This window comes from Coenobita brevimanus, chromosome 33, assembly GCF_032717465.1.
Source record: "Coenobita brevimanus isolate Jiangsu-jjx chromosome 33, ASM3271746v2, whole genome shotgun sequence".
NCBI classification, from domain to species: domain Eukaryota; kingdom Metazoa; phylum Arthropoda; class Malacostraca; order Decapoda; family Coenobitidae; genus Coenobita; species Coenobita brevimanus.
In genome coordinates, this window is record NC_136986.1 from 15400348 (window position 1) to 15472436 (window position 72089).

A 72089-nucleotide genomic window follows, 5' to 3' on the forward strand; every position below is an offset into this window, starting at 1 on the left:
CTCGCACACACCTTCCACGTCCCCCATTTGCTCCAATCCATACTTACCCAATCGTTCCTCCACTTCTCTTTTATATTCTGACTTTTTTTTCATCCTTTTGTAAGCTTTCCACCCTCCTTGTGTCCACTACTTCTTCCTGTCCTTCCCATCTTCTGTTTCTTCTTTTCATTTGGACTTTGATTCTCACCACCACCAAGAGGTGGTCAGAAACTCCCTCATCCTCTATATGCTCTTGCATCCATTGCACACGTTCTCATCCTATTATCCACACACACAAAATCAATCATTGCCTTCCGTTCATTCAGCTCATCACTCACCCTCCTCATCACTCGCCACATATACCTATAGATCAATTTGTGCCTGAATAGGGTATTGGCTATCACCAACCCCCTCCCGGCACAAATGTCCACTAAAGCACTGCCATTCTCATCCATCTCTGCAGGCACGCCCCGCTCACCAACTACACCATCCACCTTTACATTCCCTACTTTCCATTCATATCTCCAATCAGAAACACTCTCATTCCTTTCAAACTTTTCCATGCACGCTTCCACATTTGTCCAGAACTTTTCTCTCACTCTGCTTGTACGATCATGCATTGGCGTACACACACACACACACACACACACACACACACACACACACACAGTCACCCACATTTGTAGTCCAACTTTCAATCTTACCCACACAATCCTTGCACCGACTGATGCTCTCTTATTTTCTCCTTCCATCTGTTACTGACAATAATACACACTCCTTGTTTTGCCCTCTCACTCTCACCTATTCCCATGCATATACCCCATCCATACTCCCATTCTCTCACAGTCTCACCTCCCCATTTAGTTTCAGTTAATCCACATACATCCACTTTCGCACCCTCAAGCACCTGGACAGTCTCTCTTCATTTCACCTCATTATTTGCACCCCTAACATTCCATGTTGCGATCCATACCACGTCCTTTGTTCTGTCCTTAGCCGTCACCTTTTTGTCAGTCCTGGTCCGATGCTTCTTGAGTACATTAACTTAGCCATACTGTTCATATATTTGACACTGGTTGAGTCTACTATCTTCCTCTTACATAGTCCCTGCTCTTTATGTACCATTTTTTTACTTGCAGTCCTACTACTTTATAAAGAGAAATTACTTCCCTCTTATCTGATCTTGCATCATTCTTTCTTTTTGCTTCTTCCCTCTTTTCCTTTAGTAATCTTTTTTCATCTTGAGTTAGGCATCTTTTTATCCACATTTCTTTGTATTCCTTTGATTCCTTAAGTTTGTTAGCATTTTTTAATACCTCTTCTACAGTATTCACACTTTGGAAGGTTACTGTCAAGGACCTTGACCTGTTTCTCTCATATTTTCCTAGTCTCTTAAATTCCTCTACATCTTTCTCACAAATTACATATGCTACTACTTTCAATATGTTCATTATACTTACCATCTCATTGTTATCTCTGGTGATTCTATTTCTTATATCTTCATCTTTACCAGTGATGACTAAAGATCTGTTAATCCCTGCTGCTTCCTTCATTAGCCCTGGGTTCTTCCTTATGATATCTTTCACCTCTCTTGTCATGACATTTGCTTCAGCCTTGTTTTTTTAGAACTTGACTTGTTTTGGCTACTTCTGCCCATGCATTTTGTACTTCCTCTGTGTAGTTTCTTATCATTTCATTTCCCGGAGTTATCTTCCCATCAATGTCACTACTTTTCTCTATCAGATCACCTGCTTGTCTAATTATGACTTTGTCATCATTGTACTGCATCAAAACTCTTACATGGGTGACTACTGTATTTCCCATTTCATTCATATTCTTCCTCAGAATGTCTACCTCAGCTTGTAGCTCACCTACTTGTGCATCTTTTCAGTTAAATTCCTTTACCAGTTCCTTATTTTTTTCCTTTCGTTGGTACAGTTCCTTCCTTACTTCATCCAATTCCAGTTTGATAGTTTCTTCCAGTCTGTTCACTTTCTCTGCTAATTTATTAAATGTAACCAGTTCCACCTGGTCTGTTTAACCATCATTTTGTTTTTTACTGTTTCTCTTCCTCTAACCTACTTGAACTTCTTGAAAGTACACCATCGTATATACTTTCTACTTACAGTTTAACATCTCCGTTCCGTCAGTGTTGGAATTTACCCAGGGTTCGTCTGTTTACCCGACACAGCGCCTGTCATCTGCAAACGCAGCAACTCCTCAGGGCTCTGACCACTTGATATACTTCCTATGAAAGTTTATCAAGTGTGTGTGTGTGTGTGTGTGTGTGTGTTCTAGAAATATCTCTAAAGGTTGTGGAAGAATTTTCTCGAAACCATGATAAACAAAAATGTGAATGATCATAAGTGATTAACTTTTGGTTAGGATTTGATCAAAGGCACCCGATTACCATCCAAATACCAACTCTTATGGACTGTAGTACTCGAGGTAGCTGTCCTCTACTTTGCTGTACTGATGTTCCATTTATTATTATTTTTTTTTTTCTGTCTGGTCTCTCCTTCAGGCTGTGGCTGTTCAATTACACCTGGGGAGGGGTTACATGTTTTCTTTATCTCTTCCTCCCTCCACGCCCCTCTGTGCCTTGACTTCTTCATTCGTCAGCTTCCTTGGCCATTTGTTCTAGGCAACGTAAATTGGTGTCATGCTTTGTGGGATGAAACTATGTGTAACGCTTTTGGTGATCTCTTGGCATCTTTGGCTAAGGATTTGGATCTCGTTCCTCTGAGCACGGGAGACCCAACGCATTTCATGTTCAAACTGGTATTCTGTCTGTTATTGAACTTACATTGGTATCCCGTGGTTCTTCACTGAAGTTTTCATGTGAGATTTTGTTTTATTTAAATGGTATTATTATTATTATTATTTTTATGTGCCTGACTCTGGGCATAGGCTTCACAGCCTGCTTTCAAGGTCCAGTAGTCCTCCTTCATCCTATACGCCTCTACATGTCACCACTTCAGCGCTAACACCCACCGACCATACTGAATACATGCTAGGGCTATCTCATATCGGATTGGGGTATTGGTATTAGCGGGGGTATTTTTACCCCCCCTGTGGCGGAGGGGACACAATCTGGCCGCACTATGGGGTGGTACTACTACTTTGCGGCCAGGTTGTGTTAGGAAGAATACTGCCACCGTATTCCCTGCGTGTCGTAAAAGGCGACTAAAAGGTGTGGGGTGAGGGGACTAGGGACCCCCTCCTCTGTTTTTTAGTTCCTAAAAAGAGACTGGCCAGAGAAAGGGATGGGGGATGGAGTTATCCCCGTACCCTGAAGATTGGGTCTATGAATGTGCGTGGATGTAGTACGATTGAGGCTAAAAGGGAGGAGATTGGGAGAATGTTTGTGAGAAGAAAGTTGGATGTGTTAGCTTTGAGTGAAACGAAGATGAAAGGGAAGGGTGAGTCTATGTTTGGAGGTGTGAATGGAAGATTGTCAGGAGTTGATAGAGGAAGGGCAAGAGAAGGTGTGGCCTTGTTAGTGAGTCTGGAAGTACAGCAGTGAGTGATTGAATGGAAGGAGGTGTCATCGAGACTCATGTGGGTGAAAGTGAAATTTGAACGTGAGTTGTGGGTGTTTGTGAGTGCATAGGGGCCTGGTAATGAAAGGGATGAAGAAGAGAGGGAGTCTTTCTGGAATGATGTTGATGAGTGTCTGCAGAGTTTTGGAGCGAATGTGAATGTGGTAATGATGGGAGATCTGAATGCTAGAGTGGGAAATGTAGCAGTCGAAGGTGTAGTTGGTATGCATGGTGTGCCTGGAAGAAATGAAAATGGGGAACGAATGATAGGGATGTGTGTTGAGCGAGAGATGGTGATTGGAAATACGCTGTTTGAGAAAAAAGATATTTATAAGTATACATGGGTGAGACAGGAGGGTGGAAGGGTTGTTGATAGAGCTTTGATGGACTATGTGGTTGTGTCTAGGAATGTAATAGGAAGATTGTTGGATGTGAGAGTTCTGAGAGGGGAGGGTGGAGGTATGTCTGATCACTACCTGGCAGAGGGAAAGTTAAGAGTAGGTAAGAGATGGGTGAGAGCTAGGAGGGTTAGGTGTGGCGGGAGGTTTTGAAAGTGAGTGAGTTGGATAAAAGAGAGAAAAATATAAGAGTATCAGGAGAAATTGAAAGATGAGTGGAACCCAGTGAAAGATCAGGAAAATGGCAGTGTGGAGGAGAAATGGCAGTTGTTTAAGAGTGCTGTGGTGGGGCATGCAGAAGAGGTGTGTGGTGTGAGACGTGTGGGTGGTGGTGTAAGAAAAGGAAGTGAATGGTGGTGCAAGGAAGTAAGTATGGCTCTGGTTGAGAAGAGACGTGCATATGAGGTGTGGCTGCAGAGGAAGGATGAGATGTCATATGAAAGGTATAAGGAAAAGAGGAATAGGGCGAGAAGGGCTGTGCGTGATGCTAAAGTGGCAGCAGATGAGAGGTGGGGTAGGCGGCTGACAAAGAATTTTTTACAGAATAAGAAAATGTTTTGGAAGGAGGTGAAAAGGGTGCGAAAGGGAGAGTCTGGGAAGGAAGAACGAGTAAAAGCAGAGGATGGAAGGATGTTAATTGAGATGGATGCAGTAAGGAAGAGATGGGCAGAGTATTTTGAAAGATTGTTAAATGTAGAGGAGGAAAGGGTGGCTGAGATTGTGGAAGATGGAAGGGTGCAAGGAATAAATGTGTTGGGAGAGTTGAATGATTCTTTGATCACGAAGGAGGAAGTGGGGAAGGCAGTAAAGGAGATGAAAACAGGGAAAGCTGCAGGTATGGATGGGTGTGCTGTGGAATGCCTAAAGGGTGGTGGAGTGACTATTGTTGACTGGTTAGTAAGATTGTTGAATGTGTGCTTTGTGAAAGGTATGGTGCCAGTTGACTGGGCAAGTGCTTGTGTGGTCCCGTTGTATAAAGGCAGGGGTGATAAATATGAATGTACTAGCTTTAGGGGTATAAGTCTGTTGAGTGTTGTGGGTAAGGTTTGTGGTAGAGTGTTAATTATGATAGTTAGAGAGGGTACAGAGGGAGTGATTGGTGTTGAGCAGTGTGGCTTTAGGAAAGGGAGGGGATGTGTGGCTCAGGTGTTTGCTGTGAGACAAGTGTATGAAAAGTATTTAGCGAAAGGCAAGGATGTGTTTTGGGCATTCATGGATTTAGAGAAAGCGTATGATAGAATTGATAGGGAGGCTTTGTGGACTGTTTTAAGATTTTATGGACTTGATGATAGGTTACTAAAAGGGGTGAAAAGTTTTTATGTAAATAGCAGAGCGAGTGTAAGAGTGGGAAATGCTGTGAGTGATTGGTTTCCCGTGAGAGTGGGGCTGCGACAGGGATGTGTGATGTCATCTTGGTTGTTTAATATTAACATGGATGGTGTTGTAAAGGAGGTGAATGCAAGAGTTTTAGGTGGAGGTCTGAGTCTGATGAATGTTGATGGTGGAGAGTGGAATCTGAAACAGTTGCTGTTTGCAGATGATACTACACTGGTGGCTGATTCAGAGGAGAGATTGAGACAGTTGGTACAGGAGTTTGGAAGGGTGTGTGAAAGGAGGAAATTGAAAGTAAATAAGAATAGAAGTAAAGTGATGAAGTGTACGAGGTTGGTAGATGGTAGTGGGATGAATATAGTTTTGAATGGTGAGTTGCTTGAGGAGGTAGAGTTTTTTAAATATCTGGGGTCACATGTTGCTGTGGATGGAAGAATAGATGCAGAAGTGAAGTTTAGAATAAATGAAGTAGGAAAGGTGCTGGGAGGAATGAAAAAAGTGTTTAGATGTCGTTCGCTTAGAATGGATGTAAAGAGAAGGCTGTATGAGGGTGTTGTGGTACCGACTGCGTTATATGGGGCTGAAACTTGGAATATGGGTGTAGCAGAGAGGAAAAGTTTGAATGTAATTGAGATGAGGTGTCTGAGGAGTATGTGTGGAGTGACTCATATAGATCGATGCGAAATGATGAAGTGCGAAGGAGAACTGGAGTTGTTCGGGAGATGGCTGATAGAGTTGAGCAGAGGGTGTTGCGATGGTTTGGGTATATGGAGAGAATGGATAATGAGCGATTGGTGAAAAAGATAACTAGATCTGATGTTAGAGGTGTAAGGCTGAGAGGAAGACCACGAATAGGATGGATGGACAGTGTGAAGAGAGCGGTGGATGCGAGAGGGATGTCTGTTGAACAAGGAAGAGTGGCTGTGCGTGACAGAAATAAATGAAGAGAAGTTGTGAATGAATAAATGATGACGCAGCCCTGAGGGGATATTCTCCCACATTTGGTCTGATCAGCTGGTCAGGTCAGGTGCAGGTAAGGGGATGGGTCTGTTATGATGTGGCAGGGGTAAACCAGCTCTGCTGTTGGGCCCTGCTGTGGATGTCACTGATTGCATTGCGCAGTTGACCTTTGTGCGGTGTGGTGCGGTAAGGGTCTGTCCGTTCTCCCCTTCGGGGCTAAGATGCGAATGAATGTGTTTGAATGGATGAGTAAATGGAGAGTGTGTCGTCCTGTCTCGGCTACCTCCCTTTCCATGGGGGAAGCAGCGTAGGTATATAGATAGATAGATTTTTATGACATGTCGGCGGGTCTTCTGGTAGATCAGTAAAGTCAGTTTTTATTAAATTCAAATCCTTAAACTGTTCCCTGCCCCAGCGAGGATTTGAACCTGGGTCCGGCAGGACTGCAAACCACCTCTCTACCGACTGAGCTACCGCCTCCTATTGTGGTTAAAGAATGAAACTCTGTGCTGGTGAAGCGTGTCCTTCCCTGGTGTTTGGGTTCGGCTGACTAGGGAGAGTTTGCAAAACACTGTAGTCTCGACTGTAGTGTTCCCAACTTTCAAAGGGCTGATGATGCAGAACAGTATTTCACAACTACTGTATATCAGGCTGGCCTTTCCTCAATTCCACGAACGTCTGGGAAGTTTTGCTGGTGACCTGTGCCTTGGTGGGATGAGGAGTGTGCTTTAGGTATTTGTGCCCACAAAGCTGGTTGTAAGAACAATTGGACAAATAAAGATGTCTTTTAAATTCAGTTTAAGAAAGCTCTTGCTTGTTATCAGTGGGTTCTGAAGAACTCGCATCAAACCTTGTGGAGAACCAATGTCTCCTCGGCTACCTTATCCACTCATTTACCATTGATCTGGAAGAAAGTGATGAAAATAACGGGTAAGTAATCACCTGTTCCTCATTTGGTGCTTAAAATTCAGGGATCTTCTTTATCCAACTCCTCTGAAGTAGCTTCAGCCCTGGCAGAGCATCTTTACAATGTATTTTGTTCAGATCCCTCCAAGCCATTTAGCTTATTCCGGCATCAACTGGAAAGGTTATTTTATTTCTGTATACTGAATGGGGTTCTTATGTTTTCTTTGCCGTCTGTGAACTCAAGGCTGCTCTCCAGCAGTGTAATAACTTTGCCATTGGGCCTAATGACATGCCTTATGCTATGATTTACCATTTGTCGTACGATTCTCTGTGTTTTTAATAATTTTCAATAGGATAAGGGATGAAGATAAAGTATCCACTAATTGGGGGATGATTATGGTTCTTCCATTTCTTAAACCATTTAAGAACTAGAGTTTTAATGAGTCAAACTGTAGTCCCATTTGTTTGACATCTTCTTTATGTTAGCTGTTTGAGAAGATGGTGAGCGGGAGGCTTGTTCAGTAACTAAAGATGTTTCTTTTCTCTGTCACAAAGAGGGTGTCATTGGATGAGATGTACAGTTGCGGACATATCAAAAAGAAACACCCCCTCCACCAGCGAGGTGGTGTAATTCTTTCCGTATCTGGTAACACTAATAGGTATAGAACTTCATCAGGTTTCGTTCGCTAGGACGAACCGAACGTGGTGATCACTGCCGCTGTACACATCTATTGGTGGTAATATATAAACAATGTTCCGCCAGAAACTATACTGATAAAAGCATGTCAAGATTATGAAAAGTTTGTTAAAATTATGACACGGATTTCATGAGCGGTTTAGTTTCGAGTCACGAACCATGCAACAGTCAACAATTCATCATATAAGTCATGGTTATCAGCTTCCCCACAACTATCAATGAACAGAGATTTATCGTGACACCTATCATCCCTACCGTGAACCTGAAGCTAGTAGACCTCTGAAATCGAAGCAAGTTCACTGCATACAGGAGGTGGTGCCATAGGAGGGGGCAGGGTGGGGGTGGGGAACCTGGGAGACAGGAGGAGGAAGGTGATTGAGGAAGGGGGCAATCGTGGTCGAACTGAGGGCTAGAGGAGAGGGATGATGGGGTAAGGGACGGTGGACTTTGATAGTCGACAGGAGCTACAGTAGGTGGGATAGATTACATGATGATGGCTGGAGCAAATCGTTATTGCATGAAGAATATGGAGTATTACAGTCAGACAATGAAACTTTATACTGACGTTCCCATGTGTTGCAATTGAACGTCATGGTTTGTAGCAGTTTACGACACACTTTCCACTAGGTGGCTCAGAACCCCTGTATTATGAGTATGATGACTATTTTTTTTATTTTGCACTTGACATGTTCTTACAGTTTGTCAGATGTTGCAACTGTTTTCATAGTGAATGGAAATTACTCTTGTAGCCTATTACGTAGTATCACCATGGATGACGACTGATTTCGCAGACAGAATAGGGATAGACCTATGTATCACCAATAATTACAAACAGTCTGACAGTAATGATGGTCCCTATGGTTCTCATTAATATCTGTATTTCACTTATTTAAAATAAAGGTGGATTTATTTAACCCAGGTTTATGTTACCGTCTTCTGCATGCCGTGTTTGGCTGTTGATTCTACACATGCCAGTGTTTATTTGTTATGTTTGGGTTCATTTTGAGCCACTGCCGTATGCCCTAAGCATTCCTCACAAACCCTCTAGTCAGTAATGGTGGAACAAGCTTGTAATGTCTGCAGTTATCCAGTCTGAGCAAGTGCATATTACACCAACTATGCCATTAGATACAGAAATCATAAGTATTAAATCCAGACACACATTATCTGCAGTGTGTTACGTTATGCTTAACAACCGAGAAGCGTTCACACTATGAAAGTCACAGGATAAAGATGAATACGAGGACCATCGCCCTGTTCAGGTGGAGCAACTACTGAGCCACACATCTCAGCAGTGTCCAAACATGAAACTGTTGCCCTGGCTGAGTAACGGTTTATATTGCAGTCCATTAAAGAAGATGCATAAACATGTGATCTGCTGTTCATGGTGTAGCAGTCATTATGGCCATTTCTTCTCCCCGTCAGTACCAATGTCTGAGTGCACGCAGTTGTCGGGAAGAGGGCGGGGAGGATAGCAGTGAACTGGATACTGAGGTTATGAATCAGATTGCTTAACAGTCACTCGTCCTTCATACCACGATTTACTCTACCAGTATAGGGTCAGAGTAAAGGGTTAACAGTAAACCGACATGAAGATCGTGTAATTCAGCTGATAAGGCATCTCTACTCACCTATTAGTCCATCCCAGCATCGCCACCTATATTCAGGGACCCTGTCCCTTCCCCTAGTAATTCACGTTTTCGTTTATATCGGGATTAAGGCGTCTGTTGCCAGACGCCTTAATCCCATAAGGGGTGGCCACAAACAAATCGTCTCCATCTCGCCCTGTCCCCCACCATTTCACTGCCCTGTTCCCAGCTCACACACCCCTCTCTCATATACCTCTCCACTCCATCCCTCCAACTCTTCTTTGGCTTCCCGCTCCATCCCCCCCCGCCTCCACCTCACTCACATACACTTTCCTTGTCAGTCCTGTTCTCCATCTTCTGCACATGGCCAAACCACTTCAGTGCATTTCTCCAAACGCTTCCTACCACATTCACATCAAGACCACAATGATCCTTCATTTCAGACACGAATCACTACTGTTAATTATTATTTATTGTGACAAGTGAAAATCCCTCCCTCCCCCTCCTCTGCTTTCGATATCATAGTCGCCATTACTAGGTAAACGCAACAAGAATAGCTCCCAAGCTATGACAACGAGTGTGACATCAAACATTCTGGGGGCATTTCATATATTACCATGTGATAGTCGTCACCATACATTAATAATGCCGGGGTTGTGCACTGTGCCACACCGTGGGTAGTAGGTCGTCATATAGACGATGTAACAAAACATGCTGGTAGACAGCATAAGGTACCAAAGTCTGCATAACGTTTAATGGCCAGACTATCAAAGTCCATAATCAGCGTTAAACTACAGCTGATTGGCAGCATGTTACCAGCGTATCATTTATCCATCCCATCCTACCTTCCTGCCATTGTCCACTCTCCTCTACCCCATCAATCGTCTCCTGTAGAGCCCCCCTTCCCCATTATTGCCCCCTCCTCACTCATCTCCCTCCTCCTGTCTCCCAGGCGTCCCACCCTGTCTCCACCTGTAGCGCCACCTCTTATGATACTGCGTTGATTAAAGAGGTGTACCACTTTCAGGTTCGCGGTCAGGGAAGAGGGGGGTCACAGTAATTGTGATTATTATTTATGGTGCGGGAATTCAGATATGTTATAATGGCTTATATTCTGACCGTCGGTAAATTTATGGTTAGTGATGTTTGTCAAAAGTCACACTTATGAAACCTGTGTGTTTCGTGTGAATGAAATACGAATATGTGAAATTATTTTATTACCATATACACAAAGCGTTTTCATTATATTGTCAGGGGGGAAAATGTTTATATACCACCAATAACTGAGCACAGCATCAATGATCACCACGTTCGGTTCGCCCTAGCGACCAAACGAAACCTGGTGAAGTTCCAATCCTATCAGTGTTACCAGACGCGAAGAGCTTTACACCACGTTTGCTGGTGAATAGGGTGTTTCTGTTTGATATGTCCGCAACTGTACATTGGACTACCTCATCAGATCTGAGTCAGCAGCCTGTGAGGCTTTTGCATATGGACTTCTTGCAGCTTTGTTCCTTGACCTGGAAAAGGCATTTGATACGGCATGGCACCATGGCATTCTGAAATAACTTCAAAGTTTGGAGTGGCATGGCCACCTGCCATTGTTCCTTAGTGACTCTTGTCGGACCACAGGTTTCAGGTCCATGTGCTCTCCTCACTCTGTCCTACGAGTTCAAGTGGATGGTGTTCCACCGAGCAGTGTGGTAAATGTTCCTATACTTGCTGTTCCCATCAATGACATACTTGATTCCCTGAAACAGAGGGTCTTTTATGATCTAGTTAAATGGTCTGCTGGTTCCTAGATGTGTGCTGTTGAAAGGTGGATGCAGCTGGTGCTCGAAAGGACCGCCAGCTGGGGACACTGGAGTGATTTCCGTTTTTCTTCAAACATGAGTGTAGCAATCCACTTTTATAGATTAAAGGGGCTGGCGCATGCTACCGTGCATGGAGAAGACTAAGTTTCTTGGCTTAACGTTTTAGTGTCAGGTTACTTGAGTTTTACCTTTGAAACTTCTCTGAGTGTCATGAATGCAAGCAATGTATTTGTTGATGGTACTGTCTCTATACTTCATATCTCGTGGGGTGTTGATCAGAGTACACTCCTTCGCTTGTATCAAGCCATAGTGGGGTCTAAACATGCCAATGAATGCGAGGTCTACTCCCCCTCTACTGTACCGCTGCTTGATGTCCTTCATCCTTTGTAGCATGCAGCTTTATGTCTTGCCACTGGTGCTTTCAGATCCTACCCGATTCCTAGGTTGTGGAGGCTGATGTTCCTTCCTTTTATCTACAGCATAAGTCGCTAACCATTCGTTGCTGGAATCGAGGAAGATATATTCCAAATCTTTTATTGTTGTTTGCGTATCATGGCAGTCATTTTTTCAGTATCAAGTTTCTTATCCTCGTACTCCACATTGCTTTGGGTACAGGGGCAGGCAGATTATGGGGGATTTAGGTCTCTCTGCATAGCCTGTCTGCCCCACTCGACTACAAATAATTGCACCATGGTACCTTCCCAAGGTGCAGCTGTCAATGGATTCTGAGGTTACGAAGTCTTCTGCCTCTTCTCGGGCTCTCTATCAGCTGCTTAGGACCATTTGTCAGTTCACAGGGAAACCGTCCTTGTATATACAGATGGTTCAGAGTCAAACACTGGTGTCGGGTCTGGAGTGAATTTCCCAGATTTTGTAAGGGTAAAAATTCTTCTAAATTCCACTATTTTATCATCAGAATATAATTTAGCTCATCATCTGTCCTTGCCTTTCTCGAGGAAGGCAAGGTTTCATTAGCATGTCGGTGTGGATGGCAATGAGATGGAAGATACATTTGCAAAATCCGCTTCTTCTCGATGACCTCTGCCAACTACCCCTTTTCTGATTCCAATATGACACCATACTTGAAGTATGATTCTTATTAGTTGGCAAAGCCTGTGGGATGCTGTTGTTAATAATAAATTAAGGGATGTTTTTCAGAGAGTGTTAGTACCAATGGTTCTCCCCTCCATGTCTTAGCGATTGGGGGTGGCTGTTGCCCACCAACGTATTGGACACTCATGGCTTAGTCATGAGTTCCTAATGTGTGGTGGGACTCAACCGTATTGTGATAATTGCTTTTTTCCACTTACTGTCCGTCACTTGCTAGTCCTGTGTCCGAGTCTGGGGACCTGCGCTGCATGATTCTCCATAGGCATAGCAGGACGGATGGTGCCTACTCTCTGTCTTTCATACTTGGAGGAGGCCCTGGCCATCTGATTGATAATTTTTCTTAAGGAAGTGAACTTCTTACACCTTTTATAGTTGACTGATAATTTACTTACTTTGTTGCCAATTTTTAATTCTTGTTAGAGATAATGATATTGTTTTAGTACACAGCTTTTAACGTTTACTCGGCATCATATATGAAGGTGTTGAAGCGCCATGATTTTCATTTCCAATAATTCAGTTCAATTCTCTTGTCATCTTCAGAAAATTTCATTCATCTCAGGATATAACTCATCGAAGACTTGGAATTAGTGATGACTCGCTCACTACTAGGGATTTATCCGCAACTGGGTATTAGTGCTTGGAGGTTGGAAAAATAAAGTATGTAAGACATCATCCTTGTGAACTAAATAACTTCTTTACAAGAGTAATATCTCTAAATATATTCTTATCTGCAGTCATTGTTACTCAGATAATGAGAGATTTCGTGTAAAAACACATATTATGCCAAAAGATTAAATTCCCTTACCCACCTGCGATATAATCCTCAAACATTTATCAATCTGAGGCGTGTAGGGGGCATCGTGAGGCACTGGCCAGGCTAACGAAACCTGTAGCAGCTTTTCCTTGCCTATATACAAGGGGGAAGTGCCATCTAGTTTAGCAAAGTTCCGGGATATTATCAGCTGCAGGTTTAGAAGGACACTAAGATGGGCACTCCTGAAATAAACACAAAAAATAGTAATATATAATAATTAACCCAGACGCTTTCCATACCTAGAAACAGCATGAGGTAGTATATATAAGGACGGAATATTCGACACTCGGAGAATAATGCATAGCATGCCCAGTAGAATGGGCCACATAATCTTTCGTACATCATTCAGTCCTCTGGAATTCTGGCGCTACGTCACATGCCAAACCATCTACACGGTTTTTTCTCCTTCAATTTCAGCTGACAATCAACTGGCTGTTCATATTAAAAGGTAAAAAAAGCTTCATACCCTTCAAGAGAATGAACCACTCCTGCAAGAAAGGACATAAATATTGGTTCATTTAAGCTCAAACAAGGAAATATCTATTCAGGTGACAGACTTGTGGACAATGAAAGGATTAAAGAACGGCTGTACAACATCTCTCATTTTTTTTTTTTCCCCTTTGACAGCCTGATGAATGGGACTAGAGAGAGTGACTGTAAACATGATTGGTTTTGGATGTGTGGAGAAAAGGAATGCAGTGCCAGAAGACGTGACATTCGCACAGATGAAGTGCTGTGAAGCGGCTGAAAAATGGGAAAGAAGCTGGGGATGATGAGGTGTATGCAGAGATGAAAAACGGGAAAGCTGCTAGGGTTGATGAGGTGTATGCAGAGATGCTTAAGAGTAGTGGAGAGAGTGGAATGAAGTGCTTGTTGGAGATATGTAAGAAGGCGTGGATGAGTGAAACTGTGCCAGCAGAGTGGATAAAGGCTGTGATTGTACCCCTGTACAAAAATAAAGGTGAGTGAAGTGAGTGCAGCAATTATCGTGGCATAAGTTTAATGAGTGTGGTAGGGAAGGTAGATGGAAGAATTATTACAGAGACAGTAAGAGAGATATCAGAAGTCCTAGTGAGTGATGAACAGGGTGGCTTTAGGAGTGGCAGGGGATGTGTGGATCAAGTATTTGCAGTGAGACAGATAGCAGAGAAGGCTTGTGAGAAGGACCATAAGGTGTTTATGGCATTCATGAATCTGGAAAAAGCATACAACAAAGTAAAAAGAGAGGGATTGTGAAAAATTTTGCGCATGTATGGTGTAGATGGTAAACTGCTAGGTGCTGTCAAGAGTTTTTATGATGGTAGCGAAGCATGTGTAAGGGTTAATGGGCATTTTCCAGGAGTAGACTGTAGCACCAGTCGAGCAGGGCTGTACTCCCGAGGTGGATGGAAAGCTGACGACAGGGAGTGCTGGAGCTCCCGTTTCATCAGCCCTCAGGACTAGTTCCTGACCATCCCCCTTTGCTGAACTTTTTAAGTGTCTCAGTTACACAGAGAGTTGGCCAGCATGCTCTCAAATACAAATTTCTCTAACTATCTAAACAAAACTACATGCACAGTACACACTACACTTCCTTTTCCAAAATAAAAAAATTATGGCATCTCATCACCCAGCTTCGGAGCCCCCAGGGAGAGGGGACAATCAATGCCCTCACCTTCCACCCCTCTCCCGGTGACGACTCGAGGTGCCTGGAACGACTGTCTGACTCTCTTCTTCATTTCTGCAACATTCGCGGCCTTTCCTCTAACTTTCGCTCTGTTGAGCACCACCTCTCCTTCTCTAAACCTCACCTTCTTTTTCTAACTGAGACTCAGCTGTCTGAGGCAACTGACAGCAAACCCTTTTCTGTATCCTCCTACTTTCTCTATACTCATTTCAAAGACAAAGGTGGCTGTTGTGTGTATATAGGCAACGACTTATCTTGCTCTTGTGTTCCTGAACTCGATTCTTCTGAATTCGCTACACTCTGGCTTCGGCTTTCCTTTCATTCTCTGACTAAATATATCTGTGTTGTTTACTTATCCCCTAATTCTACTGACTATCAAAAATTCTTCGACTATCTTACTGCTACACTGGAACACATTCTATCCATTTCTCCTTTCTCTGAAATCTCCATTCTTGGAGATTTCAATGTTCACCACCACCTTTGGCTCTCCTCTCCTTTCACTGATCCACCTGGTGAGGAAGCCTACATCTTTTCTATCCTTAATGACCTAGAAAAGCTTGTACAGCACCCTACCCGTATCCCAGACCACCATGGAGAGAGCTCCAACATACTTGACCTCTTCCTTACAACTAATCCTTCAGCTTACACTGTTAATCTTTTCTCTCCGTTGGGCTCCTCCAATCACAACCTTATCACCTTAACCTGTCCTATCACTCCGGTACGGCCTGTGGACCCTCCAAGGAAACGTCAGCTGTGGCATTTTGGAGCCGCGGATTGGGATGCCCTCAGGCAGTACTTCTTTGATTTTCCCTGGAATGATTATTGCTTCCATGGCCGTGAGCCATCTGAGTGTGCCTTGCGCATTACGGAGGTTATTCTGTCGGGCATGGAAGCATACATTCCTTTCTCATATCCTTTGACTAACACAAGAAAGCCTTGGTTTAATCACGCTTGTTCTAATGCTGTCCGCAACAAGGAGAGGGCCTACAAAAGGTACCGGAGCCAACCCACCCCTGAATCACATCATCTTTACTTTTCTGCCAGGAATCGTGCTAAGTCTGTTCTTCGCTCTGCTAAAAATAATTTCATCCTTACTAAATGCTCTCAACTCTCCAACTCGAAATCTTCCCGCTCCTTCTGGCACCTTGCCAAAACCTTTCTAACAACTTTACTTCATCATCTTTTCCCCCTCTTTTCTACTCTGATGGTTCTGTTGCTATTTCTTCTACTGATAAAGCAGATCTCTTCGCACAGACTTTCTCCTCCAATTCCACCTTAGATGATTCTGGTGCTGTTCCTCCATCACTTCCCCCCTCTGACTTCCTCATGGCTGACATTAAAATTTCTTCAGCTGATGTGTTTTCTGCCATCAGTGGCCTCAATACTAACAAGGCATATGGGCCTAATGGGTTCCCTCCTGTTATTCTCAAGAACTGTGCTTCTGTGCTTACACCCTGCCTAGACAAACTCTTTCGCCTTTGTCAACATGTACCTTTCCTTCTTGCTGGAAGTTTGCTCTCATTCACCCAGTCCCAAAGAAGGGTGACCACTCCCAACCCTCCAACTATCGTCCAATTGCTTTAACGTCCTGTATTTCAAAAGTTTTCGAGTCAATTCTCAATAGAAAAATTTTAAGGCATCTTTCCTATCACAACCTTCTTTCTGACTGTCAGTACGGGTTCCATCAGGGACGCTCCACTGGCGGTCTTCTCACCTACCTTTCAGACTCCTGGTCATCTTCCTTTCGGGACTTTGGCGAAAGCTTTGCCATTGCACTTGACATCTCAAAGGCTTTCGATCGAGTCTGGCATAAATCTTTAATTTCCAAACTACCCTCTTACAGTTTCTATTCTTCTTATCTGTGCCTTCATCGCTTGCTTCCTTTCTGATCGTTCTATAGCTGCTGTTGTAGATGGCCATCGTTCTTCTCCTAGATCTATCAACAGTGGTGTTCCTCAGGGCTCTGTCCTATCACCAACTCTCTTCCTTTTATTCATCAATGACCTTCTATGCTGTACATCTAACCCTATCCACTCATACGCTGATGACTCCACCCTGTACCTTTCCATTCGATTCCTGCAACGCCCATCTCAGCAGTTACTTCAACAAACAAGGGATGAGGCTATGGCACACCTAATGTCTGACTTGGCTCGTATCTCTGACTGGGGTAAGAATAATCTGGTTGTTTTTAATGCATCTAAGACTCAGTTCTTACACCTATCAACCCAACAAAATCTTCCACAGGTATACCCACTAATATTTAATAATATTCAGCTTAATCCTGCATCATCCTTGAACATGCCTGGGGTTTCATTTACTCGGGACTTATCTTGGAAAGATCATATAACATACCTTGTAAAATCTGCTTCCAAGAGATTGGGTGTGCAAAGCCGACTCCGTTCTTTCTTTACCCCTGCACAATTGTTGACTCTCTACAGAGGTTTTATCCACTCCCGTGTGGAGTACAACTCTCATGTGTGGGGAAGCTCCCCACATACAGCTCTTCTCAATAGGATAGAGTCAAAGGCTTTTCGTCTCATTAACGGTCCTCCTCTTACTGACTCCCTTCAACCTCTGTCTCTTCACCGCACTGTTCCATCTTTATCTCTTTTCTGTCGCTACTTAAATGGTCACTGCTCCTCTGAACTGTCTGCATGCATTTCTCCACCTCTACGACAGGTGTGTAGCACCCGTCTAGCAGCAAACTCTCATCCCTTTTCTGTCCAACTCTCTAATGCAAGAGTTAACCAATACTCCCAGTCTTTCATTTATGCAACAGGTCATCTCTGGAACTGTCTCCCTCTGTCTGTATTTCCTGCTGCCTATGATCTCCAGTCTTCAAACGCAGTGTGTCCAGGCATCTCGAAATGATCGGATCTTGAATTTGGCTCTCAATTGTATTTTGTTTTTCTCCTGGAGGGAACTGTTATTGCAGGCTCATGGCCTTTGGTTCCTTCTTCCTTGTATAAAAAAAAATCTAAGTGAATGGTTCACAATCAGTGTGGGCATGCGACAGGGTTGTGTGATGTCCCCATGGTTGTTCAATATATATATGGATGAGGTGATGAGAGAAGTAAAAACACGAGTAATGGAGAGAGGAATAGTGTTGGTAATAAATGGCAATGGATGGAATACCTCAAATTTGTTGTATGCTGATGATTCAGTACTGCTTGTAAGTACCGGAAGAGAACTTGGTAGGCTAGTGCAGAGATTTGCTGATGTCTGTGAGCGTCGAGCCTTGAGAGTAAATGTAGAAAAAAGTAAAGTAATGGTTATTGAGAGAGAAGGTGATTCCCAGTGCAATGTTACAGTGAATGGAGAGAGACTGAAATTGGTGAGAGTTCAAATACTTGGGAACAATGATAGAAAAGAAAGGAAAATGTGCAAATGAAGTTGAACGTAGTGTGACACAAGGAAGAAAAGTAGCTGGTGCAATAAAGGCCTTAATAAGAAACAGAGGTTTGAGTGTTGCAGCTGCACGAGGCTTACATGCGGGAGTGTTGGTGCCAGCTTTAACATATAGATGTGAGACTATGGTGTCGCATAAAAATGAAAAGTCAAGAGTAAGAGCAGTAGAGATAGGACTGCTGAGTAATGTATGTGGAGTACAGACAGTGGACAGGATACGAAATAATGTGATCCATGAAGGTGTGGAGTGAAGAAGTCGGTGGACATCAGAAGCGAAGGGAGAGAATGGATTAAAAAAAAAAAAAAAAAAGAGTGGTGAAAAAGGTATATCTAAGCGAATTTGCAGAAGACAGGAGGCGAGGTAGGCCAAGGAGAAGGTGGAAAGATATGATGGATGAGTGTGTGAGGAAGAGAGGTTTGGAAGTCGGTGAGGCTAGGGAACTAACAAGGGATCGAGTTGGCTGGATGAATGTTGTGAGGGGAAGTGCATGATCAGGGATTTTAACACCTCATTTTAAAGTGGCAGCGTCTGAATCGACTCAATCGGATACGTTTATGTGAAGCTACAGAATGTGGTGAATGTTTTTGGCATATCCGATGGAGCCAGGATTCCGGGGGCTTCATTGATGAGTGAATGGAAGCATGGCCCATTGGATAGGGGTAAATTGAGCTGTCTGGACATTGCCACTTCTCACCCTGCCCATGGGTGGGAAAGGAGGTCCGGATGATGATGATAATGATGATGAAGTCTTTCATTTTAAAAATTTCTCTTAATTCGTTTACTTGGAGGACGCGTTTCCTATTTTGTTCTAGTTAAAGTCAGACCACTGTATTCAGCCTGATATGAAGGGATTATTGAAAGCTGTAACCGGCTTTTCATCCTCTAAAGGTCTTCAATATAATCGTGTGGGGATCGTAAGATGTTAATATAAGGTATTTAGTGAACATATGTACCATGACAACTAACATGAACTGTGGCGATTTAGTCCACGATTTCTTAGTTTAGAAGTTTCTGTCACTATTCCACCAAATATTTTATTGCAAAAGGAAAAAATCAGTTATATATGCGTTGCATTTTCTCTCTGTAATAACTGACAGTAATGCCAGACAGTACTCTAAGTTCACTCTGAATGACATGTAACAGACTAAGTTCATAGAACATGGGCCATTTTCCAATAGCCATTGTGTCCCATATTATCGTTGGGTAAGGGAGCTCTATAACATCAAATCCTAAGCGATTTATTTTCCTTACTGCACTTTACTGTTATACTCCGTGTTATATAAATCCTTCGAACATTGCCGTATTCTGCATAAATAACATACAAAAGGATATCAATCAGCCACATCCAAAAATAAATCGCTACGAATGGGGCGCTAGGGAGCCTTCTTACCCAGCAAGAATACGGGCCTGTGTCTAAGAGAGATGCATTGTTTTAGGAACAGACTAAACCTAAAATAAGTACTTTTTCACTATCATGGAAAATTGTATCAGTGTGTTTACTTGCATTTTTCTTAACTCTCTGATCAGTATGATAAAGTTTTGGAGATCCAGAACCATAGGCAAAAATGTTTTTATGATTTAGTGAAAAATTACAAAAGAATAGAAAAAACTTTTCATAAATTTTGCTCAGTTATAGTTATAATTTGTGTTCCTCCAACTTTATTTGTTCATAAACTATTGCCATGACTCTTTGTGAGGTCAAAAATACCAAACAATTTATCACCATACAGAATTATGGTTTGTCTTCTCCGGATAATAAGTAATTGTTTTAAGTAATTACATCACAGGGAAGTCATTGCTATAAATGGTCGAGAATACAGTCGACAAAAGCACTAGCGAGACCCCTACGTTCTACTGTTACCTTCAGTCCAGTGACTTGACTATTCATCCATGCTATCTCCAAGCAATGTCATTCAGGTCTGGAGAGATTATTTAAACGGGTGAGGATGGATCGGACATCCATTTACTCCTTCATGACAAGATATCTGCCTAAAGCTGAACAATGTTGTCTGGGGAAACATGAATAAATGAAGCAAATGCATTCGAGGGCTGAATGCTAATCGCCCGCCAAAACATGTCGTTGGGTAAGGAACAAATTACCCACAAAATAAATTTGAAGAATCACTAAACTCTACGAATTTCAGTCACTCCGCTTCGCAATAAAGCCTGTCCATATTACAAAACATATGGCAGCTGACATTTGGCTGTCACTGATCAAGTCCACACCAAAAGTAATGGGGTTCTGCACATCCACAGATCCACAGATCTGTGGATGGACACTTAAACATCCATTCACAAAGTTAAAAAAAAAAACATTATCACTCCACCTTCTAAAGGCGGACAGTAATGAGGTTTAACTTGCCCCGTCCCAACCGATTTTCCACCGCTGACTCTCCCCAATCCCAACCAATTTTGGATTTTTTTTTTTTTTTGACTCAAACCTCCGCTTTTGGTGAGAATCATCAAAAATTCATAGAAATATCGCTCACCTGAGGTTTAAAATACTCGATAGAGGTAGGAGTACCCCTTACCTTCATGGGTTTTCTGTCAGGCTGGCTCCAAAGAAAACGAGCTCTATGGGGGGTTAACTATTCCACACCACTCATAAACGGTATTTATTTAGTACGAATTTATATGTAGTACGGGAGTATATTGGTTTTCACACAGTAATATAGGCAATATAAGCACTGTTTCACTCACCAAACACATCAACATACCTGACCTTTTTTTGGCGACATTACCTTATCATCATTTCTGGCTGTTTCTTCCTCTAGTGCTACGTAAACTTTGTTCTCCACATTGTCATCGATTGGGGAATCACTCTGGCCCTGAATTTCGTAATGTGGCACGACATGTCTTTACTGGAAAGGTCACTGGTAAGAGGTGAATTGCTGAGACAATGGCATGCAGGGGGGGGGAGGTTATGCGGTGTAAGGCATTGTCCCTGCCTGGCATCTTGTAGGGGAAGGTGTCCCATGTATACGTACCAAAAAAAATTGAAAATTGTGCAATTGATGCGCGTTTATATACGTCAACGGGACTGACAGTGACAAAACGTGTGGACATATATATACGTCAACGGGATGCGGCGGGTTAAGCATTCCTGTATGAGAGCCCTAACATGTACTCAATATGGACGGTGGGTGTTAGCGCCAAAAGTGGGGACATGTAGTGGTGTATTGTATGAATGAGGACTACGGGCCTTGAGAGCAGGCTATGAAGCCTATGACCAGAGTCAGAAACACACACACACACACACACACACACACACACACACACACACAAAAGGACCCTGGGTGATAATTATCTTTATCTATCAGTGGCCGAGTCGGTAGAAATGTGTTCTTATATCCCAATGGATGCGGATTCAAATCCCTGCTGGGGCAGGGAACAGTTTATGGATTTGAATTTCGTTAAAAAGCAGACTTTACTGACCTCCTATCATATCCACTAACATGTCAAAATGACAACCTCGCTGATACCAGTACACCAGTCCTGTGTGAGACAGCCTTTGCTTGTTTTAAATATGGATGGCGGATGTTAGCACTGAAGTGGTGACATGTGAAGGTGTACGGAGCAGTACGTAGAGGGACTTCTGGACTTCAAGGATTGGGATCTGGTGCTTACACCCCGATTCGGACACATGTTTAAAAATCATGATATTAAATTATCTTACTTGAAACAGTAACGTATGACAATGTATAATATACGGTATGTAAAGAACAAAAAATACTCATAAATAACTGATAATGCCGATACATTTTTTCTTTTCTTTTTTCATTTGTTCATATACAATACAATAGTTTTTTTTTTTTTTTCTACTGCAAATGTATATGACAAAAGATTTACATACATAAAAGAATCGAATTTATTCAGACAAGCATCCCAGTAACTTTAATTATGTCAGTCAACGTATCTCCGAAATACCAAAAAAAATATGTAACAAGTCATCACCCATTCCCCCACTAAAATCTTCAGACAGTAACATTACAAATGACTCACATGGTAAAGAGAATATCTTTATTAGTACATTTGCAAGAATTGCTGCATTACAAGAGGTCAGCTAGAATGTCCCAGTACTAGAACATGACTCTCCCGAAATTGCTCCACTTAATGTAAAATACAGACTAGATACATACAATCCATCCTAGACAATTTACCAACCAACAAATCTCCAGGCCCAGGTCGAATTCCTCCTATTTTTTTGGAAAAAGTGCTCCCCAGTATTTGCTTATGTTGTAGCTAAATTATTCAGGCTATGCTTACGTACCTTTTCATGCCCTAATTCTTGGAAAGAAGCAAATACCAACCCAGTTCTAAAAAAAGGAAGTTCCTCTGACCCCTCTGATTACAGACCAATATCTATCACGTCTTCTCATGGTAAAGTATTTGAAATTGCAGCGAATAAGCACATAATTAAACATATTTAATTAAACAACTTTATTAGTGATACGCAGTATGGTTTTCGCCACGAAAGGTCAACTATTGATATACTCAGTCTCCTGACTTACACCATCTATCAATCAGTTGACCACCATGGAGAAACTGATGCAGTAGCCTTTGATATTCTAAAGCTTTCGACGAATGTGGCACAATTCCCTGCTATCTAAACTCCCTTGCGATGGACTAAAATCTTTTGTTCCTCTGATTTCCTCATATCTGAGCAACAGAAATATAGAAGTAAAAGTAGATGATTTATATTCAAATATCCCTCAATGACCAATGGCGTGCGACAAGGATCAGTTCTGGCTTGAACCCTATTTGTAATTCATATTAATGATCTCTTATCTGTCACTCATAATCAGTTCATTCACATGCAGTCGACTCAACACTTCACAGTTCATTGACACTTAAACATCCATTCACAAAGTTTAATATGTCTAACTCACAACTCATTACAGCCATCTCCATAAATAAAGACTTAGCCAGGATGACTGAATGGGGACAAAATAACCTTGTCTTATTTAATGCTGGTAAAACCAAATATATACAGTTTTCTAAGAGACAGATAGTGCCAGATTCCTATATTATCTTCAATGCTAATAATATTCCTATCTCCAAAAGTATTGAAATTCTCAGTGTTTCACTTAACAATGCCCTCACCTGGACTTCTCATGTCAGATCATTTGCTAAAGCTGCCTCAGAGAAATTTGGATTATTGTACAGTGTTTGTAGCTTCTTCACTGATGAGCAGTTAGCTATAGTTTATAAGAGCTATGTGCACTCTCAGCTGGAATATTGCTCACCCTTGTGGAGTGGATGGGGACAAGTTGCACTAAAATAACTAGAAAAATTCAGAACATAGCTGTTAGAATTATCAGTAACTTTCATATTTCAAACAGATTTTCTCCCCTACAGGTAAGAAGGAGTATTACCTACCTTCCATTATTTTATAGATACTTTTATGCCAAATGCTGAGACGAAGTTTCATCAATTGTGCCACCTCTCCATACCTTCCACTGTGCTACATGGGCATCTGGTAGCGCTCATGACTGGAATGTCACACTGCCATATTGCAAAACTTCCGCCTATAAAAAATCTTTTATTCCCTGAACTGCATCTCTTTGCAACTCGCTTCTCCAGGGTTATTTCCCCCAAAACTTCAACCTACACCTTTTCAAGCACAACTGTTACAGATTTTTTAAAATCGAGGACGCCAGTAATTTGGTGTATGGATTTTTTTAGTCATGTGTTTTTCCTTTCTCTGTTTTGTTATTTAAAAAAAAAAAAGTATCACTGTAAGTAAAACCAACTCACTTCATCTTCAGTGCTGCGTTGAGCCCGTCCATATCATCTCCCTCGACCATCATCATCCCAAGTTCTCTAAAGGCACTTGATTTAGAGTTTAAAAAGAACTTCGTGTATGAACCATTAGAAGATCTTACTGTCACCCTGTAACATGTACAAATAAAAATTGTTTAATTACTATTACTACTGACCACTAGAATAACGCAACACCAAAACTTAACTTGAAGATAACATTTAGTATTTTCTTTTTAACTTTAAAATTTACCTAAAATTGCTATATATGCATCTCCAATGCTAACTTGTGACAATTAATTAAAACCAAGATATGATGCTAGTCACGAAGAAGTGTTATCGAAAGAAGGCAAGGTGTAGTATTGTCTTTTCCTGCCACTGAGTTTCAAATAAGCTACAAATGAAAAAAAAAAAAAAATGGGGCAAGTTAAATTGAAAGACCTATTGAGCTATAGTGTTTTTATTTGGTCTTTCTCTCTACCGTTTATTACAAAACATTCCTTGAATTTATCCTATTGTTGTATAGGAATAATAATAATAAAGTTACACAACTGTCTGAATATAAGATAAGCAAGGAAATGAATAATTTCCAAAGTGCTACAGGATGTGCGGATCTAGTCCACGTATTAAGGCAGACAGTGGAGGAAGCATAAGTGAAAGACTGTGCGTCTCTGGAGGACAATGCATGTGGAAGAGAATAAGGTTACGAGAGCGGTGAGCATAAAAGTAGAGAAAAAAAAAAGTAAAGCCGGAGATAAATATTGAGGGATGGAATATTTCAAGTATGGTTATGTGGATGGTGTATTACGTGGTACTTGAGAACACCATTTACTGATTCTCTCAGTGTTGCCCGCTTTCGAACAATCAGGTCTGAAAGTAACGTATCAAAGGATTTGAATAAAACACCAGCTGCTGGGTGATAATTAACTCACTGTGTGATGTGTTAGTGAGGGGAAAAATAAAACTGAGGGATTAAGAACTTTGATGCAGTGATAGGGCATAACCAAAAGGGCCCAGCATTAACTTGCATTTCAATTTCACCCAGCACCTTTGCATCCAAACGTTGTTCTTCGATGTATCACCTGTCAACTACTTTGACCAGCTCCTCAATTGTCTCTGGTCTGGGTGGCAGCCTTGGGAGGGTGAGGGAAGCGATGAGGCTGGCGCGATATGCAGTGCCCACCACGACACCGAAGAACAACCAAGTGCCAACCAGGATGTGGTTGGACTGGCTGGTTGAGAGGCGTCCATACAGTCCCTGGCCCAACAGGGTGCCCACAGACTCCAGCACTACTGATCCAGTACTCAGCACTCCATGACGCGTTTGCCACCTCGTAATCTGTAAAACATACATATACAGTGATATACATATACAATGATATGAGTGCGTAGCTGTTTATTGTGTCATAGGGGCGAGCAGTGATGTTTCGGACAGTGGAATGGTTTTGATAATAAGAGCCATGAAAGGAAATGCACCTCCTCGTATCTGCTACCGTTAGGGAGACACAGAAATCTGATGAGGTCACGCGCAACATTTTTTTTTTTTTTTCCGGAGCTGCTTCGTATATCCAGTTTCGTAAATTAATTTTGATCTTTTTCTATTTTTCGTAATGTAAATTTTCGGCTACTTATAGCACGCTCAAAAATAGTGAAAATGTCATGGAATAGTCAGCTATTGGTTATAATGAAGGTATGATGTATTGTTCTTTTTTTTTTTTTTTTAGTTCATTTGATTAGGAATGGTTAAGGTCTTTCTTCGTTGAAAAAGGCGGACCAAATTATAACTGTTTGGAAGCAGAGTTAATTAACAATTCCATGCTGTGGTTTCAAGGAATCAACAGTGTGAAGTAGCCTACCACTTACATGACAGTGGTGGCTGTAGTAGAGGCTCGGGGTGGAAGTAACAATCTAAACCCATTCTTTACTCGTCTATACCATAAATATATATTACAACAAAGTGTTTAAGGATATGTTGTATAAAAACAGCGATATATATTCTTTAATTTCTTATTGCATGAATCTAACATCATCCAAGAAGAGTCGTTGTACTTATATCTGTAAAATGTAACTGATATTTTTCCATTATATTTCTTTATTGCTCACTATGATTTTCACCTGTGAGTCTCATGTTAAACACTCACTTCAACCTATCGTCTGGAGTTTACTGGAAAAGATAATAGAATTAACCTGTTCATGGTACCAGAATAAGCAATTGTCTCTACTGACACATTCACCTAAATAAAAATCATATGCTATTGGCTCATGTTATATAAAAGAAAAGAACAAGAAAACCCTACCATGTGAGGGTTAAGTGCATCGTTGTCCTCGGTGAGTATAAAACAATAAAAAACAATGGCAATAGACATATTTGGCACCAGGCGGGACTTCGCTAAAATGAACAACCATAGTGTGCTTCGCTAAAGCAAATTTGTGTAAAAATCCTGAAGGAGCTTAACAGAAGTACCTGCCTTGTGAAAATATATTTACGTATGTGACTAACATCGGAAGACGGCCCCGGGCTGCTAATTGAGAATGTCCCACGTCTGTATTAATTATGATGATAAACAACAACAACAATAATAATAATAATAATAATAATAATAATAAGGAACCGTTTTCTCCTGCCTGTTATTACTAATATTGGATGCGCCCATGCCTTACCTCTTGCATGTTTACCTTGAGTGTGAAGCAGACAGTCAATGTACAAGCCAAGACACAGATCCACACTTGGCCACTCAGTGGGTAGTAGAAGCTCAGCCAACTGGGTGTCGTGACCGGCGTCGCCATGGCGAATTTACCAGCAGTTTGTTCATAAGCAAATGTGAAATCCCATCTGGAAACATTGTTAGAAATAAAGAGCTATGTTTGTAGATGTTACAGCCATTTGCTACATCCAACCATAGGAAAGAATTTGTTCTCGAACAATAATAATAATAATAATAATAATAATAAATTAATAATAACTATAATAATAATATTATCAATAATAACGATAATAATAATAATTAAAAATGAAAGTAAAGCATTCAGAATCTGGCTGCTACTCGAACGCAAGAATATGTTGTTGACCAAGTCCAAGACTTTGGCCATATCTTGATATGCTGAAGGTTTCGTGTTGTTAGCTCAAGCCATTTATGAGATATAATTATGCCACAGGCGAGCTATAAATAATACTTGATTTTTGGCAGCCATGTTTTTGACTTAAACCAAGACCCCAAGTGCCCATTTTCGAACTCGGCCAAGATTTTGGCCATATCTTGATACCCTGAAGGATTCATCTTGATAGCTCAAGCCGTTCATGAGATATAATGGTGCTAATGGCGGGCGATAAAAAGTAGTTGACCTTTGGGAGCCATTTTGGTGACCTTGACCTTTACCCAGAGTGCCCATTGTCGATCTCGGCCAAGATTTTGGCCACATATTGAGACCCTGAATGTTTCATGTTGATAGCTCAAGTCGTTCATGAGGTATAATGGGAACACACACACACACACACACACACACACACACACACGTTTATAGCCAGCTGATGCTCATAACAAAAGTGTCTTGCAATGACAGGAAAATCTGGATAAAATTGCTCGCCAGCCTTTCTCTTCGCTGGCAAATCTCAAGGTACTCAGACCGCAATACAACCCCGCCACCCGGGGGGGATCGACTGTTCATGGCCGCGCATTAGGGGTTAATATTATCAACCTTCACTGCTGACGCTACCAACTACCACCCCTAATACAAAGCTATCATCACTGCTTAAGCAGCATACACCATCACCTGATCACTCACACACGGCATCGTCGGAGAAAGACGTCCGTTACCGGCGCTCCATACCAGCTCAACAAGGCCAGAGGCATTACCTAAATAAGTATCTTTGAATGAGTCAAGCTCTGTACCAGGTTAGACTAAATGATTTATCATTATTAAAAGGAAAAGAAATAATAAGTTTAAATAAGACTGGTTCAAACAACAAAGAACCACGATGCGTTGAGTCAGCTGGGTTTGTTTATACTACAGCAACACAGGGAAAGCGTGCATACTTTGTAAGTACACACTCTGTTCATTTAGTATTACAAAATGGATCCATACTTCAGCAAAACAAATTTGGAAAAGAAAAGGGATAAAAGTAAAAAGCAAAATGATGATTTCTACCAAGAACTGGTTGAAGTGGAGACTCACAATAGACTGGTTGAACGTGTACACAAACTAGAAATGGCTTTCAAAAATGAAATTGATGACATAAAGAAGCAAATGCACTTGCAAAAGGAAGAGATAGAAAAACTGGGAAGGGAGGCCAATAAGAAAGACACAACCATCAGTGAACTAACAGTGGAATTGAATACGCTTAGGAAGAAAGTGAGTGAAATGGGAAGTACAGTAGTTAATCACGAGAGTGTTATGGAAGAGTTAAAAAATGACACAGAGACAATTAGACAGGCAAGCAGTCTTATGGACCAGAGCAGTGATATTGAGGAGAAGATAACACAGGTGAATGAAGCTGTGCAAAGCTACAAAAATGATGTAGAAACCACGTATGCTCAAATGGTGAAAGTAAAGAAAGACTTAGAAACAAGGGTGGAGGAAAAAAACATTAAAAAGGAAGTGAAAAGAATAATCCAAAACAATCCAAAGTTAGTCAGAGATTCAGTAGAAATAAATAAATCAATAGTAATCACTGGTATAGAAGAGGAAGAAATTAAAAACAAGATCACTAGAGACAAAAAGGAGATGGCAAATGTAATGAGCTTACTGAAAGAAGTATCAGAGGAAATCTGTAGTAAAGACATAGAGGAACACAAAAGGTTAGGGAAATACGAGAAAAGCAAGACAAGACCTCTAAAGGTGACTTTCCAGAGTGTAAACACTGTGGAAGAGATACTAAAAAATGCAAAGAATCTTATGGAAAAAGAGGAGTTCAAAAATGTATGGATAAAAAGATGCCTAACACAAGATGAACTGGAATTACTGAAAGAGAAAAGGGAGGAAGCAAAAACAAAAAATGAGGGAAGATCATAAGAGGACAAGAAGAAATTTCTTTACAAAGTAATAGGATTGCAGGTACGAAAGTGGTACACAAACAGGATGGAAGAAAAAGGAGGATGTTAGTAGAACCATGTCATGACAAGTATATAAACAAGATGATAAAGTTGATGTACTCAAATGTGGATGGAATGGTACTCGTATCTAAATTACTAGAGATGAATGATTATGTCAGAGAAAATGAACCACAAATAATATGCCTAACTGAGACAAAATTAACACCAAGGATATCCAGTGACATACTAAACTTAGAGGAATATAATATATGGAGAAGAGACAGAAATTTTAAAAAAGGAGGAGGAATTATAATATTAACTAAGAAAAATCTAAAAGTCAAGGAAATAAACCTAGATATACCATCACAAGTAGAACTGATTGCAGTAGATATCGACACATCTGAAGGTAAAGTAATTGTAGCCAATTTGTATATGCCACCCAGATCAAACACATGGGAAAGAGACGAATATGAGGACCTGGCAGAGAGTACAATTCATAGTATAAGATCCTTGCTACATAAAATGGAAGAGAAATCGGAAAGAATTATACTAACTGGGGATTTCAATACAAATATAAATTGGAATACTCTAGATATACATAGCCAAGAAAGCTGTTGGGACCAAAAGCTCCTGGATCTCGTACAAGAGTTTTTCTTAACGCAACATGTGAGGGAAACCACTAGAAAAAGAGGACTTGATGTACCTTCAGTGCTAGATCTAATATTTACTAGGCAAGAAAATGACATTGACAGTTTAATATATCACCCTCCACTCGGCAAAAGCGATCATGCAGTACTAAATTATAACTTCAGGATAGCATATGACATAGTAAACAGCAATGACAGTTACAAAAAGAGACTAAACTATAAAAAGGGAAATTATCAAGACCTAAAGAAGTATTTCTCAGAAGTTGATTGGGAAAATGAGCTTAGAGGACAAGATTTAAATGCTGTATATAAAATTCTGTGAATTTTATGAAATAGGAGTCCAGAAGTACATCCCACAGCACAAAGAAGCAGATAAGAAAATACAGAAATGGTTCAATACAGAATGTAAAAAATCAAAAGAAAGAAGAGATTTGTTGTGGAATAGATACAGAAGACACAATAGTGAAAGGGCGTATAATAATTACAAACAGGCAAGAAACGACTATACAAGAATAAGGAGGGAAGCCCAAAAACAGTTTGAGGAGGATATAATAAATAAAAGTAGTGATCAACCAAAGCTATTTTACAGCTAAATCAGAAACAACCAAAGTAAAAGATATAATACAATCCATCACGGACAAGGAAATCACTTATACACAAGAGAAAGATATTTGTGAAGCACTAAATAAGAATTTCCAATTAGTTTTTACAGAAGAAAAAAATTTTGAGAGGGAATATGTGGAACACGCATGTCCACACATACTACCAGATATACAAATAGCAGAAAAAGTAATACACAAGGAGTTAAGTAGATTAGACTGAGGAAAAGCAAGTGGTCCTGATGAAATTTCATGTTGGGTGTTACGAGAATGTGCAAAGGAGTTAAGTAAACCATTATTTTTAATTTTCAAGAAATCCTTGAGTCAACGGAAACTACCTGATATTTGGAAAAAAGCAAATATAGTCCCCTTACTCAAGAAAGGAAATAGACAAAATCCTCTCAACTACCGACCAGTATCACTGACCAGTGTTGTCAGCAAGGTATTAGAAAAACTTATAAGAAAAGCTTGGGTAAATCATCTAGAAGAACACAGTATGATAACAGAAAGACAGTTTGGTTTCAGAAAAGGAAAATCATGTGTTACTAATCTGTTGAGCTACTATGACAGAGTAACAAACACAATACAGGAAAGGGAAGGATGGGTGGACAGTATCTATTTAGATTTCAAGAAAGCTTTTGACACAGTACCACACCAAAGACTTTTATGGAAGCTGTACCATCAAGGAGGAATTCGAGGCAAACTGTTTTGTTGGATGCAAGACTTTCTCATAAAAAGAGAAATGAGGACAGTACTAAGAGGAAACTACTCATCATGGAAAGAAGTGACTAGTGGAGTACCACAGGGTTCAGTGCTGGCACCAATCATGTTTCTAGTGTACATAAATGATATAAACAGTAACACTGGAAATGAGAGCTATCTGAATATGTTTGCAGATGATGCAAAAATACAAAGGAGAATTACTAGCACAGACTCTTGTAGGGAGCTACAAGAAGAATTAAATAAACTTCATGAATGGAGTAGTACATGGCAAATGGAATTCAATGTGGACAAGTGTCATGTAATCAAGTTTGGTAAAAGTGGAAAAGGACCTGATTGGTATTATAAGTTAGGAAATAAAACCCTATACACATCAGAAAGAGAGAAAGACCTAGGTGTGATTATCAATAACAGACTATCTCCGGCTGACCACATCAGCGAGAAGGTACGGAACATGTATACACTGCTTGCAAATATGAGAATAGCATTCACATACATAAATGAAGACATGCTAAGAAGGATAATAACATCATTCATTAGACCAACCCTGGAATATGCATCAATAGTCTGGAGTCCTCATCTCAAAAAGCATATAGACAAGATTGAAAAAGTTCAAAGGGCCGCTACAAGATGGATACCAAGCTTAAGGGACCTAAGCTACGAAGAAAGACTAAATAAACTGAATCTACCAACACTACAGGAGAGAAGGAAAAGAGGTGACATGATAATGCTATATAAGTGCATATCAGGAAAGGAGAAAATAGACATAAATGATTACTTAATATATGGAGAAGCATCAGCAAGAGGACACTGCAAAAAACTGCATAAGAAGAGAGGTGATAAAGACGTAAGGAAATTCAGTTTCCCAAACAGAACAATTGATCAATGGAATGCACTACCGAATGAAATAGTGTGTGCCAAAACAATTCACAAATTTTAGGATATGTACGATAAATATGGTCTAAGACACGGGACAATACGAGCTTGACTCATTCCTGTAAAGATACAATTAGGTAAGAACAATTAGGTAAGGTAAGAACACACACACACACATACACACACACACACACACACACACACAGACGCACACACAGACACATACATACACACACACACACACACACACACACACACACACACACACACACTGAGGCAGGAAAAAATCATTATTGCTCCGCCTTGTAAGGTGGGCGATAACTGGAGGCCCTCCCAACGGGGGAATCACACCAGCTGCAAGCCGAAACATATCTAGAGTGGCTTGGAATATGACCTTGACCTTGACCTACTTTCACCAATTTCTAACTCGTAGATTTTCACCCCTACTACACACCTGTAATATTTTGTGATGATATCTTCAACTGTTGCAAAGTTCTTATGGTAACAAACACACAAACCTCCTACTTTCAGTAATTTCAAACTCGTAAGAGATTTTCATCCCTTCTACACACCCGTAAAATGTTGTGATGATATCTCAAGCGGTTGCGAATTTATCATGGAAACAGACACACAGTCCTTGACCTAGTTTCACCAATTTCTAATTCGTGATCGATTTTTTATCTACTACAGATCTGTAAAATTTTGTTATGATATCTTGAGCGGATATTGTAATGATATCTTGAGCGGTTGCGAAGTTATCGTGCCAACAGAAACACTGACAGACGGACAGAGAGATGGACAGATTGAAAACAATACCAGCTTTGCTATTGCAGCTAATAATAATAATAATAATAATAATAATAATAATATTAATGATATTATTATTATTATTATTACTACAGCTGAAACTGAAGTCCCATCTGGAAACTACCGGAATATTACAGATTGTTTGCATTTCCAGATTCATCATCTTCCCACAGCCCCACGCATACCCTCCAGATCATTTCCTTTACCATCGAACATTGTCAGACTACAAGAAGCTACGGTATATTATTTACAACTCCATCATCATCTTCCCATTCATCTATCCTTCCCAGTTCTGTTTATTATGTTGGGAAAACGAAAATAACCAAGAATTAAGCGCAAGTAATATATTTTTACCGTAGATGAATGTATAGTCCTTCTTGGACGCACTGTCAGACCTATAACATGTTGGTACTGACATTTTTTTCGTCGGCTGAAATGAGATTCTTTTTAAAAGATGAGATAACCGAGCCAGTTTCTAACCCCTTCATTATCAGATGGACTTTCTTAGGTTTACTAATGTTGCATAGTAACATAATTGAACCAAAAGGATTGTCATTATTGTGAACAAGCAAATGAAGGTAACATGTGCAGAATTCAATTCCACATTTGTAGGCAGCCAAGTGGAAGAATGCTCTTGACTTCTGTGCACTGACAGATTCATTTTCTAGTTACTCCACTTTAGCAAGTAAAACAAAATTCAAAAATTATTTTCCTCATCACTTACGTTATCTATAATTGATAAGGCATTAGGCAGTTTCAAATTAGATAGGCTATCTCTATCTTTTGACAATGTATAGCTTTTCTTTGCTGCATAGAAGTATCTGCAGTTAAATCGGATTATCAGTAAAAATAGTGAACACTGCAGTGCAAAGGTTAACCTTTGCTCACAATCTCACCTCTCTAGTTCTTGTGGAATAACACCATATACCACTGTTGCGATGAATGATTTCCGACTCTGCACCTGATCTGTTACCTGCAAGGAAATATAACATTACAATAAAGAAATGAAAGCCCCAGTTGATATTTTTCTTTCTCGTGTTATTTTTACCATAAGCTCTTTCAAGAAAATGTTTCGAACTAAAAGTTATGATGTAGCATTCCGTAAATCTTATCAAGAAGCCCTTCCTAATTTGAAAGAAACAGATCATTTTAGTACATAATAAAGTACGAGCCAAAGGCTCCAAGTATATTAATGTATTGTTCTTCCTAGGAAGAACTAAAAAAAATCGTCATGTTTATTTCGAGATGTCTGGATTGGACATAAAGTTTAGAAGTTTAGAGACCATAGACAGTGTGAAATACAGAATGATGATAGTTCCTGATTTGATCATTTGTATACATGAGGACTGAGAACACCTGCTAACCCTTGCAAGAAAGAGCTGGACAGGAAAGGGGACTAGGCTTCACTGCTTGGCGGATGCTATATGGCTTCCCTTACTGGGAAGGGACAGAGGCATTCACTTCAGGAGAATAATGATCTTTGAAATGTCAGTAAATTATGGCAGGATATGAAATGCTTCAGTGAAGTGTGAGAAACATGATGCCACAAAGAAGCAAGGGGATGTCGGGAAGTTATTTCTTTACCTCCACTGTGTTTTGAATACGAGAGAGAGAGAGAGAGAGAGAGAGAGAGAGAGAGAGAGAGAGAGAGAGAGAGAGAGAGAGACAGACAGACAGACAGAGACAGAGAGACAGACAGACAGACAGACAGACAGACAGACAGACAGACAGACAGACAGACAGCGAGAGAACTCCTTACAGAGTCAAAATTATCCCTTGGACAAAGCCAGCAAACTGTCCAGGGATAATGGACGATCTAAAGCAATTTTCTTTTCATTTTCTAGTTTTACCAGTCACGGAATAAACAGTCAGAATGAAACATAAATTATTGCTTTCGGTACCAAACTTTTTGATAAGAAATATAATAACATCCTGTAAATAATAAATTTAATAACATCCTGTAAATAATGAGATATATATCAAAACAGAGATAGAGTCGAAAGAAACCCATCGGTGCATATCAAATCAAGAAAATACGACGTCACTCACAAACAGCGGTGAACTATGGTTGAAATTATCTATGGGTACATACGGAGGGTTCATAAAAGACACCTAATAGGATATCCCTGGGGTTTATCATGCAGTTTTAGGTGGCACTGACGAGACCGATGCCAGCGACAGTTTGAACTGTACGTTTCACTGATCGACATCGATCATCACTGAGGGCAGTGGAAAGGTTAAAGTGCTGTTTCAGTATGATTACACATTTCATCTAGGATGATACTGTAGAACACTGATATGCTGGAGCTGAGTCGAGTTTGTTTGAATAACACCTTAAACAAGATGACATGTTATTTGAAATTAGGTTTCTGGCAGTAGCAACCAAAATGAGATCAAATCCAAACCCTTGCAGTGAATACTTTCTGAACATTGATTTTGTGGAAAACAGTAGCCTACAGTTTCTGTAGAGATCGCATTTTAATCGCTAACATGTCACATAAGAAAGTGAGTGGGCTACTATATATTGCAAAACGATGCTGATACAATGCAGTTTCTGTAGAGATCGCATTTTAAATAATAGATAACATATCACATAAGAAAGTGAGTGGGCTACTAAATATTGCAAAACGATGCTGATAATACACTCAGATGTAATACTGAAATTAATAACAACAGCAACAGATAGTAACGGCAAAAGTTTTAATGCAGACAAGTATGTAGTTCTCACCTCATTCCAACTGCGTGATGGAAGGACACGGAAAGTAAAATTCAGGGCCTGGCCAACCACAACCAGCTGGTTGTAGTCAGTGCCTGAGTACCTGGTGGTGTTGCCCTCCATGGACTCTTGCCAGTAGGGTTCATATGGTAACGCTGTCACGTTTATCGTCGCGCCATAGAAACTGCCAAAAATAATGTAGTATTCTGAACGAACGGAAGTTCCAGTACAATATTAGGTGGAAGTGACTTTTATTCAGCCTATGATAATCATGTAGGAAAAAAGGCTATTGTGTATTATTCAAAGCAAGTCTACAGAAGGTACTCCATGAAAAATTTTGATCATTATTACTGGATTACTAAATTATTTTCATTTAATTAATTGTTTCTTGGCTCGATGTTCTCTTTGATTACATTGTCTATAACATGTATACTGTCAGCTACAAATTATACCTGCTTTACACTAATCTGCACTAGATTTTCAACCTTTCACAACATATTTCACATACCTCAGATGCAGAAAAATTCAAAGCTATGGCTCTACTTCATTCCCATAACACTTTCTCATGACTAGCACCATATTCTAGTGTTAATCTCTTGTTAAACCCATTCAAGATGAAGAGATGACAGTTTTAATCCAGATTAGAATGAAATGGGTATAGCCCAGTCTATACCCGTGAGTAATCTGGATACATTACTTATATTTTTCCAGTTTTGTAATACCCAGTAATTTCAACAGAGTACATTAGATACTTCAGTTATGAAATGGCCAGTAATCTGTACACATTACTTGGTGTATTTCTCCGGGAAAAGGGTGGGAAGTGTGAGATAGCGTAGACCTGATGTGGGGGTCCAGGAAGCCACTTGCAGCACCCGGGCACCGTCAGGACTGTACGGCAAGTGAACCAACATGCTGTACCTGCACAATACGTTTATAGTTTTCAGGCAGAATAAATTATCTTTATTCCCTAGACATTACAAGGGTGTAATTTATCATTTCCTTTAGCTAATGAAGAGACAGTTTCGTGTAGTCTTTGGAAATTATATCTAATCAAGGCTATAATATAAACCCTTCGTTAAGAAGTACAACTAACCTCTCAATCTGAAAATTGTCTCCCGAGTGAAATTTTATGGCGGTAGCAAGAATGAACGAAATATATATATATATATATATATATTTATATATATATATATATATATATATATATATATATATATATGAAGTTAATTCCACTTATTGTGTGTTCATCACATAGGGCCATCTTGTCGATGCCTTGAATGTTTTCTAGAAATAAATCATGTCTAGTTAATTGCTTCCTATGTGAGCCATTGGTTCTATATACTCGTCACTGTTTTTCTCTCGCCGAAACAAAGTCGTAAGCAGGGTTTCTCACGGGATAAAGACCACTTACTCTACTCTTTTCACTTTAACTTGACCTAATATTATCACCTCTCCATCTGGAATGCTAAGCTGTAACTAGATATCAGCACAATGATATGGTGCTAGTCATGAAAATTTTCAATGAAAGGATGTATAACCACAAAATTTTTATTCTGCAACTTAGCTGTGTGAAATAAAAAGCAAAAGTAAAAAAAAAATATGGGACAAGTTATAATGAAGGAGAAAATGAGATAACAGACGGACAAGTAATAATATCATTGTTCATTGTTCTCGCTTCAGTCCAACAAAGCTTTGAACTATCAACTCAGCACTGGACACAAGGCTTTTATTCAGTGTGGAACTCTGGCTACGATTTCCTTTTACTTATTGGGAAATTAGAGGGTTGGCAGATACTGCTGCTGAAAAGTATGTGTATATTAGCCACCTACTGTGGATATTACAGCGTCTTATATTTATTTATTTATTTATTTATTTTTTTTTGGGGGGGAGGGATTCCTACAACAGCTTGATGATTTTATTCAACTTTGGAGAGTAAACATGACGGAATGGTATCCTGTTGAAGTCGGTGAATTATACGTGTGGCAAGCTGTGACCGTACTGATGGCACACATAACAAAGGTATGCCATACAGGACTATTGGATCATGGACGACCTCACAGCCACGCCAGTCTTTGGGATGTACATGGCACATTACACAGTACTTTGCCATATTATGGTTCCTGGACTTTTCCCCCAACGTGGGACCCTTACCCAATGACAGGGTGTGGAAAATTCACCCAATTCTGAGCATGCTAAAAGGTTCTTCCATTTTTTTTCGCCTTTCCATAGAGCTGTGGCGGTTGAGTTGCATGAATTGTTCTGGGGTTGACTGGCATTTATCAAATACACATCGTCCAACGTCACCGCTTATGCATCACAGTCTTTGTTGCTTGTGACTGCAAGACCGGATATATGCTGGGCTTTGTCGTTATCGCCCATGTAGCGAGACGATAATGTAACCGCCTGCGTTTCCTCTTCTATAATGTAACTGCCAAGTTTCTTCTTGAAGATGGGACAGGAACCAGCGGTACTGTCAAGCCAAGTAGGAAGCACTACCCAGTTTTCCCTGCCAGGACCGAGAATGGTGCTTTACTCATCGAGAAATGTGATAACATGTCGGTCATCCACTGGCATGACAAGTGGGATGTGCTGCAGGTGGTACAAGAAGGTGTTCCTACACCTTTCTGCTATCACTGTTGTGAATGCATTCACACTGTTCAGACATGTTGTTGGCATAACTAGTGCACCAAGGACACAGTGCTGCAGTAATGCCTGACAGGGTTACTCAGGCAGACCTACGTGTCACCGCATGGTGAACATGGGCACCTGGAGGTTAAAAATTGTACAGGCAGTGCCATGTCTTCCTGAACTGTCAGTGACGACAGCAGGTTAACAAGGAAATGCTCTGCCAGTGCAGCGAGTTTGGGGTGGCCACAAACAAAACACCTCCACGTCGCCCTGTCCCTCGCCATTTCACTGCCCTGCTCCCAGCTCAACCCCCCCCCCCTCTCATATACCTCTCCACTCCATCCCTCCATCTCATCCTCGGCCTCCCCCTCCCTCTTCCCCCCTCCACCTCACTCACATACACTCTCTTCGTCAGTATTTCACCCTCCATCCTCTCCACATGGCCAAACTACCTCAGTGTATTCCTCCTAACGCTTCTCATCATATCCACATCCACACCACAACGCTCCTTTATATCCTCATTCGTCAGCCTGTCTCTCCATGTGACTCCACAGGCTCCTCTTAAATAACTCATTTCCACTACTCTCACTCTTGGTAATACAGTGCAATATACATGCAAATTGGATTTGCTGTGACAGTAAACTAGTAATTACCTTGTGCTATTCCTCTAGTGCACTAAGAAATTACCCTAGCAAGTGATTTTACCACAGAAGAATTAGAATATAAGGAAATGTATTGGTGTGAGGAAATGATCTCAGGGTATGGTGGATGAACTCGTAATACAAGTGCCAGAAATACAGAAATTATTTTCAGGTTAAAGTGCAAGTGGACTTGCATTACAAGTGCAAATAATATGTGCTACGGTATTATAGTGTAATATTAGTGCAAACTGGTTTTGTTGTGATACTTTTTATTTATTTCTGCACATTCGCAACCTTTCTTTTAATTTTATCTCTGCTGAACGCCACCTCGCTTCCTCTAAACCTCACTCTTTGCTCAGTACTGAGACTCAGCTGTCTAAGGCGACTTAAAGCAAACCCTTCTCTGTATCCTCTTACTTTCTCTATACTCACTTCAAAACAAAAAGTGGCTGTTGTGTATATGTACATAATAACATATCGTGCACCCATGTTCCTGTCCTTCAGTCTTCTGAATTCTCTAGTCTCTAGCTTCGGCTATCCTACCATTCTCTTGACTATGTATATATGTGCCGTTTCTTATCTGCTGCTTATGCTGCTGATGAAAAATTCTTTGACAGTTTTATTTCTAAGATGGAACATCCTGTCAGTTTCTTCTTTCCCTGAAGTCTCCTTTCTAGGTGATTTCCGTGTTCACCCCCACATTTGGCTCTCCTCTCCTATCACTGATCCACCTACAAGGCTACATCTTTTCCATCCTTAATGACCAAGAGAAGCTTGGACAGCACCTGACCTATATTGCTAACAGTCTTGTGGAGAGTCCCAATACACCTGACCAATCCCTTGCACCTAATCCTTCTGCTTATGCTGTTAATGTTATCTTTCCATTGGGCTCCTCTGACTGCAATCTTATTACCTTAACTGTCCTGGTATCTCAGTAAGGCCTGTGAACCATCCTAATAAGCGGCAACTTTGGCATTTTGAAGCTGCTGATTGGGAGGACCTCAGACAGTACATATTATTTTCCCTGAAATAATTATTGTTTCAGTGGCCGAGAATCATCTGAGTGTGCTTCACGCATTACAGAGGTTATTGTCTCAGGTATGGAAACATACATTTTTCTCTTTTATCCTGTGACTAATGAAAAAAAGAAATTAATTACGCTTGTTCAAAATACTGTCCACATTAAGGAGAGGGCCTTCAAAAGGTACTGGAGCCAACCATCCCTGAATCTTATCTGTTTTACATTTCTGGCTGGAATCGTGTTAAGTCCGTCCATCACTCTGCTAAATATATCAGTCGTACTAACTCAAATTCCTCCTGCTCCTTCCGATGCTTGCCAAAAACCTTTCAAACAACTTTATTTCGTTATCCTTTCCTCCTGTTTTCCACTCCGACTATTCTGCAACTGTTTCTTCTACTGATAAAGAAGAACTCTCTGCTCAGAATTTCTCCTTTATTTCCACCTTAGACGATTCTGGTGCTGCTCCTATATCACTTCCTCCCTCTTACATCCTCATGGCTGACATTAAAATTTCTTCAGTTGATGTGTTTTCAGCCATCACTGGCGTTAATGCTGAGAAGGCATATGGGCCTGATGGGGTGCTGATGAGGTCCCTTCAGTTGTCCTCAAGTGCTGTTCTTTGGTGCTTACATCCTGCCTAGGTAAACTCTGTAGCCAATGTCTGTCAACTTGAACATTTCCTTCTTGCTGGAATTATGCTGTTATCGAAGGTTGATCATTTTCAGCCTTCGAACTGTCTTCCTATCTTTTTAATGCAAGGAAGAAGCAACCCTCCAAGAAAAAATAAACACAAGATAAGAGAGCTAAATTCAAGACTGTTCCTTTTGAGGTCCCTGGACACACTGCGTTTGAAAGACTGGAGATCATAGGCAACAGGAAATACAGACACAGGGAGAGAGTTCCAGAGGTGACCTGTTGCATAAATGAAAGACTGGGAGTAATGGTTAAATCTTGCATTAGAGGGTTGGACAGAAATGAGATGAGAGTTTGTTGGTGTAACTAACGACTCACCCCCGTACGAAAACATCCTTCCGTGACTCACCAAATTATGGGGATGTTTACAATTGAAAGATGAAGGAGAGATGATTTATCTGGTCCTTAATTGAAAGTTCAGTATACTGTAATTATGCAGCCATGACTTTGAAAAAGCCTACTTTCAAGGAAAAAATGCATACACGAAGGGCTTGGCTTCTAAGACCCCCAAGATTCAGGGGTTAAGATTGAAGTGAACATAATACTTGGAAAACTACATTGTGAAGCTGTTGTTGATATGATAATGAACAGGAGTGATACCGGTGATAAGTGAAGCCCTGTTCGTTGGGGGGGGGGGGCTTGCGTAGATCTACACTTTCTGTAGATTAGAATGTTTAAGTGTTGAAGAAGGGTGGGTGTAATCCTAGATAGGTAATCTTTTTTTTTGTTACATACTAGGTAACGTGGGGTCTGACGGACCCCACGGAAAAATAATAAAAAAAAATACTTCCGTTTGAGATATTTCAAAATGCTTCAATATACAAATAATTCAACCCCTTATCTTTAAATAGGGCCAGAAAAAAAAAAGTTTAATTGAAAATATATATATTTTTTTTAAGTTTATACAAAAATGATTAAATTTTAGGTATGCAAATTTTAAAATTAAATCTTGCAAAATTGAAAACTAATATCATGATTCCTTGGGTGGCCTGCAGTAGACCGATGTTGGAACCTTCTGTATACAAAAGGAGAAAGACAGCAAATTAAAATAAAAAAGTCACAAGAGGGCTCAACTGAGGTTACATTATAGGTAATCTGGGGTCTAACATACCCCAATGGCTCTATAGAGCAAAATCAGAGCCAGATACAGCTCTGACCCCATCATCCCCATGAAGAGCATCACTAGGCAGGAAGGTAATGAGACGGACAGATCTGTAGACCTTATGCTCATATTTTTAAAAATCAAATTTCGGGGACTGGGGTTTCTGAGACCCCACATTAGTATAAGATTAGCAAAGGATTTAATTAATTTTATTTTTATGGCAAATAAAAAAAAAAGTAATCATACGCCACTTTCAAAAACATGGCATCCTAAAAAAAAAACACACACACACACACAAATTAGAATTTTGGCATTAGAGGTACGTTCTTCATTGCTGAATAACTTACCGTTTGTCAGATGCTGAGGTTTCATCATTTACAACCAAGGTGTTCATCATGGAAAATGTCCAGTGGGAAATGAGTAGAGCCTCGAGGTTGTACCTGGGCAGGCGAGTGACCACCAGGAGCCTCGTCGACCACACCAGGAGGCGGCCATTGAGGGACCAATTGGCGAAGTCAATGAGGAAGGCTGGATCGTCACTCACCACCACCACCATCATGCACCACGACACCTTCCGCAGCTGTTGACGTCACCATGGTACAAGTTAACTGTACGAACTACCCGCCTGAACAGTAATGTGAGATTGACCAACCCACCTCAGCTTTAATGTGAGAATAACCTACCCACCTCATCAGTGCAGTGAGAGTGACCCACCCACCTATACACTAATGTGAAAGTGACCTATATGCCTCACCAGTAATATGAGAATAAGCTACCCACCTCATCAGTAATGCGAGAGTGAACTACCCACCTAAGCAGTAATGTGAGAGTGGCTAACCCACCTCAGTAGTAATGAGAGAATACCTGACTGCCTCAAGAGTTATGTGAGAGTGACCTCCCCACCTGAGCAATTGAATGTAAGAGTGACCTACCCGACAAGCCTGCCTGACCACCGGGGAGAGCTGTGCCCGCGTCACGTTAGTGTCCTGGCCATCCACACCCACCTCGAACACACCCACACCTCGTGCCGCCGCAACATCACCAATGCTCTAATAAAAAACAGTATACGAGTATAATTGTGCAGAGTAAATTAGGTTTCATAGGGTTAAGATGCCGGCAAGGAAGGTGTATTATTACTTTAAGATTTCTTCTTAGTTATCTATCTGTCTATAGCCAGCTGTCTCAATCCCGCAAGGGAAGGCAACAAACAAATCAGTTCCATTTCGCTCTGTTCCCGGCCATTTTGCTGACTTCCCTCAGCTCTAACCTCCTCTCTCATATACCTCTCCACTCCATCTATCCATCTCATTCTTGGTCTCCCCCTCCCTCTTCCCGTCCTCCACCTCACTCACATACACTCTCCTTGTGAGGCTCTTGTTCCCCATCCTCTCCACATGGCCAAACCACCTCCATGCATTTCTCCTAACGCTTTTTATCACATCCATATCCACACCACAATGTTCCTCCACTTCCTTATTTGTCAGTCTGTCATTCCATGTAACTCCACATGCTCCTCTCAAGTAACTCATTTCCGCTGCTCTCACTCTTGACTTATGCCCTTCCAACATGGTTCAAGCTTCACTTCCATGCGTTAGAGTTGGTATAAAAATCCTACAGTGCAAAGGCTTTTTTATCTCCATGTTCACTTCCCTATTCCATATCACTGCTTTCTAAGAATCAGGGACATTCATTACCTGTGGTACTTTTTCATGTGCTTCATCCTCCAAATTTCCATCCTTACTCATCACGCTACCCAAGTACTTAAATAAACTCACATTTTCCATTTCCTCATCATCCAGCTTCACTGTGCATTCAGTGACTTCTTTTCTCTCGAAGACCACAGCTTTACTCTGCCCTGGATTCACCTTTAGATTCCGTTTCTTACACATTCTCCCAAACTCAGTCTCCAAGCTTTGTAATACCCCTTCGTCGGAATTTAACAGTACAGTATTATCTCCAGACAATAGAACAGGAAGTTTCCAAACGTTGCCCTCTCTCATTAGGACCTCTCTAACATCCGCTGCCCAACATTGTATTTCTTTTATACTCCATCCATATACAAATTGAACTACCATTGAGGCATGATGAGTCTTTGTTCAATCCAACATTCAATCAGAAAAATATACTCAGTTCACCATTCACACGTACTGCAACCTTAGCGCCCTCATACATACTCCTCAAGGCATTCAGCAGCTTCCCACTTACAGTACTCCATATATTCTTAGTATTTTCCACATTCCTAGTCCATCCACTCGCCATATGTTTTCTCCATTTCGATGGACGGCATGTACAAATTCTTTCCCTTTTTAGAAACTTTTCCACTGAAGATTTGACGAATGTCTGATTTACACAACCACATCTCTTCCTAAAACCTCCCTTTCTTCTCCATCTCATTCCTCTGTTGTTTCCCTAATTCTTTCAATGAGAATCCCACCACATTTGTGACTTATTACTAGTTGGTGTCGATTTCTTTATCCAAGTCAACAGTTCACTAAAATATCAAACTCTCCAAAATGGTTTGATAGCGGCTGTGCCGGAGCAACGGCCCAAGAGTCATTAGCATGTAATTCTTACTTAAAATAAAAAACATTTGAATCATTTTCTCAGTTTAAAATTGCTAGAAACTATGCAAAGGCTGTGGTAAACCTTGCCAAATCAAACTTTCTTGAAAATCAAGCATCAAAACTACTTAACAACCCCAATGACAGTGGAATAATTTGGTCAACTCTCAATTCTTTCAATAATAACTTTAAGACATCATCCATTCCCTCGCTAAAATCTTCAGATGGTAACATTACAAATGACCCGCGTGGGAAAGCAGATATGTTTGCCAGTGCAGTACATTTGCAAGAAATTCTACCATAGAGGAAGTCAGCTAGAATGTCCCAGTACTAAAACTCGACTCTCCTGAAATTGTTCCACTTAAAATTAAGACAAGACACTTGAAATCCATCCTAGACAATTTACCTACCAACAAAGCTCCAGGACCAGACGGAATTCCTCCAATTGTTCAGAAAAAGTGTTCCCCAGTACTTGCCTCTTCTAGCTAAATTATTCAGACTATGCATACGTACTTCTTCATTCCCTAATTCATGGAAAGAAGCCAACATCCACCCAATTCCAGAGAATGGAAGTTCCTCTGACCCCTCTGATTGCAGATCAATAGCTGTCCCATCTTCTCTTAGTAAAGCATGTGAAATTTTAATTAATAAGCACATAGTTAAACATCTTGAATCCAACAACTTAATTCGTGATAGACAATATGGTTTTTGCCACGAAAGATCCACCATTGACACACTCAATCTTCTGACTCATACCATTCATCAGTCAATCGACCAACACGGAGAAACTCATGCAGTGGCCTTTAATATTTCTAAAGCTTTCGCCAGAGTATGGCACCGTTCCCTGTTGTCCGAACTCCCTTACCATGGACTAACATCTTTTGTTCCTCTGCTTTCCTCATATCTCAGCGACAGAGAAATAAGAGTAAAAGTAGATGATGTATATTCCAATTTCCACTCAATGCTGGCGTGCCACAGGGATCAGTTCTGGCACCAACCCTGTTGCTGGTTCATATTAACGATCTATTGTCTGTCACCCACAATCCCATCCATTCATAAGCAGATGACTCAACACTTCATAGTTCATTCACACTCAGACACCTATTTGTGAAGTCTACTATCTCTAACTCTCAACGCAGTACAACCATCTTTATAAATAAAGACTTATCTACGATCAATGAATGAGGACAGAACAACCTTGTCTCATTTAATGCTAGTAAAGCTAAGTATATACAATTCACTAATAGACAGATATTGCTAGATTCGTCTATTACCTTCAATGCTACTAATATTCCCATCTCCAAAAGTATTGAAGTTCTTGGTGTCTCGCTTAACAGTGTCCTCAGCTGGACCTCTCATGTCGGATCACTTGCCAAAACCGCCTCAAAGAAACTTTGATTATTGTACAGAGTCTGTAGCTTCTTCACTGATGAGCAGTTAGCTATAATTTATAAGAGTCATGTGCACTCTCAGCTTGAATATTGCACACCCTTGTGGAGTGGATGTGGAGAGGTTGCATTAAAGCACCTAGACAAAATTCACAACAGAGCTGCTGGAATTGTTAATGACCCGGCTATTATGAATAGGCTGTTATCCCTACAAGTAACAAGTGTTGCCTCTCTTGCATTATTTTACAGGTATTTTTGTGGCAGGTGCTCAGGCAAAGTTACGTCCATTGTGCCACCTCTCCATGGCTTCCCTCGTGCTACATGGGCATCTGGCAGCGCTCATGACTGGAACGTCACTCAGCCATATTGTAGAACTTCTGCTTATCAGAATTCTTTTATCCTCCAAACTGCATCTCTCTGGAACTCGCTTCTCCAGAGTTGTTTCCCTCCAAACATCAACCAACAGTAGTTCAAGTCTAACTGTTACAGATATTTTATGAATGGAGGACACCAGTAATCTGGTTTATGGATTATTTTTTTTAACTTATTTGTTTTTCCTTCCTCTGTTTTGTTATTTAGAAATATATATATAATTTTCCTGTTACACCTAGAAGAAAAATGTCACTATGATTACCACACACTTGTTTTTTCCCATTTTCCTTTATACAGGGGAATAATTATTCCTGACTTCCAATCCTCTGGGACTCTGCTTTCCTACCACGCCAATCTGCACATCTTCCATATGCACTTCACTAATATCTCTTCCCCATGCTTTAGCATTTCACCACACACTTCATCAATTCCTGGGGTTTCCCCATTTTGACTTTCTTCATTGCTTCCACCACTTCCATCCTACTGATCACTTCGTCCTTTACCTCCCTCCTCGTCCCAGCTACTCCCCAGCCACTTATAGTCACACCAGTTTCAATCCCTGTGTTTAACAATGCCATAAAGTGTTCTCTCAATCTGTTCTTTCTTTCTCCCTTCACTAATTGCAAGCAGTCATTTTTATCTTCCACTGCCCTACTTTCTTCTTTAGCACATTGTCTCTCTTTACCTCCTGCCTAATTATCAAGGTATTTATTACAATACAGTAATCTCTTTGATAAAAGAAAAAAAACTGTTTTCTATGTATTATTGACTACTAAAGGAAACTTTCAGTGTTAAAGCTTGGTTCTAGCTGTGAGACCATCGGATTGGTAAAGAACTAAGATATCAAAGTATGGATCTCATCCAGTACTGGAGCCTAATTTAACATCCATTAACTTATTCTTTCGTATTACCTTTATTATGGTGCTATTTGCAACTAGGTTGTCCGTGAGCAGCATTGGAAAACAACTGCCTTGTAGCCAAGTTTCCAACACTGATCCAATCATCGGTACCGATTCCCACAGACGATCTCTAGAATCTGTAATGAAATAATGACTCTCTCTCTCTCTCTCTCTCTCTCTCTCTCTCTCTCTCTCTTTCTATATATATATATATATATATATATATATATACACACACAAACACACACACACACACATATATATATATATATATATATATATATATATATATATATATATATATATATATATATATATATATATGTTGTTACGGAGCAGAGAAAGATAATGTACACTTTAAGTGAGAATACTAAAAATCACTACTGTCCCGTAAAGTTCCAGGCTCAAAACAAAAGAATTAGGTAAAATTACAAGTTAAAGTTTAATATTCAAACTAACAACAAAACATTCAGGACTCATAAGGATAATGTAATGGCAAAAAACAGGTTAAATATATGGTTAACTGCAATAGCCTCTATTAACACGAAATTAGCATGAGTAAATTTATCTAAGTCAGCCCTGATAAAATGAGAAACACACTGCATAATGCTCAGTTAACGCAAGATATATTATTACAGATACAAAATATTAATACCACTGGCTGACAATATGAATCACAAAATCTTATACTAGGCCTACGAATCAACACCTTATGCTATACAGTACAAGAACAAAATGTAATAACACTTATACTCAAATTACACAGCTGCTAGATGGTTGGAGACTTTCTGAGCACTCACAAAAATAATAACAACTGTACAGGGGAGGACAGAGATGTGAACAAAATGAGGAGTAGATCTAAGTGGCAATTAATGTAGAGACCGAGCTCATTCCATAGGGGTCGGCAGAGCTTGATACAACTTATAAGAATGATGCGTAAATGAAGCCAGAGGGGACAAAGAGTTGACACTCCTGCTCTGAACAACAGAAAGAACGACCTATTCTACTACAAGGGAGGAGGGGGGGAGTGAGGTAGAACACGCTCGTGATCAAACATGCAGCATACTGTACGTTAGAATTACACAAAGGATTATGAAATCATAGGCTATGTAACACCTCCCCACAAAGAAAAAGAAATTTACAAAGGAAATTTCTTATTACTCTAAAACAATCTGTCTAAAGTCTAGATAAGCAATCTGCAATAACATTTTCTTTCCCCTTGACATGTTGTATGTCTAATGAATACTCCTGAAGAAGTAGACTCCATCTTGTCAATCTCTGATTTTTATCTTTAAACTTACTAAGGAATTTCAGTGGGTTATGATCGGTATAAATGACTATGGGGTCAAAACCAGAACACAAATAAAATGAAAAATGCTGTAAACCCAAAATCAAGGCCAAAAGCTCTTTCTCAATAGTTGAGTAGTTCTTTTGAGGTGGAGTGAACTTCTTACTTTAATAAGATACAGGATATTCAATACCCTGATCATCCTCTTGCAGCAAAACAGCCCCAGCTCCTGTTTCACTTGCGTCAACAGCCATCTTAAAAGGCTTAGCAAAATTTGGAGTAGCGAGCACTGGCTTTAAGTTTGCTGAAAGAGGATTCACAGTCATCGGTCCAGACAAATTTAACTCCCTTTTTCAGTAGGTCTGTAAGTGGTGATACAAGAATTGAAAAGTTAAGAACAAATCTCCTGTAATAACCTACCATTCCCAAAAATCTTTGTAGCTCTTTCCTACTTTTAGGTCTGGGAAGATCACTTATAACCTGAACCTTAGCTCCTGATGGTGCAACATGTCCATCACCAATTACGTACCCAAGGTACTGAACTTTAGCTTGACCAAACTCACACTTTGATAAATTAGCTACAAGATTAGCCTGAACCAAACGCTCAAGAAATTTACTGACATGGCATAGGTGATCTTTCCAGTTGTCACTGAAGATTAATACATCATCAATATAAACAACACACCCTGCCAAACCCTCTGTTACAACATTCATGAGCTTCTGAAATGTGGCTGGTGCATTCTTCATACCATATGGCATTACAGAACATGCAAAAGTCTTTCCTAGTGTTACAAAACATGAGATCTCCCTAGCACGTTCAGTCATAGGTACTTGCCAGTATCCCTTTAACAAATCAAACTTACTTATGTACCTAGCCTTTCCGATCTTGTCTGTGCAATCTTCCACGCGAGGGAGAGGGTAAGTGTCTGTTTTGGTTATCTGATTAACACGTCTGTAGTCGATGCAAAGCCGCTGTGACCCACCTGGCTTAGGGATTAGAGTGACAGGAGAACTCCACTCGCTCTGACAGGGCTCAATGATCTTGTGGTCCAACAGGTAGCCAAGCTCCTTCTGGATGAGAGGAACTTTCACTGGGTTCACACGGTAAGGAGGCAGTTTAATTGGCTTTGCGTCTCCAACATCGACATCATGCATCAACACAGTGGTTCTTCCTGGAGTGGCACGGAACACTTGCGGGTACTCCTGCAGTAATGCCGAAAACTCCTGCCTTTCCTCGGGAGCTAGATGAGAAAGCTTAGTCTGGAGATCATTCATGATATCAGGATTCTTCCCCAAACTATCACTCAGGCTCATGCTGCATGGGAGAACTTCGCTTGCAGACTCGGGTGGAACACCTACAGTGCAGACTGGGTTATTTTCGTCCTGCCTGTGATACAACTTTAGCATGTTGATGTGACAAAGTTGCTTGTTCTTTCTACGATCTGGTGTGGCGATGACATGGTTGACATGACTGAGTTTCTTCTCCACGAAATAAGGGCCACTAAACTTGGCTTGAAGAGGTTGCCCATGCACCGGTAGCAGAATCAAAACCTGATCTCCTGGCTGAAAGTGGCATAACCTGGACTTCTTATCATACCAAGTCTTCATCTTCTCCTGAGCAGCTCCTAAATTCTCTCTCGCCAGCTGTAAACCAGTGGACACCCGTTCTTTGAACTTCATCACATACTCCAGCAGGCTGATGTCATCTTCCTCCGACAGCCAGCATTCCTTGAGTAACTTAAGGGGTCCTCTTACTTCATGGCCAAATAGTAGTTCAAAAGGTGAGAAGCCCAGTGATTCATTTGGAGATTCTCTTGCAGCAAATACAACGAATAGAAGACCTTTATCCCAGTCTTTCTGATGTTCCAAACAGTATTTCTTGAGCATCGATTTGAGTGTCTGATGATATCTCTCCAACGCTCCTTGGGTCTGGGGATGGTAAGCTGAAGACGTGATCTGGGTGATGCCCAACTCTTTCAGAGACTGCTTGAAAACATTTGACATGAAATTACTTCCCCGGTATGACTGTACCTCCTTGGGTAGACCAAACTTTGTGAAGAACCCTAGCATTTCCTTAACCACGTTCTTTGCTGAGATATTCCTAAGTGGAATGGCTTCAGGATAACGAATAGCCATATCAATCAGGGTCAACACATAAGAAAATCCTGAAGAAGTCTTAGGAAGAGGGCCCACAATATCCACCAACACACGGGTGAATGGCGCCTCAAAAGGAGGAATGGGAACTAGAGGTGCAACCTTTTCGGTCTGATAGCACTTCCCCACAACTTGACAGGTGTGACAAGACTTACAATACCAGGAAACATCCCTGAAGATACCTGGCCAGTAGAAGTGTTTCAAAATGCGTGCCACAGTCTTCCTCACTCCAAGGTGTCCTGCCAAACTGGAATCATGAGCCACTCTAATGATATCCTGCCTACAAACACGAGGGATGACAACTTGATGTACAACCTCCCATTCACAGTCGGCTGATGCTGTTGGGGGTCTCCACTTCCTCATAAGTACTCCTGACTTTATATAATAACAAGTAGAAGCACCAGCTGACTCTTCCTCACTGCAAGCAGAGTTAGCTAGACCTTTCAACTCAGGATCAGCAACCTGCGACTCAACCAACTCTTGACGAGACAAATTATCAACACTACGGGGTACTGCCTCATCTGGTGAGTGGTCCAAATTAGCAAGAAAAGTGTCAGCTAGGATAAGATCATCATAATCATTATCCTCTAAGTCACCAGTAACTTCAAACTTAGCCCTAGTGACAGCACATGCAGAGAACACATCAGGGACATCACAATCCTAGGCCGCAGCCACTGGCTCACTAGACAACTGAGGAGCTGGACACACTTGACTTCCACCAATATCATTTCCAAGTAAGAAACTTACACCTGACATTGGGAGTGTCTCAACCAACCCAACCATAACGGAACCATTAACAAAACCAGACTCGAAATTCACTCTGCACAGAGGGACAGAGAAGTAATTATTCCCTACACCTTGTAAGATTACAGTTTCATCAGAGGAATTAACATTAGAGCCTAGAACACCGGTCAGCATAAGGGATTGGCAAGCACCTGTATCAAGATATATTTTAACTGATTTCCTGTCATTACTGTCCAGAGGACTGACAAAACCATCGGACAGGAAATTAGCACATGAACTCTTGAGAGTGTCACCCACGTTCCTGCTCAAAAGAGGAGCTCCATCATGAGAATTTAATTTACCCCTCAAAGCAGGTTCAGTTAACTCAGTTAAAGAATTCTGGGAACTCTCAAGGGTGGACACTAGACCAATTGACTGAATATTTAAAGACTCCTTTTTGTTCACAACACGCTGTCTCCTGAAACATTTCTCCGTAGTATGACCAAGCTTACTACAATAAGTACATTTACTTTTCTGAAATCTAGAGGTGAAGCTGGTATTTACTTCCTGAGAAACATCATCTTTATTCTCTTTCCTGTTACCTGTACTCTGAGTAGAGGCAACGTACTTACTCTCAGCTTTCCTTTTTTCTCTAGAATATCTCTTGTGAGTGAGAACATATTCATCAGCTAAAACTGCAGCATCAGACAAATTATCTATTCTTCTCTCATCAAGATATAGGCTTACATCATTATTAATACACCTTTTGAAGTCCTCCAGCAAAATCATCTGCTTAAATTTACCAAAATCAGAATCCACATTCTTAGAATTTAACCACTGCTCTAACAGATCTTCTTTGATTTTTGGATACTCAACATGGGATTGCTTATCTTGCTTATAAGTTGTCCTAAATTTTACTCTATAGGCTTCAGGAACAAGCTCATAGGCCTTAAGAATCAAGCTCTTAACTAAATCATAATTATCATATTGATCCTGAGGCAAAGATGCATAAGTTACTTGAGCTTTACCGGTGAGAACAGTTTGAAGGAGTACTGGCCAATACTTTTTGGGCCAATTAAAACCTGTAGCTACCCTCTCAAACAACTGAAAATACTTTGTTAAATCAGATTAATTAAAAGGAGGGACAAGTTTAACATTTTTAGCCACATCAAAATCATCAGAGCTAGATGATCCAGTTCCACCTTGTTTCATGCGATACTCATGGTCTGCCTGAATCCTAGCTAGTTCAATTTGTGCCCGAGCCTGTGCTCCCTGAATACGAGCATTTGCCTGAAATTCAGCCTCCTTGGTACGAGCCTCCTGCAGGGCTAGCTGTAATTTAGCTAATTCAATCTGCGTTTGCTCATTTGCAGGAGTTACATTAAACAAGCTTTCATTAATCATGTCAACAATTTGATCTTTATAATGATGAGAGCGAACAGCAATTCCCAATTGTTGAACAACAAGCTTAAGTTCATTCTGTTCTGTTTTCTACATCACACACTGTTTGCACATTTGACAAAAAATCTTTGGCTTCATCAAGCGTAGTAATAGTAGACATCATGAATAAATCACAATCACAAAACATCAAGCAATATCCTTATGATAATATCCTGAATATCCTGATAAGAGGTCGCCAAATTTATGTTACGGAACAGAGAAAGATAATGTACACTTTAAGTGAGAATACTAAAAATCACTACTGTCCCGTAAAGTTCCAGGTTCAAAACAAAAGAGTTAGGTAAAATTACAAGTTAAAGTTTAATGTTCAAACTAACAACAAAACATTCAGGACTCATAAGGATAATGTAATCAAAAAACAGGTTAAATATATGGTTAACTGCAATAGCCTCTATTAACACGAAATTAGCATGAGTAAATTTATCTAAGTCAGCCCTGATAAAATGAGAAAACACTGGATAATGCTCAGTTAACGCAAGATATATTATTACAGATACAACCTATTATTACCACTGGCTGACAATATGAATCACAAAATCTTTACTAGGCCTACGAATCAACACCTTATGCTATACAGTACAAGAACAAAATGTAATAACACTTATACTCAAATTACACAGCTGCTAGATGGTTGGAGACTTCCTGAGCACTCACAAAAATAATAACAACTGTACAGGGGAGGACAGAGATGTGAACAAAATGAGGAGTAGATCTAAGTGGCAATTAATGTAGAGACTGAGCTCATTATATAGGGGCCGGCAGAGCTTGATACAACTTATAAGAAGGACGCGCAAATGAAGCCAGAGGGGACAAAGAGTTGACCCTCCTGCTCTGAACAACAGAAAGAACGACCTACTCTACTACAAGGGAGGAGGGGGGGAGTGAGGTAGAACACGCTCGTGATCAAATATGCAGCATACTGTACGTTAGATTTACACAAAGGATGATGAAATCATAGGCTATGTAACAATATATATATATATATATATATATATATATATATATATATACAAACATATCTACATCTTGGCCAAACCAGCCTTCATTAGGATCTGGGTGGGTATTGTCCAGGCACAGTTCCAGGTGGCACTATGATAACAGCCACTGAGTGTATCAGGGAACATATGGCACCTGTATGACCTTCTGCTGTTTCCCCCTACAGCACCGCAGTTACGACCACTGTACATACCGGGAAAGTGACAGCCACTGTACGCCCTTCTGCTGCAGCCACACCTGGAGTTAGCCGTGGCGTGACAGCCACTGTATGCACGCCAGCTGGTGAGTTAAGGAGAGGTGGAAGGGTGGCGATGGCCACTGTATGCACCAGGGAGGGAACAGCCACTGTATGTCCCTCATCCACTTCCTCCTCCTACGGGAGTAGCGTCACGGTAATGGCCACTGTACATACCGGGGAGGGAACGGCCTCTGTACGTCCCTCAGCTACTTCCCGTTGGGCAGGCAGACCCACAGAGATGGCCATTGTATGCACCGGGGAGGGAACGGCCACTGTACATCCTCAACTGCCTCTGCCTCCTTCGGGAGCAGCACCATGGTAACGGCCACTGTACGTACAGGGGAAAGAACGGCCACTGTACGTCCTTCTGCTGCTACCCTTAGGGTCTGTGGAACCGCGGTGACGGCCACTTTACGCGCTGGGGAGGAGACTGCCACTGTATGCCCTTCATCCACAGCCCTTAAGGTCCTCCCATCGAAGGAGGTCCCTTGTGTGGCCCACTCTCCATCCGGAGTCCATCCTGGACGCCCTTCTGTCTCTCCCTCCATGTGTGATTTCCCAGAGGAGCTGCCGTTTGAGGAGTGGTGGCAGGGTCTGGTAGCTGAGAAGGGGATCCACGCCCTTCAGCCTGCCCCTGGACGATGCCCGGCCCTGACGGACCTCCCAGGGACGAGATGCTGCAGCCAACCCCTAATGGTGCCCAGGTCTAAAGGTGATCACAGTCCCTGTCTACCCAGGGACATTCCCCAGACCCCAGGGTGGAATCGCCCTGACCCCTCTCACCACCGGCCCTCCGCCCCGAGTAAGAAGTGGCAGGTCCGGCTCCTGATGCTGTTTGGCCCTAGCCCTGAGGGCCACTTACCAGGTCGAGGCCCCACCAGGTCAGGGCCTCCCTGCACCCCCGACCAGAAATGCGCCCAGGCAGTGATGCCCCCAGTAGCAGTCCTGTGCCTGCTACAGGCGGCACACCTGCTCGCCTACCTCCGACACCCGGCCGCCACCTTGATTGAGCCCAGACTTCAGCAACCCAAAAAGACGCTAGAGTGTAATCTCAGTGTCAAGAACTACAATTGACAGTGCCCATTCAGACTCAAAGTTGTGATACAATGACAACTGGTAGTGAATGTAGCCAAGAACTGTGAGACTCTATCATACAGTACGAGTACCATAACTGTATGAGGAGAGGACTGTATGGACTGTAACTGTAACCTCTGTGTGTTAGTAATTTAAGGTGATTGCCCTTGTATGTGTAGTGGCTTATTCATACAATCACTCAAAGTCTGTCATTGTACCTATGTCTTGTCCTGTATACTATCATGTGTATATTGTAAGGAAGTGGAATTAAGGCAATACATGTGTAAAGGTAGCCTGCCGAGTTTTTATGCCCTATTCCTCTATTAAGGTGTTCTAGTTCCAGTCTCGAAAGAGGATCCCATTCAGTAGCTGGTGTCTTTAGAACGAAAAGTCAATCTAAAAACACGCAGCATAACACTGGTGGCCAGTGGTGGTTCTCAACCCGATCAGAACACACTGGAACTAAAACAGGGAAGTCTAGCACAATGGCAGCCAAACCCCACATCCGATTGGCAAAATTCAACCCTGAGCATTATGACATTGATGTATACCTGGCTATGGTAAAAGCCATACTAGTCATAGGCTTTGAAAGCGACCGAGAGAAGACTGCCGTTACGCTGTTCCACCTGGGCAAAGCAGTATCAAGTATAGCTGCTAAAATTGCTCCAGAATTGAAATGGGAACAATTTGCACAAATAGTGAAGCAAGCAATCACGCCATCCCTGGACAAAGTTGTAGCCCTGTCACAACCAGACACCCTCACATACGATGGAAGCTTGGGCGACACACTCGTCCAGGCCAGGTGGCTCGTCACTGCCACCTACCCAGAAGCTGACACAGCCACCCAGGAACAGCATATATTCAACACCCTGTTAAGGATACTCCTGAGCACAATCAGGGAACATTTTACGATATATGACCCTTAGGAAGACCTCGACCAGGACATGCAGCTCGTACGGCACCTTCTTGCTGGTCGCCTTACACCCCCACTGATAAATGCAATCAGCAAGTTCCTGAACTGCAGGACGATGCAACAGAAATCACGGACACCTCCACCCCAACCCAACCCGGAGCTGACACCTATCATACCCAGGGCGCACCCTTCCAAGAAATGCCCCAACACCAGGGAAAACTCAAATTTATATTAATAAATCCTTGGGAGTTCAACGCCTGCAGTTGCAGCTGCCCCCTACATGACATCCATGAACAGCTGAAGGCTGCGCGATGCAGGGTGACTACACAGGGGCGCCAGAAGGTCTCATCTCTGGAAGATGACGGCCCCAGAGAGGATACTCTATCAATCACCTACACAGATCCTGGGGAAATGGAGCCTGACGAGGAAAACACCATAAAAAAATGGATTTCTAGGTCTGGCCCCACACCTCCCCACATTGGCGGGGGCCACCTCACAGAAATACCAACCCCCAGTCTACGATAAGATGAGGCTGAATGGGGTCAAGGCGCAGCTTCTGGTCAACATGGGAGCAGCCAGATCCTGCTTATACGCCCATTTCTACTCCCGTCACACCTCTGCCTTTGGCCCACTTCTCCCCACCTCAGCCCACCTCATAGATGCAGGGGATGGCCCCCTGCCCATCCATGGGGAAACCCAGGCCCTACGGACCAATGCTCACCAAAAAAGTCCACCAAGCACCGGTTCATCATTTTTGACTCCACCTGCTGTGCCTATGATGGCTGCTTGGGGCTGGATCTCCTACAGAAACTTCACGCCGACATCGATTGCCACAAGTGGCGCCTCCAATTTCATCTAGCCCCCCCTACCCAGCCACTCTGCATGTGCACATCACCGCCCCCACCCTCCCCTACCCCGCCCATTACCACACCCCCCTTCTCCCCCCCCACCAGATCCTACTTTCCCTGCTACCATCGCTTCCACCCCAACACAAGGCTTGGCTGCAATTGAACAGGCCCAGTGGTACCTCTGTCCTGTTGTTAGGACTCCATATTATAATTACAAATCATAATAGAAAATGGATAAATAGATAGATAGACAGCTCCATGCAAGCCTGGGAAAGGGAAATGATCGTGCAAGTTAACTGAGGAAATGTTGACGATACATAGGAAGTAGCAAAGTCAGGGGATGATGTAGGTAGTGTGTCAGTGAGATAGCAGGCGAACAAAGCCTAGTGACATACACACATACTCACACACAGGTTTCTGGAACTTTCCAACCACAGTGTAACACACGTGTCACGACCCATGTTTCACCAGAATTTAGGAAGAAGAGCTCAGAAGGAGACAGGCCATAGAACCGGCAGGTAGTAGAGAGAAGGGCTTAGCAACATGGAAGGGAGAGAGAGTGAGAGAGCGAGACAGGGAGGTAGCTCGCGGGACTCTACTTAACTTCACTCGTGTGTGAGAGACTTTGTTAATATTTCCAAGACAAATAAAAATAGTCCCATACTATTCTTTACCTCTCCTGTCATTGCATGACAAATGGGAACGAAGATTTTCTACTTTCAAAGCTACTCAAGTATAACAACCGATCGTCCACAAGTTCAATATATATATAACTAATCTAAAAAACATCACTACAAGAAGCTACAAAGTCTTTTATGACACTGTTCTCCCCCAACCTACCACCAGGGGCCTTCTCCTCCTGCCTTTTGTCACCCAGTTTCCTTCCCCCCCACCTCCAAGCAGTATGAATCGCCAATTTCGCTGCCACCCCACTCACTCTTCCCCGAGGCCTAATAGTAGGGGACATGGAGGAAGCTGAGCCTTGCAACGTCCCCCTCTCCTCTCTCCCCCCACCCTACCTGCCCTACCTGAACATCTTTTGCTGCACCAAGCTACCAGCCTTCGACAACTCCTTCTGGACTTTCAGGACCTATTCTCGTCTAATTCGGCAGACATCGGGCACACTACATACCTCAATCACGAAATTCACACCACAGGACCACCCATCCAGCAACCGTCACGACAGAAAAACCCCAAGCAATGGGTGGAAGAAGACTGGCAGGTCCAGGACATGCTAGATGACAGTGTCATCTCCCCCTCCACCAGCCCCTTGTCCTCCCTCATCGTGCTTTTCAAGAAAAAGGATGGCAACATGCTGTTCTGTGTAAACTATCAAAAACTCAATGACGTAACCGCAAAGGACGCCACACCTTTACCCAGGATAGACGATTCTCTTGACTCTCTCCTCGTTCTTCACCCTTGACCTCCGGTTGGGGTATTGGCAAGTACCCGTTCACCCCGAGGACAGGGAGAAAACAGCCTTCTCCACCAGCAATGGCAAATATTATGAATTTAACGTTCTCCCCTTCAGACTCTGCAACGCCCCAGCCACATTCTCCTGCTTGATGGAGTCATTCCTCAGTGGTCTGACCTGGAAGATCTGCCTGGCATATCTAGATGATGTTATCGTCTTTAACCGAACATGGGTCGACCACCTCCAGCTCCTCAAACAGGTATTCACGTGCATAAGCCAGGCAGGACTCAAGGTCAAACCCTCCAAGTGCTTCCCAGCCAAAAGATCCGTTTCCTTCCTGGCCACATGATATCTGCTGAAGGCATCTCCCCCGACCCCAACAAACTCATGCTGTCGCCGACGTTCCCCTACCTAAATATGTCCACGATATGCATGCTTTCCTCAGACTGACCTCGTATTACCAGCGTTTTGTCAAGGGCTTCGCCGATATCGCCAAACCTCTCCACGACCAAACTAAGAAGGGCAAGCCTTTCATCTGGACCGAGGCCCAGATTTCTGCTTATAACACCCTGAAGACCAAACTCATCACCGCCCCCATCGTCGCCTTTCAATATTACACCTTATTTTTCTGACTGTACACCGACGTATCCCTGGTCGCCATCAGTGCCGTACTGGCTCAAGTGCAGGACGGGTGGGAACACATCATCGCCTGCGCTAGCCACACCCTCAACCAGGCCAAGAAAAACTACGCAACCATCAAACGCAAGTGCTTAGGCATCATATGGGCCTTGGATCATTTCTGGGCATACATCTCAGGCACCCATGTCACCATCATCACTGACCACCAATCCCTCCAATGGTTACGGCAATCCAACATCAATAACGCCAAATAAATCAGATGGAGGGAAACATTAGAAGAATTCAACATTGAAATCTACTGACCCGGAAAGCTGCACACCAATGCTAACGCTCTATCCTGCCTCCCCATTAACTCCATCTGCACCAGCCTCGACCACATATAACTGTTGCAAAGAAAACAATGCTCCACCCCCTGGATACCACCACAGACCTTTTCCAAACTATACCAGCATGGCAAACACCTGTTTACCCAGGACAGCCACATAGTACTGGACCCCAATGCCTCCCACGATGCCATGGTCCATCTCCACACCCATAATCGCATTCATCTTGGCACCAAAAAACTCCTTCAAATTTTTAATGACATTTATTGGACGCCCAGCCCCTCCTACCCGGCCAAGAAAGTTATTCAAACATGCCACGCCTGCTCCTTGGGGAAAGACATCACACGCACGCCTGGGCCTGCAGGGAAAATCACTGCACCCAAACCATGGCAGCTATTGTCAGTCAATGTAGTCGGTCCCTTACCACCTGAAGCAGGCTACAAATACATCATAACTTTCACCGATGTGTATTCCAAATTCCTCATCACCTGCCCCGCCAAAGCACAAAGCCGTGGCAGTAACCGATGCACTAGTCCACCATGTCTTCCCCTACTTTGGGATTCCCCAAGCCTTGCATTCAGATAATATCCCAGAATTCACCGGCAAAGTCTGGAGTGAGCTAGCCACCCTGTTCAGTTATCAAATCTCTCACTCCTTTCCATACTGGCCCAGATGAAAGGAGTATGTGAAGTGAGCCATCACACCCTCCTCAACCAGGTGCGGGTATGAATAATAGAAACTGGGAACGAAGAATGGGCCGCACATGTGAAAGTCATACAATGGGACATGAACACCTGCCCAAGAGACGACAGAGTCACCCCACATGAGCAAGTATTCGAGGAAGCTCCCCTCCTCCTGCCCCTCTGACACCACCTCCAGCTCCACTCCCCACCACCAGCAGCCGACCCCCTCCACCACCTCAAGAGGCGGCTACATCACCTGCAGCAAGAGCAAGACTTGCAACCAGACACCATCACCCACAACCCCTACAAACTGGGATATTTTGTGGTAGTGGCACGCCTCCAAATCCCTGACAAAGTCTTGCCCCGGTTCGAGGGGCCCTTTATCATAGTCAATGTACCCAACCACTACCAGGTCATCATCCAGCACCACGGCAACACCTGTATGTATCGCAGTCGACACATGCACCCCTTTGAGCCCACACCCAGCAACACTCCTCTACACCACGCACCCTCCACCTCTCATCACACCGCACCTCCTTCTCCTCCTTCTCAGAAAATGACCTCTGACTCAGACCACTACTACTTCACACCCTCCTCCCCCTCACCCTCCTCAACTCCCTTCCCCACCACCCTAGCACCTTATCCTCCACCCCCTCACCAGATCAGGATGCATCACAGACACCTTCACCAAACACATCCCCTACTGCCGCCTCGCAACCACCATCCCCCACACCTAAAAATACCCCAAGACCAACCCACACCAACAACAAAATGCCATAACAACCCTTCACTACACCTACACCGAAACAGAGACCTACCACTCCGGTGGAAACATCCAGCTGCACCGCACCGCACCTATGCATGCCACCCTGCACACCCAACACCCCCACCCACTCCCCACGCCCCACACCTCCGACTGGCCACCCACATGAAATAACACCCGCACCTCCCAACACCACCCATGCACCCTCATGCGCACACCACATCCCCCCCAATCACACCAACTATATAAACCGCCATCCCCCACACGTGCCTCCACCTCAGCCTACCAACAACCAAAACCAAGGCCCAACACCACCACGTGGCCCTGCCACCTCACCCCCCACACAAGTCCTCACTACCACCTCTCATGCCCACCGGCCAGATACGCGACTACGCCCTCACCCACACCCGCAACATCACCCCATGCACCAACAACTACACCCAACACCCCCAACACCACTCCCATCATACTAGGCCTACATCAAGCAAGATGGAAAGTTCCACTACCAAATTCCCCAAGGAGAGCAGCCACACCTGCCTCATGCTCCCTCATAAAACCCCAGGCACCTCATCCCTCGCCAGCATACAGCCGGAGAACATGCACCAGTCACCACCACCAGAGATGAGAGTACAATGCACTGTCTGGCACCCTGCACAGGGACCTGGCCAGAGAACCAGAGGGACACGACAATTGCTCTGCTACCTCCACCACACTCCACATACCTCCACTCTCCACCTCACATACAACCCACACCAGGAACCCAACAAAGTTATACGACATTGGAACACTCTCCGTCACCTCACTCTGACACGCCAGACTGCCACCACAGACACGTACCACCTCCAGCCAAGGGGATGTGACTTCTACCACGTAAACAGTGGTGAGATACGTGCCCCTGCGAGATCCCCCTCCCCAGGACGGAGCCACAGCCTCATCCCCACCCCAGGAAGACACCACAGTGGGGCAGGTAAGAGCAACACCGAGTCCTGGCAAGACAGGCTCAGGTATGCCCTGTCCCTATGTCCCCCTTCCCCTCAACATGCCCAACCACGACATCTTGACTGGACCAGCTTTCATCAGGATCGGGGTGGGACTTGTCCAGGCATAATCCCAGGCAGCACCGCGATAACAGCCACTGTCTGTATCGGGGAAGGTACGGCCACTGTACGACCTTCTGCTGTTTCCCCCTGCAGCACTGCGGTAACAGCCACTGTACATACTAGGGAAGGGACGGCCACTGTACGCCCTTCTGCTGCAGCCACACCCGGAGTTAGCCCCCGCATGACTGCCACTGTACGCACACTGGCTGGCAAGTTAAGGAGAGGTGGAACCGCAGCGATGGCCAGTGTACATACCCGGGAGGGAACGGCCACTGTACGTCCCTCATCCACCTCCTCCTCCTACGGGAGTAGCACCGCGGTAAAGGCCACTGTACATGCCGGGGAGGGAATGGTCATTGTACATCCCTCATCTGCCTCTTCCTCCTTCGGGAGCAGCGCTGCTGTAACAGCCACTGTACATACCGGGGAAGGAACAGCCACCGTACGTCCTTCTGCTGCTACACTTAGGGTCTGTGAAACTGTGGTGACGGCTACTGTATCTGCTGGGGAAGGGATGGCTACTGTACACCCTTCATCCACAGCCCCTAGGGTCCTCCCATCAGAGGAGGTTCCTGGCATGGCCCAATTTCAATCCAGAGGCCGTGCAGGATGCCCTTCTTTCTCTCCCTCCAGGTGTAGTTTCCCAGAGGAGCTGCCATTCGAGGAGTGGTGGCAGGGTTCGATAGCCAAGGAGGGGATCCACGCCCTTCAGCCTGCCCCTGGATTACACCTGGCCCTGATGGACGCCCCACGGACAAGATGCCGCAGCCAATCACTGACGGCGCCCCGGTCTAGAGGCAGCCGCAGTCCCCGTCTATCCAGAGACACTCACCAGACCCGAGGGCGGAACCGCCTTGACCCCTTTCACTGCCGGCCCTCCATCTGCAGTATGAGTATATATATATATATATATATATATAGAGAGAGAGAGAGAGAGAGAGAGAGAGAGAGATATGAAATAATGTGATTCGTGAAAGATGCGGAGTGAGGAAGTCGGTGGACACCAGAATTGAAGAGAGTGAACTGAGATGGTATGGTCATGTGGAGAGAATGGATAAGAACAGAGTGGTGAAGAAGGTATATCTGAGCGAATTCGATGGAGGGAGGAGGCGAGGTAGGCCAAGGAGAAGGTGGAGATATATGGTGGATGAATGTGTGAGGAAGAGAGGTTTGGAAGTCGATGAGGCTAGGGAACTGACAGGAGATCGAGCTGGCTGGATGAATTTTGTAAGATATGCATGATTAGGGATTTTTGGCACCCCTCTTTAACGTGGCAGCGTCTGGATTGACTCTGTCGGATATGATATGTGAAGCTACAGAACGTGGTGAATGGTTTTTGGCGTATCTGATACAGCCAGGATTCCGGGGGCTTCAATGATGAGTGAATGGAAGCGTGCCCCATTGGACTGGGCAATTGTGGGCTGTCTGGACATTGCTACCCCTCACCCTACTATTGGGTGGGAAAGGAGGTCCGGATGATGATGATATATATATATATATATATATATATATATATATATATATATATATATATATATATATATATATATATATATATATATATATATATATCTGACAATAAGTCAGTAATAGCAACAGGGTACAGTTTTCAATTAATGGAAAAGTGTCAACTGATAATTTAATTGGTACTGTAGAGGGGAGAGAAAGTGAGCAGATGGAGAGAACACTGTAAGGAATTGTTGAATATAGAGGATGGAAGTAATCGAGTATAAGTGGCTGGGGAATGGCTGGGGGGAGGAGGGAGGTGAGAAGACAGGAAGAAATCAGTAGGATAGATTTTGAGGAAGCAATGAAGAAAGTTAAATTGGGGAAAGCCCAAGGAATTGATGGAGTGTGTGGTGAGATGCTGAAGTATGGGGGAGAGATAGTAGTAGAATGGATGTGGAAAATGTGCAGATTGGCCTGGGATGAAGGTAGAGTCCCGGAGGATTGAAAGTCAGGTATAATTATTCCCTTGTACATAGGAAAAGGTGAAAAAGAAGTGTGTGGTAATCATAGGGGCATCTGCCTTCGTAGTATGATAGGAAAAGTGTATGGTATGATAGTTATTGACAGAGTTAGAGAAAGAACAGAGGAATTAGTTGGAGAAGAACAGGGAGGCTTTAGGAAGGGAAGAGGTTGTGTAGATGAGATATTCATTCTTAGATCTTTAGTGGAAAAGTTTCTAGAGAAGGGAAAGAAGTTGTATGCGGCTTTCATGGATTTGGAGAGAGCATATGACAGGGTGGATAGACAAGGATTGTGGAAAGTATTAAGAATATACCGTATGGAATAGATGGAAAGTTGTTGAATGCTGTGAAGAGTATGTATGATGGTGCTAAGGCTGCAGTCCGTGCGGATGGTGAACTGAGTGAATTTTTCTCTTTGAAGGTTGGGATGAAACAGGGATGTGTCATGTATCCATAGTTGTTCAATCTGTACGTGGATAGGGTAATAAAAGAGGTACAAGGCAGGGTAGTGGATGTTGGAGTGGCCCTTGTGAGAGAGGGTTGTGTTTGGAAGCTCCCTGTACTGTTGTTTGCAGATGATACTGTGTTGTTGAGTGAAGACGAAGGGGACCTGCAAGGCTTGGTGGATGAGTTTGGGAGAGTGTATAAGAAACGAAATCTAAAGGTGAATGTAGGGAAGAGTAAAGTGATGGTCTTTGAGAGAGGTGAAGTCAGTGAATGTACAGCGAGGTTGGATGGTGAGGAATTGGAAAATGTGAGTATGTTTAAGTACTTGAGTAGTGTGATGAGTAAGGATGGAGGTTTGGAGGGTGAAGTGCTTGAAAGGGTACAGCAGGGAAGAAAGGTTGCTGGTTCTTTGGAAGCAGTGATAAGAAGCAGGGAAGTGAGCATGGAAGTGAAAAAGTTACTACATGACAGTATTGTGATACCAACTCTAACGTATGGAAGTGAAGCTTGGACGTTGTTGGAAGGACACAAGTCAAGAGTGAGAGCAGTGGAAATGAGTTATTTAAGAGGAGCCTGTGGAGTCACATGGAGAGACAGGCTGACAAATGAGGATATAAGGAAGCGTTGTGGTGTGGATGTGGATGTGATAGGAAGCATTAGGAGGAATACACTGAGGTGGTTTGGCCATGTGAAGAGGATGGAGGGTAAAAGACTGACGAAGAGAGTGTATGTGAGTGAGGTGGAGGGGGGAAGAGGGAGGGGGAGGCCGAGGATGAAATGGAGGGATGGGGTGGAGAGGTATATGAGGGAGGATGGTGTAAGTTGGGAGCGGGGCAGTGAAATGGGGGGGGTTCAGGGCGAAGGCGATTTGTTTGTGGCCAAGCCGAACGGGATTGAGGCGTCTGGCAATAGATAGATAGACAGATAGATAGACATCTAACCCTATCCACTCGTACACTGATGGTTCCACCCTTCACCTTTCCATTTGGTTCCCGCAACGTCCATCCCAGCAGTTACTTCAACAAACAAGGGCTGAGGCTATGGCACACCAAATGTCTGACTTGGCTCGTATCTCTGACTGGGGTAAAAATAATCTTGTTGTTTGTAATGAATTAAAGACTCAGTTTTTACACCTATCAACCCATCAAAATCTTCCACAGGAGTACCCATTAATGTTTAATAATATTCAGCTCAATCCTACATTATCCTTGAACATGCTCAGGGTTTCATTCACTTGGGATTTATCTTGGGAAGATCATGTTATATCTCTTGTAAAATCTGTTTCCAAGTGATTAGGCGTACTGAGCCGACACTTTACCTTCTTTACCCCTGCACAGTTGTTGACTTTATACACTGGTTTTATTCGACCAGGTGTAGAGTACAACTCTCATGTGTGGGAAGGCTCCCCACATACAGCTCTTCTCAATAGGGTGGAGTCAAAGCTTTTAGTCTCATTAACTCTCCTCTTCTTACTGGCTCCCTTAAACCTCTGTCTCTTCACCTCACTGTTGCCTCTTTATTTCTTTTCTATCGCTACTTCCATAATCACTGCCCATATGAACTGTCTGCTTGCATTCCTCCACCTGAATGACAGGTGGGTAGCACTCATCTTGCAACAAACTCTCATCTCTTTTCTTTCCAACTCTCTAATGCAAGAGTTAACCGTCACTCCCAGGGTTCCATTTATGCAACAGGTCAGCTCTGGAACTGTCTCCCTGTTTGTATTTCGTACTTCCTATGATCTCCAGTCTTTCAAGCGCAGCGTGTCCAGGCATTTCGAAATGAACTGATCTTGAATTTGGCTCACTTTTGTATTTATGTTCTTTTGGAAGGAAATGTTTTCCGGACTCCTAGCATTTGGTTCCTTCTTCCACGAATATATCTCTCTATCTATCTGTCTATCTATGTGTCTATCTATCTATCTATCTATCTATATCTATCTATCTATATATATATATATATATATATATATATATATAGGGTTGCCATACATCCGGATTTTCCCGGACATGTCCTGCATTTAGGTGTCAAATCTTCGTCCAGGAGGAATTTAAAAAATTCTCCAAAAGTCCGGAATTTCACCTTCCATCATTGTTTCTCGAAAAATTTAATATACTATTAGACTCTGTAATGACGAGAGAGAGAGAGAGAGAGAGAGAGAGAGACTGTCGTTGTTTTCGTCAGCTGGTAAGTGTTGGCAACTTGGCTGGATTAGTGCTAGCAGCTACCTAAAATGTCCTGCCTTTTCCTCTTGTTCAGCCATTTTTTTTTCATACTTAATACTGTTATAGCTATAGGCTGAAACAAATGGTAACTGCACACAGTTATTGGCTTAGTTTTCATTTTTACACTGTAGCATTTGTTATTCTTATGATCTTATCCTTCATCTAATTCTAAGGAGTTGTTGCATTTTACAGTCATAATCCTGCCAATTTTGTCCTTTGCCAGTTTATCATTATAATGTAAAAATGTTAAAGAACGGGCTCTAATCGGATTAAGTCTGTGCAGGTTTATATCCAAGGAATGGTTGGGGTTTATTGCTCACGTAATGCCACTCAGGGATGAGTGACCCTGGTCACTCTCATCTCAAAAGTCAGGAAGATGGATCATGGATGGATGAATGTAGTACAATAGCAATGATGTACGTACAGTATGTGTGTGTGTGTGCATATATATATATATATATATATATATATATATATATATATATATATATATATATATATATATATATATATATATATATATATATATATATAATTGTGTGTGTGTGTGTGTGTGTGTGTGTGTGTGTGTTGCCAGACTCCTTCATCCCGAAAGGCGTGGTCAAAAACAAATCGCCTTCTTGTCGCCCTGTTCCCCATCATTTTATTGCCCTGCTCTCAGCTCACACATCCCTCTCTCATATACTTCTCCACTCCAACCCTCCACCATATTCTCGGCCTCCCCCTCCCTCTCCACCCCAGTCACATACACTCTCCTCGTAACTCTCTCACTCTCCATCCTATCGACATGGCCAAACCACCTCATTGTGTTTCTCCTAGTGCTTCCTATCACATCCACATCTAAACCACAACGCTCCTTCACTTCCTTATTTGTCAGTCTTTCTCTCCATGTGTCTCCACATGCTCCTCTCAGATAACTCATTTCCACCGCTCTCGCTCTTGACTTGTGTCCTTTCAAGAAAGTCCAAGGTTCACTTCCATACATTAGAATTGGGATTACAATACTCTCATGCAGTAACTTTTTTACTTCCCTGTTTCTTATCACTACTTTCATGGAACCAGGAACCTTTCTTCCTTGTTGTACCATTTCAAGCACTTCACCCTCCAAATTTACATCCATACTCCTCACACTACCCAAGTACATAAACGCACTCACATTTTCCATTTCCTCCTCATCCAACCTCACTGTACATTCACTGACTTCATTTTTCTCGAGGGCCATAACTTTACTCTTCCCCACAGTCACCTTCAGATTCCGTTTCTTACACACTCTCCCAAACTCATCCACCAAGCCTAGCAGCTATCCTCCGTCTTTACTTAACAACCCAGTATCATCTGCAAACAACAGGACAAGGAGTTCCAAACAACACCCTTTCTCATTAGGGCCGCTCCAACATCCACTGCCCTACCCTGTATCAATTTTATAACCACACCTATATACAGATTGAACAACCATGGAGACAAGAACATAAAAAGAGAGGATAACTGCAGTCGGCCAGTTGGCCCATGCTAGGCAGCTCCTAGAAGAGTAACTGAACTACTAGAATGAGATATTGATAGGAAAGAAGAAGGGTCTCCCCCGTCCTCCAAACCCTCCAGCCGAAGCCGACAGGAAAAAATATGAACGAACACCACGCAGTATACAAAAACTGGCGTGGACATTTTTTCAGAAAGTGTGAAAGGAGAAATAGAGACTATCACAGTGTAACCTAAAAAGGAAAAACTGAATTAGTATTGGTTATTTGATATTATTTATTTTTATACCCACCCCTTATGTGTCATATGCTTATCTAGCCTATGCTTGAAATTTTCAACTCTCAATGGAAGAGGCAGCAACTGTTTACCAGGTAGCTTATTACATTCGTCTACAACTCTGTTACTAAACCAGTTTCTACCTATTTCTTTACTAAAACGGAATTTTTCTGGTATGAAACCATTACCGTACTTATACTTCCATCTTGTATCCACACTTTAAGGACCTTGCTAATATCTCCCTTATATATTCCCGTCATCCACTTAAAACACTTCAATTAAGCCTCCCCTTACTCTACGCCTCTTTGGTGAGTGCAACCGTCGTCTTTTTAGTCTGTCTTCATTTGACAGGTTCCGAACATCATTTATCAGTTGTTCTTCTCTGTACATTTTCAAAGAGTTTATACTGTATACATTCTATGGTAAGGAAATCAAAATTGTACAGTGTAGTCTAAATCTGGTATTACTAATGCTAGATATTGCTGCAATATTACTTTTGAAGACCTATTGCTCAAGCTTCATGAAACAGGTCCTAGGAACTTTTTTTTTTTTTTCCGTATTATTACACTGTTGCCTTGGTTTGAGGCCTTTACTAACCATTTCTCCTAGATCTCTTTCACATTCCGATTTACTGATTTCTTTGCTATCTAAGCTATATTTAGTATCTACAGTTGCCTTGCCTACGGTAAATACTTTTTATTTTTCAACGTTAAATTTCATTTGCCAAGTTTTACACCATTTGGACATTATATCGAGGTCCTTTTGTAAGTTATGGAAATTTTCAGTCGAGTTAATGACACATCCTTGCTCGATTCCAACGTTCAAATAAAAAACTTCACTCAGTTCACTATCCACCTTCACTGCAGCCTTAGCACCGTCACACATACTCTTCACAGAATTCAACAACTTCCCATTCACTCCATATAATCTTAATACTTTCCACAATCCTTGTCTATCCACCCTGTCATATGCTTTCTCCAAATCCATGAAGGCCGCATACAACTTCTTTCCCTTCTCTAGAAACATTTTTACTGGAGATCTAAGAATGAATATCTGGTCTACACAACTTCTTCTCTTCCTAAAACCTCCCTGCTCTTCTCCAATTAATTCCTATGTTATTTCCCCAACTCTGTCAATAAGTATCCTACCATATACTTTTCTATTACACTAAGAAGACAAATGCCCCTATGACTACCACACACTTCTTTTTCCCCTTTTCCTTTGTACAAGGGAGTATTTATACCTGACTTCAAATCCTCCGGGACTCTGCCTTCCTCCCCGTCCAATCTGCACATCAGCCACATCCATTCTACTACTAACTCTCTCCCATGCTTCAGCATTTCACCACACACTCCATCAATTCCTAAGGCTTTCCCCATTCTGACTTTCTTTATTGCTTCCATAACTTCCATCCTACTGAGTTCTTCCTCTGTTCTCACATCCTTCGTCTCTCAGCCATTCCCCAGCCACACACACACACACACACACACACACACACACACACATATATATATATATATATATATATATATATATATATATATATATATATATATATATATATATATATATATATATTGCCAGGTGGTTTAATCCCGTAAGGGGTGGCCACAAACAAATCGCCTCCATGTCGCCCTATCCCCCGCCATTTCACTGTCATGCTCCCAGTTGATAACCCCCTCTCTCATATACCTCTCCACTCCATCCCTCAGTCTCATCCTCGGCCTCCTCCTCCCTCTGCCCCCCTCCACCTCACTCACATACACTCTCCTCATCAGTCTCTCGCTCTCCATCCTCTCCACATGACCAAACCACCCCAGTGTGTTTCTCCTAACGTTTCGTATTACATCCACATCCGCACCACAACACTCCTTCACTTCCTTATTTGTCAGTCTGTCTCTCCATGTGACTCCACATGCTCCTCTCAAATAACTCATTTCCACTGCTCTCACTCTTCACTTCTGTCCCTCCAGCAAGGTCCAAGCTTCACTTCAATACGTAAGAGTTGGTATCACAATACTGTCAGTAGTAGCTTTTTCACTTCCATGCTCACTTCCCTGTTTCTTATCACTGCTTTCAAGGAACCAGCAACCTTTCTTCCCTGTTGCACCCTTTCAAGCACTTCACCCTTCAAACTTTCATCCTTACTCATCACACTATCCAAGTACTTAAACGTACTCACATTTTCCATTTCCTCCTCATCCAACCTCACTGTACACTCACTGACGTCACCTCTCTCGAAGACCATAACGTTACTCTTCCCTACATTCACCTTTAGATTCCTTTTCTAACACACACTCCCAAACTCATTCACCAAGCCTTGCAACTCCTCTTCGTCTTCACTTGACAACACAGTATCATCTGCAAACATCAGTAGGGTACAGGTAGTTTCCAAAAATGCCCTCTCTCACTAGGGCTGCTCCAACATCCACAATCCTACCTTGTACCTCTTTTATAACCCTATCCATATACAGATTGAACAACCATGGAGACATGACATATTACTGTTTCAATCCGACATTTAAATAGAAAAATTCACTCAGCTCACTATGCACACGCACTGCTGTCTTAGCACCCTCATGCATACTCTTCATGGCCTTCAACAACTTTCCATCTACTCCATATATTCTTAATACTTTCCACAATTTCCCTTCTCTAGAAACGTTTCCACTAAAGATCTAAGAATGAATATCTGATTTACACAACCTCTTCCCCTCCTGAAACCTCCCTGTTCTTCTCCAACTAATTCCTCTGTTATTTCCATAACTCTGTCAATAAGTATCCTACCATATACTTTTCCTGTTATACTAAAAAGACAAATGACCTATGATTACCACACACTTCTTTTTTCCCTTTTCCTTTGTAGAGGGGAATAATTATACCTGACTTCCAATCCTCCGGGACTCTACCTTCTTCCAAGGCCAATCCGCACATCTTCCACATCCATTCTACTACTATCTCTCCCCCATGCTTCAGCATTTCACTACACACTCCATCAATTCCTGGGACTTTCCCCATTTTAACTTTCTTCATTGCCTCCACAACTTCCATCCTAGTGATTTCATCCTCTCTTCTCACATTCCTCCTTCTCCCAGCCATTCCCCAGCGACTTATACTTGCATTACTTCCATTCAACAAATCCTTACAGTGCTCCCTCCATCTACTCACTTTTTCTCCCTTCTCCACTAGTAAACTACAATTTTAATCTTTCACTCCCCAGCTAACTTCTTTGACACCCTGTCTAACTTTCTTTATCTCTTTCCAGAACATTTTCTTACATTCCCTCCTTACACTCAAGTTCCTTCCAATTTCCTCATCCACTCTCTTCTTACTCTCCCGTACTAATCTTTTCACCTCTCTCTTCCTCTCTACATATAACTTTCTCTTCTGTCTCTCAACTTCTTCCACATCTCTGTTTCTCATCCACTCACTATATGCTTTCTTCTTTTGTGCCACAGCCCTCTCTCACCTCTTCAGTCCACTATGCTGTTCCCTGCACCCCCTTTCGTCTTCTCTTCACCCCATACACCACCTGACATGCTTCACAAATTTCTTTTGTGAATATCTTGCACACACCTTCCACTTCCCCCATCTGCTCCAATTTATATTTTCCTAATAGCTCCTCCACTTCCCTCTTATATTCTGCCTTTTTTCCATCTTCTTGCAACTTTTCCACTCTCCTTGTTTGTACAACTTCCTCCTGTCCTTCCCTTCTTCTGTTTCTCCATATTATTTGGACTTTGATTTTGACCACCACCAAGTGGTGGTCTGAAATTCCACTCCTTTAGCCTCTATATACGCTTGCATCCATTATACACCTTCTCATCCTTTCATCCACATACACATAATCAATCATTGCCTTCCATTCATTCAGTTCACCACCCACCCTTCTAGAAGCATCACTCATCATGTATACCTGTGGATCATTTTGTGCCTGAAGGGGGTATTAGCTATCATCAACCCCCTCCCAGCACAAATGTCCACTAAAGCACTGCAATTCACATCCATCTCTGCAGGCATACCCCACTCACCAACTGCTCCATCCACCTTCCCATTCCCTACCTTTCCATTCATATCTCCAATCAAAAACACTCTCATTCCTTTCAAACTTTTCCATGCACACTTCCACGTTTGTCCAGAACTCTTCTCTCACTCTGCTTGCTCGATCTTGCATTGGCACATACTCGCACACAATCGCTCACATTTGTAGTCCAATGGACAGTCTTACCCACACAATCTTTGAGCCAAGTGATCCATACTCTCTTAAATTCTTCTTCCATCTGTTACTCACAACAATACACACTCCTTCTTTTGCCCTCTCATCCTCACCTACTCCTGCGTGTATACTAGGGTGGATCAATAAGAATAAAATGTGAAACTTTAGAGTGGGGTATGCTATTAT

General features: G+C 42.2%; 1 protein-coding gene across 1 annotated transcript; it reads right to left on the reverse strand.

The window, feature by feature from the left end:
- Positions 1–11067: 11067 nt before the first annotated feature.
- On the reverse strand, positions 11068–53853 carry LOC145395800 (ionotropic receptor 93a-like). Its single transcript, XM_080269337.1, has 11 exons — positions 53815–53853; positions 42389–42505; positions 41804–42036; positions 36161–36289; positions 35384–35555; positions 33552–33628; positions 26638–26809; positions 25059–25315; positions 23974–24108; positions 13137–13323; positions 11068–11154 (listed from the first exon to the last, which is right to left on the reverse strand). The coding sequence occupies exons 1-11, from the start codon at positions 53851–53853 to the stop codon at positions 11068–11070; spliced, it is 1605 nt and encodes a 534-aa protein (XP_080125463.1).
- Positions 53854–72089: the final 18236 nt, after the last annotated feature.

Coding starts and splice junctions, on each gene's coding strand:
- LOC145395800 (XM_080269337.1), bottom strand. CDS start 53,853: ATGGTGCTGCTCCCGAAGGAGGCAGAGGCAGTTGAGGAT. Junction 42,506..53,814: donor AGGCAGAGGCAGTTGAGGAT/GTACAGTGGCCG, acceptor GTTTTTTATTAG/AGCATTGGTGATGTTGCGGC. Junction 25,316..26,637: donor TCAAGGTAAACATGCAAGAG/GTAAGGCATGGG, acceptor TATGTTTTACAG/ATTACGAGGTGGCAAACGCG.